Consider the following 72089-nt stretch of genomic DNA (forward strand, 5'->3'; position numbering starts at 1 on the left):
TACGGCGCCATGCCCAATTTATGTAGGACATGAAATCCAATTGCAGGCATAGTATCCTGCTATAATGGGAAATGCCTCTTTCAATTGAAATATCTGTGAGATACTTATCTTTGAAATTCTTATCTTTGAATTAAAGATCAAAACCAGAAGTGCTAGGAATCCACTTACACAACTTTTATCGTTCATGATACCTTATGTATGCTCTTGAATACTATTCAAAATATATATATATATATATATATATATATATATGTATGCTCTTGAAAGAGGATGGACCGATGAAGTGGGCGTAAGGATATTAAAATGAACATACAAAAGTATCATATTCTTAGCTTTAAAATCCAGCTTTTTATACAAGTGTTGTACTTTCTTCGTCTCTAATTGTTTACTATATTTCCTATTATTGAGTTAAAGTTTATCAAGTTTGACCATGATCGAATTCTTATTGATTTATAAGAAGTAATATCATATAAGATGTTGATACTCTCATAGATTCATTAAATTGCATATTTTCAAAATATCAACTATTTATAAATTAGATTAATACGCAAGAAAATTATTTATGAATTTTTTAGAAGATTGTAGAAAAGAAAAACATATGGTGCAAGGAAGGGAATTGGTATTTGATTAGAATCTTTGAATTCTAAACATGACAAAAAGAAGAGGGTTAAAGAAAAATCTAGTGACACCCTTTTTTCTACCTTTAAAAATTTGCCTAAAGTGCTTAAATATCTAGAGAATCTCCTCATAACAGTCATATGAAATCATATGGTAGAGGAAAGAGAAAAAAAGACATTCCCTTTATTCACAAGATTCAATGCCAATATTATTTATTCATATAATTGTAGTTTGTAGATATATTAGGCTAATTAAGCAATTTAATTAAACTCAACTTTTGGTGCTTACAATGAGAATAAGATATATAGTTCAATCCTCTATGCTCTTCCTTGAATCTTGAGATATAACTTTGATTATTGTTACTAATTTTACTGTGCACAAGAATTTTGTGCCCACTGGTTGATAAAAAAACTAATTAATCATATGTTAAGTAGGAATTATTTAGCACATTCATGGTGATTACATTTTTATAATAGGAATATTTGGACATGACTTAATAGGGAGACAATGCTCTTTTCCCAAGATGATGAATCTTTCATTTTTTCCAAGGCTAAGACATAGCAATAAGCTTTTTACATCTAGGGATGGTGAAGGCCAAAAGTTGATGAAATTTTATGAGATTAATTCCAAGATATAGTTGGTATTCTTTGAGTCTTTTCAATGTGAATGTCAGAATGTGTGATGCTCTTATTTTTTTCTTGCAGTGAATGTGATATCAAAATACGAAGTAATAAAATAAAATTGGATAAAAACTAGTTAGGCCTACTCTTTTGAGCTTTTGAATAGGGTAGATGTCAGCAGAACAGAACAAGTGTCAGCATAGCACAATATTAATACTTAGTAGAGCATAGCTCGGCAGAATAGAGCAGATTTTAACAGAGCATAGCAGACCACATCTGCTCAAAAGAACAAGGTCTTACTCATTAGAATTGAGGGTGTATGGTTGAGAGATGTTTGAGACAAGAAGAGAAATTCGACTATTTTAAATATCTAAAAAGGAGTGTTTGTTTGAGAAATGTTTGAAAAGAGGTTTGAGTCTGCAGTATAAGGCTAATTTTAAAAAACCCAATTACATAAGCTTTTTAGAAGAGAGGTTTGTATGTTTTAAACTTTTAATTAATGGTGAAACGACAATTATATTGTAGGCATTGTCAAATTTATTCCCTTTTATTTTATACAAATATCCTATTACTAAATTACCTAAAGTACTTCGTAGCAAACATCTAACAAGTAACAATTATGGAGTATTTACCCATTCAAATCCTTTACACAAATCTATTAACCTATACTAAAAGTAAATCCTTCCATGGCATTTGTCATTACCTTGTGAAAAATTTTCTCGCCTTTTTCGCTTCTCTCTTTTTTTTTTTTTTTTTTTTTTTTTTGTTTGCAAAACTTTTGAGTAAAGTATTTATACCTTAGGTATTTTCTTTCTAGTTTGACAATCATATTCCATATATACCCAAATAAAATATTTTTGAATATCTTTTATATACTTTATATCTTGTAATATTATTATCGAAAATTTTTAACAATCGTGCATTGCATGGAATTTTAACCTAATATCTAATATAGACAAATTAAAGCAGTTAGTCAAACTAGGTAATTAATATAAGCGGTTTATTCAAACACATAATTAACAAATAGTTGGCAACTAACCTCTGATTGTCAAACATAATCTAGTGAAACACTAGTCCTTATGTTAATTGTTAATTGTGGAGTAGATTTCTCACTTTGGTTGGGCGCAAGTATTTAGGATAAAAAATTGTTGTATAATTCAATAATTAATCAAATGTAAATAAATAAAATAAGATACTAGGGTTGGCACGAAGTTTTAGGAAGATTAGTTATAGGGTGGGGATCAAAAGGATAATTTTAGCAGTAGTAGCGGTGGTGGTAGTAGTAGTAGTAGTAGTAGCGGTAGTAGTAGTAGTAGCAGTAGCAGTAGCAGTAGCAATAGTAGCAGTACTAGTAGTAGCAATAGCAGTAGCAGTAGCAGTAGCAGTAGTAGCAGCAGTAGCAGCAGCAGTAGTAGTAGTAGTAGTAGTAGCAGTACTAGTAGTAGCAGTAGCAGTATTAGCAGCAGTAGTAGTAGTAGTAACAGTAGTAGCAGCAGCAGTAGTAGCAGTAGTAGTAGTAGCAGCAACAGCAGCAGTAGTAGTAGTGTAAGGCTCTGTTCTTTTAAGTTGTTTTGCTCTGCTCTGCTCTGCCCTGCTGTGCTTAAAAATAATAATTAATATTTAATAATAATAACTAATATTTATAAATAATAATAATTAATATTTTATAATAATAATAATAATAATAATTAATACTCCCTTCGTTCCTGAAAGTTCGACTCACTTTGCATTTGCACGGCTTCAATGAACATTTTTTACCATTAATAACTTTGGCTATGTATAAGTAAAAAATTTAAAAAGTTAAAATTTGAGAATTTTATCATTAGGGGAATCTAATAAGATCAAACTTGTTAATTTATTTTAGTTGTATAAATCATAAAATATGGTCAAAGTTTAATTTATTTTGACCACATGAATAGTAAGTGAGTCGAACTTTCAGGAACGGAGGTAGTATATAATATTAATTGATAATAATAACTAATATTTAATGATAATAATTAATATTTTAATTATTTAACACATTTTCTAATGTTATAAAAAGAGTAAAAATATCTAAGAAAAAATCAAATAATAATAATAATAATGCGATAATAATAATAATAATAATAATAATAATAATAATGCGATGATGATAATAATAATAATAATAATAATAATAATTTTCAAAAAATCCTCTCGTTGAGGGGCGTTAGGGTAGGCAGCTTCAACGTCATTTTCCGGCAGCGTTGAGGGGCGAATTGCCGGCGGTAGTAGGTCAGGCAGAGGGCTCTCGGCGGCGGCTCTTTTTCCGGGCAATCAGCAGGTGTTTCTCCGGCGGATTTTTGGTGGTTTTCGCGTTGCTTTGATGCAGTTCGGGGTACATTTCTGGCGGTTCCTGCTGCGCTTTGTTCGTCCATTTTCAGGGCGGTTTTCAGGCGGCTTTAGCCGGTTTTCAGGCGTCCATTTCGAGGTAACAAGTTTGGGTTTTTTTATAGGGCGCTTTAGGTCAGTTTTCGTGCTGTTTTCGGACTGGTTTTGGGCAGTTATTTGCGTTGTTTGGTGGTCGTTTTGGGTGCAGTTTGGTGGACTGTTGTGGGTGCACTTTGGTGCTCCGTTTAGGTGCTTTTTGGGTGCAGTTTTCTAGAGGGTTTCGGTGCAGTTTCTGGAGGGTTTCGGTGCAGTTTTCTGGTGGCTAATTCTGGTCATATTGCAAGCGTGTTTAGGTGACTTTTTCTGGTCGTACTATTTGGTTCTTGTGGGGCTGTTTTAGGTGCTTTGTTGCTTGTTGTTTTGGGTGGTTTTGTATAGGCTTTTGTTATTGTTTCAAGGTGGTTTCGCTTGTGGTTTTTGGTGGTGGTTGTGTGTAGCTATGTCAGCTGCTCGGGTGAAGTTTCATTGCCCCTTTGTGGGTCTTAGTGGTTGTCAAGATGGAAGTGGCAATGGTCTTACTAAAAGTTCTCTTATCAAGCATCTTTGTGATCGTCATTTTTGTATTGGTGCGCGGGATATCACACGGCATTCTCTTTCTTCTAATTTGGCCATTTATACTGAGGCTGAAGTTACTTTTTCGCGTATGGGGATTTGGTTATGTGGGGTTTGCTACAAAACGCATATGCATCGTACTAAGTGTCGTCATAGTCCGAGTGAGATCGTGTCTCCCCCGGATGAAGGAGATGGTATTGTTCGTTTTGTGCTTCATGGTTTCTCCAAACCGCAAGCTCACTCTTCTCCGACTCACCTTGGGCGCGTAGGTGGTTTGGTGGAAGATCAACATTGTGGTTTTGATGTGCCTCTCCTTGATTGTTTGTTCTCCAAGGGCTTTCGTACCGTCAAATCTATACCTCCCAAGTGTCGTTTGGGGTTTTCTCGTGTTCTGAAAGGTGCCCTTGATATGGTGATCTCTAGGCCTAATGACATTTCTAGTTGGGTCTCTTTGTTGGTGTTACCTCTTTGCACCCTTAAAACCTTTCGCCCGCGGAGCAGCTCTGAGTCTAGGTCTTCGGCGAAACGTCGACATCAAGAAGAGTGTATTTCCCGTGCTATTTGTTCTTGGAGTGCACTAGGTGGTAATTTGCAGCTTGTGAGGGATACTTTGGCAGAGGATTCTCCTACTTTATCAGTAGTTGGTGATGAGGACCTTGATTTGGAGGAGCGTAATATCAAGCAATGTCGTAGGAAGATTTGTGACGGCCATTACACTGCTGCAGTCCGGGTTCTTTCTTCTTCAGGCGTTGCTCCTTATAATGACGCCACTCTCGCGGATTTACAGTCTAAACACCCTACTTCTCCAGCTCCATCCTTGCCTAATATACCTGTTGATGGCCTTCATCTCGTTACTACTTCTGATGTTGTTTTGGATCGGATTAAGAGTTTTCCACGTGGCACATCATGTGGTAGGGATGGTTTACGTGCTCAGCACCTTATGGATTGCTTGAGTGGTGCTGCTGTGGCTGTATCAGATGAGTTAGTTGACTCTATTACTGGGGTGGTTAATCTTTTTTTAGCTGGAAAGTGTCCTATGGAGCTAGGAGGGTATATTGCTAGTGCTCCTCTTACACCACTTGTCAAGCCTGGTGGTGGTATTCGTCCTATAGTTGTGGGTACTGTTTGGCGGCGTTTGGTTTCGTAGGTCAGTGCTGTTATGGTTGGTCACTCTTTAGGAAGTTACTTTGATGGTCTCCAATTTGGTGTTGGAGTTTCTTCAGGAGGTGAGGCGATTCTTCATGCTGTGAATCGGTTGATTGAGGATCGTGGTTCCGATGTTGGTCTTTCTATGTTATTGGTGGATTTTCAAAATGCCTTCAATCTAGTTGATCGTGCGGTCATGTTACGTGAAGTTCGTCGTCGTTGTCCGGGCCTTTCGCGATGGGTTAAATTCTGCTACTCTAATCCAGCTAGATTGTATTACGGGGACCACACCTTATGGTCGTCTCAAGGGGTGCAGCAGGGTGATCCCCTTGGTCCCCTGCTTTTTGCTTTGGTTTTACAACCCCTAGTGTGTAAAATCAGAGACGCTTTTGATGTATGCCTTCAGGCTTGGTATTTGGATGACGGTACTGTTATTGGTGACACATTGGTGGTGGGGAAGGTTCTGTAGTTGATTATGGAGGAAAGGCCTCGTTTTGGGTTACATCTTAACGTGGAAAAGACTGAAGTTTTCTGGCCTACAGAAGACCCTCAAAGTAGGCTTGTGGGTGTCTTTCCACCTAATATTGCTCGACCCTTGCGTGGTGTTAAGTTGCTTGGTGGTCCCGCTAGTTTCGATTCCAGTTTTGGAAGTGAGCTTGTGATGCAGAGGGTGACCAAGACCATTGCGCTTATGGATAGGGTTGCTAAGCTTGATGATCCTCGGTGCGAGCTGTTATTGCTTAGGGCTTGTACCGGAGTTTCTAAGCTCTACTTTGCATTGCGTACTTGTCCTCCTAGTACTTTTGAGACGGCTCAGCGCATATTTGATGGGGCTCTTAGATCTTCCTTGGAGCGTATTGTTACTGCTTCGGGGCCTGGGTTTGGCGATTGGCAGTGGCGGCTTGCCACCTTGCCTTTTGCGTATGGCGGACTTGGTGTTTATTCCGCAGGTGATGTTCGTCATTATGTTTTTCTTGCTTCGCGGTTACAGTCTGCTGGGTTGCAGACAAGGCTTTTATGGCATGCTGGCGTTGTTGGCCTTGGTCAAGCCTTTGAGGATGCGTTGATCTTGTTCAATAGAACGGTGGAGTCTGACATTATGAGTAACCCTAGTGTGATCGCTGCCCCAAAACTCATGAAGAAATTGGCAGATATATATTACACAAAGGTTACTGCTTCTGCAGAATCCGCATTTTCTTTATCTCCTCGGCAATCTGCATTGTGGAAATCGCAGCAGGGAGATCACTCCTCTTCTTGGCTTCGGGCGGTCCCTATTTCTGGGCTGGTTCAGACGATGAATGCAAAGACCTTCCGATGTGTGTTGTGCTACCGGATGGGTGTTCCTTTGTTCTCTATCTCGACATCGTGCTCTGCTTGTTCTCGGGTTTTTACTGGGGATGTTTTTGGTGATCACGCGGTGTCGTGTGCTGGTATTGTGGGTATTAAACATCGACATAATGTTGTCCGGGATACCCTTGTTGATGTTTGCTACAGAACTGGGATTTCAGCAAGAAAGGAGGTTGACATAGGGTTGTTTGGAGGAAATGATGGGGCCCTCAGACCTGCAGATGTGTTACTTTATTCCTGGGATCGTGGTCGCGATGTATGTGTGGACTTAACAGGGTCCTCTCCTTTGACACAGACAAGGTTATCTGATTTTGTTCCTAGACGGGTTGTGGCTGATGCGGCACATCGAAAGCGGGTGAAGTATGAAGCTAGTTGTCGGCTGATTGGATATGGTTTCATTCCCTTATCCTTTTCTTCGCTTGGGGAATTAGAGAAGGACGTTGTTGCGTTGCTGAAGCGGGTTCAGAGGTTCTCCACGATGCAAGACATTGGAGCTCGTGCTGCAGCTCATATCTTCACTAGGGTAGGCTTTGCAATAGCTAGAGGAGTGGAGGCCAAGATAGTATCTCGGCTTCCCACTAATTTATTGTAGGTTGTATGACTTTGTTTATAATAATAATAATAATAATAATAATAATAATAATAATAATAATAATAATAATAATAATAATAATAATAATAATAATAATAATAAAATAATGCGATAATAATAATAATAATAATAATGATAATAATAATAATAATAATTATTATTATTATTATTATTGTTATTATCATTATTATTATTATTATTATTATTATTATTATTAATGATAATACAAAAACAACAACAATAATAATAATAATAATGCTGAAATCTGCTCTGCTCTGTCAGAAACTCAAAAGAACAGGGCCTAAGTTGGTAGGAGAGAGAAATAATATATAAAATAGTTGTAGGTCCTTATCCAATTTTGTGCTTATTACAACTATTACATAATTCAATTCCGAAAGCAATAAAGTTATGCATGCAAATTAAAATTACGTAGTACTTACTACATACGTATAAATTTTATACATCATATATGGGGATACATTTTTGCATGATTGCTGAAATTCTGATGAACCTTGACCTAAAAGTTGTTGTTAATAAAAGAGAAGTCTAGAACAAATAGTATAAAATATATTAAGCAAGATCGAAAAATTGATCTCTCAAAAGAGAAAGAGAACGGTGTGTCGTGAAGCAAATTCACTGACTTGAAAACAAAATTCCGACGCAATCGGGGTGCTCAATTGTATTCGTTGGCTTGTTCCCTAAGGTTAACATACCACTTCCACTCAAAGGCACTTTTGGGTGGAAGGTTGAAGCCAAGTAACTTATGCCCAAAATAGAATATGTGTTTAGCTTGTGTTTGATGTGTATTTTTCAAGGTGTATGAAATCAGAAAATCATCCTCCAATTTATAATGATGGAAAGAAGAAGATGGAAGATTATAGAGGAATCTTTTTCATCAATGAGAAAATAAAATCAGAATAATCATAGTGTTTAAAACACCATAATCAACCTCTTAATTGGGAGGTTACAAGAAATCAAACAAGAAGAGTAATCCAAGGGAGCCGTTGGAGTCCAACAGACGAGTTCGCGCTCGGTCGGGCGAGCACCTAGCCAAAAGCTGGGTTGCTCTCGCGCCCGGTCAGGCGAACCGCCAGCAATTTTCCAACGTCTTCTCGCGCCCGGTTGGGCGGTGCTCACCCGGTCAGGCAAGCACCCAGCTAAAATCTGAGTTGCTCTCGCGCTCGGTCGGGTGGCGGAACTCCAGTTTTACGACTCTTCTCGCGCCCGGTCGAGCGCCCGTATCTGACTTCTTTGAATTTCCTTTCTTTATTCCAACAATCCCCTACTAAAGGAATGGAAGAAAAAACAACAAAAGATGAGGATAAGCAACATATTGGGTATAAGAGGAGATCAATACATAACACTTAGATATTACATAAGTAACTTGAAATCTAGTGTTTAGTGAGATGAGGCAATGAACTACAAGTATAAAGGTGGACAAACCTTGAAACCCTTAGACCTTTGATCAAAGAGTGGACGGACCTTGAAACTCTAAGATTTAATCCAAGACCCCCACATCACATACATCACTCCAAAATATACTTGAACTCCGCGAAGAGATGTACTTATTTATAGCCAAGCACATTCACCTTAGGTCTAGTGGAGGCTCTAGAAAACCGGCCAAAGTTTTCATAGAAGATGGATAATATTCACAACCACATAGGTGAGTCCTTTAGTGTGCGTCTCAATAGCACAAGGACCCATTAAGAGTTAAACAACATAACCTCACAAAAAAAGTCAAACATTACAAACATTATCACCATAGGAATTAGGAAAAATGTAATGTATCATATGTCTTAAGTCCTATTCACCTCGATGATTCACCAACTTGTTTTCTTGACAATCTTTTCGTCAATGGATCCGCCAAATTTTTTTCGGACCTCACATAGTCCAATGCAATCACTCCATTCTTGAGAAATTGCCTCAACACTTTATGTCTCATACGAATATGGCTCTTTTTGCCATTGCACTTGCTATTATTGGTCACTCCAATTGCCGCTTGAGAGTCACAATGTATGGACACCGGTGATGAACCCTTTCCCCACAATGGTATGTTGTCTAGGAGGTTCCTAAGCCATTCCGCTTCATGACCTGCCAACTCAAAAGCAATAAGTTCAGATTCCATGGTGAAGCGAGCTAAACATGGTTGTTTTGAGGACTTCCATGAAATAGCACCTCCACCCAAAATAAAAACATAGCCACTAGTTGAGGAAATTTCATCATTATTAGTTACCCAATTTGCATCACAATATCCTTCTAAAACATTAGGAAAGCGATAAAAATGCAAACAATCATTCATAGTACCTTTAAGGTACCTTAGTAGCCGAGGAAGTGCAACCCAATGACTTTGACTTGGATTGTGAGTATATCTACTAAGTCTACTTCCCGCATAGGCAATGTCGGGTCATGTGCAATTCATTAGAAACAACATACTACCAATTACCTTTTCATAGAGCTCTTAAGATACACTGGGACCCTTATTTTTCTCAAGCTTCATGTTGGGATCATATGGAGTATTGCAAGGCACTACATCAAAAGAATCAAATTTCTTGAGAATTTTTTCCACATAGTGAGGTTGGCTCATGGCAAAACCATTTTCTGTTTTCCTTAGACGAATTCCAAGGATTACATCGGCTTCTCTTATGTCCTTCATTTCAAACTTGGTGGAAAGCATAACCTTAGCATTATAACACAAGATGATTCAAACTCCTTAGAGTATAAACAGGAATCCGAAGAATTAGCCACATAGCCACAACTCCTAAGAGTGCTATCAAACTTTTCAAACCATTGCCTAGGAGCTTGCTTAAGACCATAAAGAGACTTTCTAAGCTTACACACTTTGTGTTCTTGTCCCTTCACCACAAAACCTTCCGGTTGAGTCATATAAATTTCTTCATCAAGGTCTCCATTAAGAAAAGTCGTTTTGACATCCATTTGGTGAACCACTAAGTCATGAATTGCTGCAAGGGCTACCAAGGTTCTAATGGTGGCAATCTTCGTCACGGGAGAATAGGTGTCAAAGAAATCTATACCTTCCTTTTGGGTGAAACCTCTAATGACAAGTCTAGCTTTGAATTTTTCTATGGTCCCATCCGGTCTAAGTTTCTTCTTGAAAATCCACTTACAACTTATAGGTTTAGAATTCTTAGGTAAGTCACAAAGATCCCAAGTATGATAGGTCATGATAAAATCAAGTTCACTTTTAATGGCTTCTTAGCATCTATGGACCTCATTGTCTCATCATAAGTCTTAGGGTCTTCATCTAAAAGAAACAAAGACACGACATGGTCACTTAAAGAATACACATCAAAGTCTTCTACCACAAAAGAAGTCAAGAAATTCGGTCCAAAGGAAGACTCTACTCTAGGTCTCTTACTTCTCCTAGGTTCAACTTCTACTACTTTGGTAGAGGAAGAGGGGAGACTAGAACTAGGCATAGAATCAACAAAAGGGACATTCATACTTGACTTACTAGCATGCACATCAACATTAGAAGACAAGGACTTGTTCTTAGGAAAAATATGCTCAAAAAATATTGCATCTCTAGCTTCACAAATTGTTCTATCACTTAATAACATAAACCTATAGGCTGCACTATTATGAGCATATCCAATTAACACACAATCAAAAGTTTTAGACCCGATAATGGATTTTTTAAAATCTGGAAAAGCCACCTTAGCCAAACACCCCCACACTTTCAAAATTTTAAAATTTGGACTATATCCCTTCCAAAGTTCATAGGGGGTTTTATCCAATTTCTTAGAGGAAAGAACCGCCTCTCCCCACAAGTTATCGGATAAACCGGAACTAAGAAGCATGGCATTCATAGTCTCTTTCAAAGATTTATTTTTCCTTTCGGCAATACCATTAGATTGGGGTGTGTAAGGTGGACTTGTTTCATGTATGATGCCATTGCCCTCACAAAAATCTTTTAAAGAATCTTTACCATATTCACCACCTCTATCAGTTCTAACTCTTTTGATCTTTAGGTCCAATTGATTTTCAACTTCGGCTTTGTACTTTAAAAATGCACTTTCAGCTTCATCTTTTATTTTAAGCAAATAAACTTTTGTGTAACGAGAAAAGTCATCAACAAAAGTAATACAATAATTTTTTCCACCCCTACTAGTGCATTTTTTAAAGTTCGCTAAATCCGAATGAGTCAATTCAAGAAATTTTGTACTTCTTGAGACCACTTGCTTAAATGGTTTCTTAGTATGTTTGGCCTCAACACAAATTTGGCATTTGTCAAGTTTGTCATCCATTGAAAAATTACTCAAATTCATGTCCTTTAAATTTTTTAAATAAGAAGAATTTAAGTGACCCAAACGATTGTGCCAAACATCCAAAGACTCAACAATATAAGCAAAAGATTTACTTCCATTCTCATTCATAACATTCAAAACAAACAAGCCATTATTGAGGTAACCTTTCCCAACAAAGTCTCCATTCTTAGTCATTACAATCTTGTCGGCCTCAAAGACAAGTTTTAGGCCGGCTTTGTTGAGTAGGGCTCCCAAAATAAAATTTCTCCAAAGAGAAGGTACATACAACACATTATTTAAAAATAAAGTTTTTCCGGAGGTAAGTTTGAGATTGACCTTTCCTTTGCCAAGGATTTTAGCGGTGCGACTATTGCCCAGGTAGACATGATCGTCGTCAGTTACATCTTCAAACTCGGTCATCAAAGCCTTTGCACAAAAATTCCTTGATGCTCCGGTGTTGAAGAGTCTCACACATCTTCATACCTTGACCAAGATTTCGGTCACCATGTTCTCATAGTCATGGAGTGCGTCATGATAGGATTTTCATCATCCATTTTGAAGTTGATCCACTTGCCCACCACGTACTTCTTTTCCCGGCATCATCCGCTCCATACTTCTTCTCCAAAGAATCCCAAATGACCTTGCTTGACCTGAAATTGACAAACAAATCAAACAAAGTGTTGTTCATGTGGTTAAGGAGATGACCATGAACAAGCTTGTTGTCCTTCTCCTTCTTCTTCAAGGCTTCCATAGTGGCTGCCGGAATGGCGGCCGTTGCAGTTTTGGCTTGTTCTTCCGCCTTCTCGAGTGTTTCAATGACATCTTCATTCAAAACATAATCTAATTCCACTTGTTCAAAAAAGATTATTAACTTTTGTGACCATCTCTTATAGTTGTTACCATCAAGAGGTTCCAACTTAGAGAGGTCGGGAAGAGACTTCACAATACTATTAGAAATAGACATAATTTCATTTTTAAACTGTTGTTAATAAAAGAGAAGTCTAGAACAAATAGTATAAAATATATTAAGCAAGATCGAAAAATCGATCTCACAAAAGAGAAAGAGAACAATGTGTCATGAAGCAAATTCACTGACTTAAAAACGAAATTACGACGCAACCAGGGTGCTCAATTTTATTCGTCGACTCATTCCCTAAAGTTAACACACCACTTCCACTCAAAGGCACTTTTGGGTGGAAGGTTGAAGCCAAGTAACTTATGCCCAAAATAGAATATGTGTTTAGCTTGTGTTTGATGTATATTTTTCAAGGTGTATGAAATCAGAAAATCATCCTCCAATTTATAATGATGGAAAGAAGAAGATGGAAGATCATAGAGGAATCTTTTTCGTCAATGAGAAAATAAAATCAGAATGATCATAGTGTTTAAAACACCATAATCAACCTTTTAAATGGGAGGTTACAAGAAATCACACAAGAAGAGGAATCCAAGGGAGCTGTTGGAGTCCAACGGACGAGTTTGCCCCCGGTTGGGCGAGCACCTAGCCAAAAGGCAGGTTGATCTCGCGCCCGGTCGGGCGAACCGCCAGCAATTTTCCAACGTCTTCTCGCGTCCGGTCGGGCAAGCACCCAGCTAAAAACTGGATTGCTCTCGCGCCCGGTTGGGCGACGGAACTCCAATTTTACGACTCTTCTCGCGCCCGATCGGGCGCCCTTATCTGACTTCTTTGAATTTTCTCTCTTTATTCCAACAAAAGTAGCTAGGTTTTAATTTATGATAAAATAAATCAAAAGTTCAAAAACTAGTGATGAAATGCAGTCCTTTATTTACCTCTTTGATGTAATAAAGCAGCTTTACTTAATTATCTTTAGTGTACTTGTTGTACGTAAGTACGTAACACATACTAACATGCGTAGTGTACATTGTATAGATGTTTGACTTGTTTCCTTTATTAAGATTTCATTAATAATTGTTCCTTCCAAGTGTAAAACTGTCACTATTATAGATATAGTAAAGTTTAAAGATTATCATCATGTTATGCTAATTTTTGTTTGAATCATAAATAAGTACGACCCAATTTAATTAAAATGACAAAATGAAACTCAATTTAAGGCTTATTCTGCTAAAATTTAAATAAAACGAGTATGTGTATTTATTAAGATTGTAACTTATAGTGAGGTATAATGGATACATAATTGTTATAGCTAATTAAATGGATACTATAACACTCTAACACGTATAAAAAGGGGAAAAAAAAAGAAAAAAAAAAAAAAAAGAGTAATATGTGAGCGAACGAGAAAAGAAGAGAGAGGCAACTAACCCATGGGGTATTACTCAATGATTGATGGAAAGAGAAAGCCAAAGGGAAAGAAAGATTAATGTGACGGGGCAAGTGAGGATAACACTTAAATAGTATAAGTTGATTAATGTGGTGGGGTAATAAATAAGGTTAGTTTTAAATTTCAATTGTCAACCTTAACCCCAAATTAATTAATTAAATGACGTATTTGTGTCCGTCCAGGTCATTTACTTATATGGGCTGAAATTTTAAACCCCAACTCGCAAATACAAGCTAAGATCGAATTGTGTTAGCAAACTAGGTCATCATCTTTCCTACTTGTTTCAAAAAAAAAAAAAAAAAAAGTCAATCCTTCCTTGCAATTACTAAGAATGTCTACGGAGAACAAAGGGAGTCATGGACTAGTGTTTAAAGTGTACATTTAGAGTTGAGCACTAGTTGGTTGTGCACGCCCATATACTGTGCTAACAAGCTTCATGCTCATGTAGCCGATGCCGGCAGCTTGTGGTTGGACCAAGCCAAGAGAAACTGGTTGTGTACTTGGGTCGTGCGTGCCAATATTTTATGGGTAATGCTTAAGGGCTATAAATAAACATTAAATATCTTTTTTATATAATACTCGTATTAATTTAGAGATGTATGATAAAATTACGCGTAAATCAGTGTAATTAATGAATATATTTCATTAATACTTTCCTCTTTTAGTTTCTTTTACATATTTTTTAGAGGCTTTGAGCTATATATATGTCATTTTCCATACTTTATTATAGGGAAAATATGATCAATAAATCAGTAAAGGCAACAGTCGGTGCATTAATGGAGTGGAGTTTCCAAGATTTTAATTTGAAAATTGTATCAATATCATATATATGGTTCGAATCTAGCAACTGAATACGGAGTACTCTTTTTCTCTTTCAACCTTCACTATGAGTTTATGACATAATTAAAGAATCCAATACCAGTAACATGCATCTTTTGATCTCTTAGAAAGTTAATCATATATTTCATCCATTTTATATTAGTTGACACATCATTTTCAAAAACTATACATTGAGACGATTCTAACAATAAGTATCCATGTGACTATGTTACTTCTTAGGTATAAGTCACTAGCTGATAGAGTATAAAAATTGATCCCGAGCTTCAACTATCATCTTAAATTTTTGGTTGAATTAGTCCTCTAACATGTCATAAGAGCTAGCGTGACAAAGAGGACACGGGTTCAAATTTAATCTACCCCTCTTTTTTAGCTGAATATTCACGCTTAGTATGAAAAGACATAGTGCCTCCACATTTCAAACCTAATAAAGGGCTCACATGTGAGGGGGCGTGATGAGTATATAAACTAATTCCGGGATTCAATCATAGTTGAGTTGGTCCGCCAACACAAACATTGGTCAATGTAAATCATACTTCCTCCGTTTCTTTAGTCACATGTGTCAATGCACAAATTCAACCATTAATATTGATAAGCAAAAATTATACTTGTACTTGTAAAAGGTAAATTTTTTTAATAATATATATTGTGACAAATTTAATAAATGTTAATAGTATTAAAGTCAAATCGTGTCAACTAAAAAAAAGTGGTAGTTTAAAAAGTGTTTAAATAGTATATAGTATTATCTCTGTCCCTATTTTTTGCCCCATTTGACTTTTCATGGTCTCCAATACTTGTTTTAAAACATGTAAAACTTCAAGTCTATATGCGTAAAATAAAAAAAATAAAAAAAAACCCTTAATATTAATAAAATATACAATGAAACGAATCTTACAAGACCTTCCATGACTATATTATCCTTTGTTGATTAATGATTATGGTCTAAGTTTTCAAAGTTTGACCCATTTATTTGCAATGAGACAAAAAAAAATAGGGACAGAAGAAGTATTTATTTTGAAACGGATGAAATATTAATTTTTTTTAAAACGGTAATTATGATATATACGGTGGGTGCCTCACAAGAGGGGAAGGGTGAGAATCAAATCCAGATCACACTTGGGGAGATGGAGAGACTAACCATTCTCCACTCCTTGATACTAGATGAAATAATAATTTGGGTGAAAATACATCCTAACAAAGTATTTTAGTATCCCTAGGAGCACCATGAACGTTAATGATGCGCTTTGGTTACAAAACTTGAGAAGAATGGCGCCCGAGGTAGAATATGCATGCCATCTCAATGTTTGCACTTTGGCAGTTTGCTACATACAAGAGCCCTAATAAATACTGCCAAGTATAATTAACATCGAGTTTGGTACGTTTTTAATTCATTTGTTGGTCATTTATTACCCCCTTGCAATTTGCCAATGAAACATCAACCATGCTTTCCAACATCCTCCCCTTAAGCTTAAAATTTTCCATCAATGTGTGTTTGGATGTTTGTGGTACGGTTTGGAGCGGTATTACTCTATTCCGGTTTGACACTAAATTGAAAAATCAAATCGCAAAATATGTATGATTGAGAGGTTTTGGAAAGCAAATGATCAAACCATATCAGTATCGAAATTAATTACCAAATTGTTTTTCTTTTAAAAATTAAAAAGAATCAAATAAAGTGCTCCGTATGTAAAAACTTTACACTTGTCCTTTATATGTCCATTATATGTAATGAGAACTTTTATGACACAATTGGAATCTTATAAATTCTTGAAAATGATGTGAGAATAATTTCATAATAATGAGACTGATAAGCAAAGCTTAAATTATTTTAGAAGATTCTTGCCTCAAATTCTAGAGATCAGAAGTTTGAAAATGAGATAAAAGGACAATACAAACTACAAATGGGGGTGGAAAATTTGAACTTATGACTTATCATACACATGGCACCAGTCTTAACCCCTAGGCTAGGCTAAGACCTCATTGATAATATATAATTGATAATTGTATCTACTTTTGTATTTACTTCTTAGTACAATAAAACATTACATAAAATTAACCTTGCACATATAAGACTCTCCTTAACTATACAAATTAATTTTAGAAATTAACATGTAAAGCTTCCTCATTTCTATTCTCTTTTTCTTCTTCATATTCTATTCACCATTTTTTTTTCTTTGATACTTTGTAATTTGTATGTAGTAGTACTTCGTTTCTATATAGTTGCACCATTATTTTGACAAAAAGTATGGCATGTGAGGGGGTATGTTAAGCAACGATGGTAAAATGAATCCATTCATCACTAAAAGTTTTAAAAAGAGCATGTGGGAATTGGTCCCCAAGTGAAAAGTAGGGACATATCACATTGTATATAAAAAAGCCATACTAAATAAGGTAGTGGCAAGGTCTTTTTAAGTAAGAAGAAGTATAAGATAGTGGCAAGTTTTAATTTATTTTATTTTCGAGTAAGAAGAATTGCTTTATCAGTTCGGATTTTTCACAAGTCCATCAATCTGCCTTAGGTTGGGAGACTAGACACAAAGGGGAAAGGATAAGATGCAGAGATTATGTCAATGGATCAGATTCATATCAGGTGAAACTTTATTCGCATCCATCCATCATTCCACTCGCCTCCATCCACATATACTTGTCACCCCGCTTCACTCATCACCCACATCCAACTATTCGTCAACTGTGAATGGAATGAGTGAATCGAATGACTAATAGATGAACATTTATTTTTGAATAAATCCATATAACTCTAATTTATGGTTTTTTTACAATAAATTTATTTTATTAATGAAACGATAACAATAAATACATATATTATATATATATGTTGCTTGAAAAAAATTAATTCGCAACAAAATATAAACTTTTAATTTTCTCGCATATTTTAAAGATTTTAGGTAAAAAATCTTAATACGAAGTATTTTAATTGGGTGGGTGAATATTTAACGGATGGAGTAGAGCATCATTAGAATCTGATCAACCAGTCTTCTGATCCGCTTCATCCATCACAGCCTCACTCACTTTTCATCCATTTAATTCGGATTTTCATCCATTTATATAAAACGGATGGATCTGATTAGCAGATATGAATTTAATTCCCTAATAAGGTGATCCTTACCCGTCAAAGTTCCCCTAGTATCTCGATATCGGAACGTTTTTATTTTCATTTTTTAATCACCAGGCCAACACTTGACTGGTATAAGATAGTGGCAAGTGGCTTAGCATGGTGGTTGTATACTTGAGGCAATAGACTTGCATAAAAGACAATGATTTTTTTAGGCTTGAACACCTATCTTATACCATTATTTTTGATAATATCCTATCTTATAACATTAATTGTAGATCAATGTGTATATGACTATATGTATATTAATAATTGTCTAAAATAAGGTCATGTACAAGTAAAATAATTGTCAAAGATCATATAGTATAATAATTGTCAAAAGATTGTAGGTAGCATCTATCAATTGGACAAAAGTAGCCAATGTGATCCTAAAATGAGTAAATGATAGGAGTACAATTTTACAGTCTGAAAACAGCAGAAAGTATATAAATAATGTTGACAATATGTTAGTTGATGTCTTTATTAACATATCTGCTACCTTTTAAAATTCCTTCTTATAATATATAAAGAATACTAAAATAGTAATTGTTGACATCATTCTACCTTAAAATTAGACACATGTTATATTTTTATTAAAAATTTTCCCTCCAATACTATAAATGATGTCATTATGATTTTTATTTTATTTATTTTATTAAAATTTTGATCTGCTATATTATTATTAGTATCAATTTTTGTAAACAGTCTATTCTTTCTAACAATAATAATTTAAATTTTTTTCCTTAGGTATCCATTTCATAATTCAATTTTTCTAGCTCTAAATATAATTTTTTTTTTCACATTTGATGTATTTTTTATTTTAATTGGCAATTATTTTTTCTTTAATTTTAGTATGAAAAAAACAAAGAATTTTAAAAAAAAAAATTTGTTACTAGTAAGAAATAAAATTAATACCTTTAGAAATAATACAAGTAATTGTTTCATATTGTACTATTTTAGTCCTGTGGGAATTGATTCATCACTGCTCCATTACAAGTATGTTATTGCCAATCACCAATCACAAATCACAATCATCTTAGTAGAAAGGAAAAGTTCTGAATTATGTAGGTCCATTGCTTTAAATTGTTAGTCTAGAATTGTGACATTTTCCTCTGTTAATTAAGAAGACTTAACTTTCATATACTTGTATAAGCTAGGAAGATTGGATTGTTTAATTTAATTGATGATTGAATAGGAGACAGTTACTTATGTTTTGGCTATGCTCCTATACATATACCTACCTCCTCGGCTCCTCCTGCTTTTTAAAATATTGCGTCGTTTAGGAAATTTCACAAAAATTACAACCTACTACGTATACATACCTATTTTAAAAAATAAATATCTCCGTTTATCCTAAAAATATCCTAATTTTTAGATAGAGAAAATTACTCCGTACAATAGTGAAGGAAAAATGTGAGAGTTGCTTAACCTTTTAGATAAAATCGCCTAAATTGGAGGAAAAAAGTAAGTAAATTGTCCAATTTCTTTTGATAAAAAAAAAAAATTGTTGTTTCATTTATAGTCAAAGCTGAAGTACGAACACCCAATAGAAAGTTTCTATTGTAGACAAAGACACAACTTAGGGGAGAGGACAAGGATCTCTACCAATACACTTCTTTCCTCATTACGCACAAACAATGAAAACTAGCTACAAAACATCTCAACCCTTTTCCCAAATTCAACAATTTTGGCCAAGATTCTTTTTTAAAAAAAAAAAAAAGTTTGAGGCAGGGGATAAAGGATAAAATGAACAAGGGATTAATGTAGAAGGATAAAACAACATAATAAATGGATTTTTACGTCAAAAATAAATGAATATCTTTTTTTCTATTTATGTACTCGTACTTCTCTACCCATATATACTTGTGTTCATATAAGCTATTTTATGCCTTTACCCCTTTTCTCTAATGGAGTGTGACAATTCTAATAAATATTTCATTTACTTTGGTACTTATGATTTTTCTTCGTGTGCGTAGTTTATATATTTGATATTTGAGAAATTAATGTCTCGTACTTATATGATTTTGGACAGAATTACATAATTTAACAATAGCTCAAGTAAGAGTATTAATTCTAAACATGCATAGTATTAATTTTCTACTAGCTTAAGGTGCTGCTTTGTATAGCTTAATTTCAGTTCAATTCAGTTCAGCTCCAATCAGTTCAGTTTAGTTAAGTTCTTTTGCTAATTTGTTTGTTTTATATGATTTAGCTATTGATATTGTTAATGACAATTTAGTTTAAGCATGCCTTTGGGCCGATCTTTTTAAGCTCATCTGTATGTCTAATGATAATTAAAGACAAATTTCATACTTTTTAGTATATATTAAACAACAACGACGATGATAATAATAATAATAATAATAATAATAATAATAATAATAATATAATAATAATAATGATGATGATGATGATGATATTGCTAATATTGTTTTTTTTTTGGTTTGTTTTTGTTTCATTTTTTAACAACCAAACTATTACAGTAGATTAATTTCACAAGCATTAATTAACATGAAAATAAAAAAATAAATAAAAAAAAACTATTAGTTGATTAATTTTGAACTTCATTTTATTTTTCATAATTATTAGTCGATTAATATCATTACTTATCCATAGTTATAAATCATTAATCCATAGTCAAATATTTCAGTTCAGTTTAGTTAAGCTCCAATCAGTTCAATTTAGTTCAGCCCCAATCAGTCCAGTTCAGTTTGGTTCCAATCAATTTAGTTCAGTTCAATTCAGTTGTTTTCTAGTAAATCGGAACAGGGCCTAAGTCTCGATTAATGTACGGTTTTATCAAATTTTATAAAGATTTATAATAATTTTTTTTTGAAAGACAAGATTTATAATAATTTGTAGTTCCAAAGTTTTTTACAAATTTTTTTCTATTTATAAAATATATGATAAGGTATCCATATTCTATAATTTTTTCTAAATCAGAAATTTTATAGGTTGTACGTGTACGATATACATTTTTTAAATTTAACACAATGATTATTTTTTTTTTCAAACAATAATAATAATAATAATAATAATGATGATAATTATAATAATAATATATGCTTTTTTTCACCTCTTTTTTTTTTCTCTACAAGCTAAGTAGTAACAAAAAGTTTTACCATACTGAATTTGGGAGAAAGAGATTACATTACCTTCAAATTATTTTTTCTTAATATAATAAAGATATAAAAGATTTGAATATTTTTTTGGAAAAATTGCTTTAAATAATACAAACTTTACCCCGTCCGCTAAAAACAAGTTGAACTTTTGTTTATTTCAAAATAATACGACCTTTGGGGGGTATCCGCTTTAAACAAGTTATTTTACCTACAACCTGAATAACCGGTTAAAATTTTCAATAAATACGTTTAATAATCTAATTAACTCTTAATTAAAACTTTAATTATGGTTAATTAATAATTAAAATAATTAAAATCTTAAGAAAAAAAAAATACCCACCTCCACCACCAGCCACCCTTTCCCCTTCCCCATCGGCCCTTCCCCGGCAACCTATCAACCCAGCCCTCGGCGCCAGCCGCGCCTAGATCTCTCCTCCCATGGCACCGGCGCCGATCCCATCCCCGTGCGTCGCCCCCTTCATTCTCTCTTCCCCAGAAAACCACCGAAACCCTCCTCCCCCTTGTCATGCGTCGCCCCTTTCCTCCTCCCTTGAACCACCAATCCCCTCCCCAAAACCCTTCTCCCTCACCCACGAAACTCCCTAAACCAACCCTCCACCCTCGAAAAACCCTAATAGGTCCTCTCCAACCATCAGCGACGGTTTCAGTTGGGATTTTCGAGGGAGGGGAATGAATTTTAGGGGGTTTTGTGAAAGGAGGAAATAGGAATCGAGGAGGGAGTTGGTGGTTCGTGAGGAAGAGGGAAGCGCGCGAATGGGGGAGCGGAGTCGACGCTGGAGGAGGGAGATCTGGGCGCGGTCGGCGTCGGAGGGCGGGGAGGGGTGGTAGCAGACGTCGGGGAAGGGGAAAGGGGTGGCTGCCGGTGGCTGGTGGGGAAGATGGGGGGGAATTTTTTTTAAAAAAATAAAATAAAAAAATTAATAATCTTTTAAAAATTAAAAACATTAAAAAAAATTTAAAAAACAAATAAAATTTTCAAACCAATCAAACAATGACACGTGTCCATATAACCTGTTAATCAAGTTAATAACCGGTCATAACTTGTTTAAAGCGGAGTACCACTAAAGTTCGTATTATTCTGAAATAAACAAAAGTTCAACTTGTTTTTAGCGGACGGGGTAAAGTTCGTATTATTTAAAGCAATTTAGCATATGTAATGGTAAATTAGGAAGGAAAAATTTAATAGTGAATTAGAAATTTCCTAAAAAGATTTAGCCAAAAACAATGATAAAAGATTCTTTGTAAGAATGAAATATGGTATGAAATATAAAAGAAATTGAAATTATATTATAATTGGTTATTTATGGTAGATATATGATGGCTAAATGAGAAAGAAATATCATTATAGTATATTAAAGGTGTGTTTTATTCACCTGATTTTCATTCATCTAAACTTACCTAAACTTATCTGAACTTATTAAACCTTATATATTAAATTTTTTTGTTGTAATTTGTATGTGATAACTCTTATTAAAACTTATTTTTATTTTTTTTAAATGAATTTATTACACATGAAATAAGTGAAAATAAGGTGAATAAAACATGGCCTAACTATTCTTTAAAAGACATCACAAAGCAAACAAGAAAAAAATGAGCTTAGGGGGAAATAAACAGCACCAGGTCAGAAAGACAGAAAGTGACATGCCATTTACGATATTTATTTTAGTATTAAGTTATAGATAAGCTTATATTGTAGGCTTGTAGCGGTGTAGCCCTTCAACCCGCCAAAAAAAGGATTATTTTTAATATGAAAACTAGATTGGATTGTATCTCATTAAACTAGTTAATTCCAAAATCCAAATATTCCGTACAATTATTTTATAGCTTATTATATTTTTCGTTGGTGAAAAGGGGGGGCCATGCCCATCATATATAAATATCAGTATACAATATTTACGCTTTAGTTTAACATGATTAAAACATAAAATTCCATCTATAGAGCCACAACAAAAAAACTCGTTAGTGTTATGAAATATTGACCAAATATCTATATTTTATTTATTGTGTTCATCTACAACTTTAATTTATCTTAATTTGTTTTGTTGAGAAATCGTTTGATGCTTTGGTCAGATGCATGTCTGTACAATTGTATTTAAACTATAAAATTAATGATAATAAGTTGCAAGCTAATACTCTATAATCGCACACTCCTTTTCATCTTGGACTTGAAGTTCCAAATTTTATTCTTTTAATATATACTTTAAATTATCTCATGTACATACATTATATTATAATTGACATTAACTTTGTACCATGGTCATATTGTTAGTAACCTTATAAGAGGGTACTATTATGAAATATACTAACAAGATGGTATAAGTATTGATTGATGTGTGATTAAATTTAATTTGATGGTCATTATAGATACCAATCTTTATTTGGGTGATATTAATGATTTATAGATTACTACATTATGATTCTCTCTTAAGAAAATAAATAAATAATAATAATAAAAAAAATTATACGATCTGCAAATTTAACATGATTGTACCATATATATTTGAGCAAGGGATAGATGACATAGTGGAAAACTTAGAAATATTTATTATATCCATACTTATAAGAGATTAATATAATTGGGCAAGAATTATGAGTAAGAGTTTATAAGAATAATTTTATTATGCTTGATACATGCATTGCTAAAAGAATTTATGCCTTAAAAGGTGAAAGATATTGAAAGGTTGTTGGATTCATTTCATACCCCATAAGCAAAGATTAGGGGGAGATTGTATTAATTCCATTATTTTATGTAATCCTTGCACATAAATAATAAAATATATTGATGGTCAGTTTGGCACATACATTAACTTAAATATCAATGATTTATTTAATAGAAGTGACCACATGTTAACTAAATATTTTTGAAATGACACCATCCTGAAGATGGATATAAATAAATGTCATTGATCATATAATAGTTGTAAATGCTCCAATTAAAATTGATGTCCCAGAAGGACAACATCAATTACTGATAAACCTATAGGACGCCTGAAGCGTGATAGTTCAATAAGTTTTAATGATAATTAAGTATCTTCGAAAAGGAAAGGTGACACTATTAACAATGACAAATTTGAGGAAGTGATAAATTCCATTACATTTCTACAATAAATCACTTTTAGTAAATTTCATATGTTCCATGATTATATAAATTACTCCATAAGAGTATAAAATGTCCAACAAGATTAGCATGTATCAAGATTATATTCAAAGTGTTTCAATAAAGCATGAGTTATTATTAGATCAAGTATTAGATGTTTGTCTTGCCAATTGTATAAAGAAACACATGGTTGTGTTCTAATATCACATCACTTTCATGGCCATGTATAAAATATGTTTAATAAAGTGATCACTAGTGCTGGAAAACTGACCAGAATTTGAATTTAGAAAAGTGATTGGATGTGATAATTAAATTAGGCCATCGAGATTTAATAATTACCCGTTTTGGAAACTCGAAGTTTCATTTGATATGAAATATAAAGTGCTGACGCTCTCTCATGTTAGAAATATGAAATGAATTGAATGACAAGACATAACATTGAGATTGAGCTACATTTGGATTGTGATTTTAATAGTTTGTTTTGAAGATATTTTAAGAAATTATATACTAGTTTTGAACAATTTTGCATGTGAACAAGTAATAAGTGACCAAAAGCTCACTAAAACAACTTGTGTGTAGAGATTTTGACTAACTAGAAACTCATTATTAAAGTATTTGGAGAATTAGAAAGTCACCATATAGTGGCTTTATATACAAGTGATTAATCTTTTGATTGAGGCTATTTTAAGTCAGCACATAAGAAATAGAATAAGAAAATAGACAACTGCACAATTCATGACCCCCTATTAATATTGATCTCCAGAAGAGAACAAAATTTCATTATTCTCTAGACGAGATAAATTTGTTGAATATGATTATCCTACGAGATGAAATTTTTGCACATGAAATTATATTCTAAGTTGGTGAACAATTGCCCCAATATTTGTGATATTTTACCAATTTAGGGGGGAGAAGAAGAGTAAGTTGGCAAAATTATAAAAATTAATATTAGTTGATCCCTATAATGATACTTTGTAAAGTTACATGCCAACTTTTGTATCGAGATATGTTGTACATCTATAATTTGATTTCTATACCGTTATGACCCATCTAGAGGCATAGAGAGATACATTTTGGTCATAGTGATAATGATATTATGTGTATACATTAAATTAAATCTTGCCAATATTTCTTTGAATCATTACACCTGAAGTGTAGATTGTATAATCGGTTCCAATATAAATATGTGATATATGGGAAGATAGTGCAGTTGATGCTTTTTAAGTGTAATGATAGTATATTAATACCATAATGTGAGAAATACCCCAAATAGAAGTATAAATATCTGAACTATAATAGATGGCCTATGATATGAGAAAGTCATAATGGTACCAATTCAAAATGTATTTCAGATATCATTATAAAATAACATGCGAAATGTACATTAAAATAATTTTATGATACCGGTACACAATGGAACCGATGAATAATATGCATATGCATGATAGAATGGACTAGCGAATAGGGGATCTAAAATATATGTCCATTAATCATCAAAAGTTTATCATGGACCAGAAGTCCAATGAAATATGGATTTTTAAATCCACATTGTACAGTGTCTTGTATTAATTTGAGTCTTATATCAATTTGCATGCGTGAGTCATAGGTTAACGTATTACTTATTGCATGTTTAGGAAGTTGTTTCACGCATTACTCATTGTATATTTTGTTCAATATTTCATCATATTGCATGCACTAGCTAGTTTCTATATGATAACTGTGGTATGTGTGAATGTTTGTCCAAAGTATAGTAAGGCGTATTTACAACATTGATGGGAAATTACAAAGAAATATTTATGTTCCAATGGGCTTACACTAGTGATGAAATTATTGATGACGTCGATTTAATAATAGCATGTTATGAATCATATAAGAAGAATTCCTGAAGAACTTATATACGATGTATATAAATACCCAGCCCTACATATTTTATATCTTGAATATTGCAATTATTATCAAACTCCTGAAAAGTCAATATGACTACATCATCGATATCTCAACTTGAAGTTTAAGTATGTGGATTCAACAAGTCTTTGTATTCATTGGCGAACTCTCATATAAAACATGAAATGTTTAATTAAAGAATAACGTTGAGAGACCATTGAGTGAGAATAATATTCTTATGGTCCAGAAGAGCCATGAGCAAAATATGTAATTAGTTTAATTTCTTAATTCATATGATATTGAAAAATGAAATATATATGATGATATCAAGTGTTGCCATGAAATTGTGTTTGGATAATGTGATCAATTATATATCATCATTTTGTAGTATATATGACCTCTAGAAGAAGGCATACATCTAATTGTTATGACAATTTCGAAACAAAACTATCGAATGAAATAATGGTAAACACTTGTATTATTTCCACAAGTACGAAGAAATGAAGACGCCTCAATAAGTTCATGTGAAGATTCTAAGAAGTTCGATTTGAAAGGATCAATTATCAAGAAATGGTATCCTGCTACATGGGAGAAATTATCCAACGAACCATATCACGTCGGATTTATTGTATTAGAAGATTTTACGTTATGTATTCATTAGGGGGAGAAAATGCACGCTGCACTCTTTTTCCCTTGACAATGGTTTTGTCCCACATTAAGTTTTCCTGGTAAGATTTTTAATGAGGTAACATCTGGAGTATATTACGAAGAATGTTGTACTCTTTTTCCTTAATTAGGTTTTCATCCCACAGGGTTTTATTAAGATTTTAACGAGGCACAATTTTCGATAATGGACATCAAAGGGGGAGTGTTATGAAATATTCATTACTAGAAATAGGTCGATTTACGACGGACCAGTTCCGCCAGACATGTTTTTCCGTTGTAAATTCCGTAGGAAATTTACGACGGATTTCCTACGGAATAAAATTCCGTCGGAATTTATGGGCTTTTCGACGGAATATTCCGTCGGAAACTTAATGTTTCGACGGGATTTTCCGACGAAAAATTCCGTCGGAATATAATTAAATAACAAAAAAAAAACCAAACCTAAAAACCATAAAAACCCTAATAAATTTCTCTTTCCTCTCATCTTCTTCTGTCCGCCACTCTTCCCTCATTTCTCTCTCTCTCTTCTCCTCTTTCCTCTTCTCTTTCTCTCTCTTCTATTTCCTCTTCTGTTTTCATCTCACACTCCATCTCCTTTTCTTTCCTTTCTCTTTCTCCTTTATTTTCGTTCTCCTTTCTTCTCCTTCCTTCTCCTTTCTTCTCCTTCCTTCTCCTTCTTTGTATTCTGTTTTCATCTCACGCTCCATCTCCTCTTCGTCCTCTTCGACCACCACAAGACCAGCAGCAACAACGACAACACCACCTACTACCGCAACGACACCAGCAGCAACGACAATCAACAACGACGACGCATTGTAATTTTTTTTATTAATTTTAGAATACAATTGTATATATATTTATTTTGTTTGATTTCAATTTTTTTGTGTATTTTTTTTTCGGATCTCTGAATTTATTGTACGATTTGGGTGTTATGGATTTTTTTTGTAATTTTTGATTTGGTTTTTGTTAATTTTCGATTTGGTTTTTGTTAATTTTCGATTTAGGTTTTTTTTTTCGATTTTGTTAGTTTTGGTCAGGGTGGGTGGGTGGGTGGGGTGGGGGGTCTGGTCTGGGAGGGGGGTCTGGTCTGGGTGGGGAGGGGGGGTCTGGGCGTGGGTGGTGGTCTGGGTGGGGGGGTTCTGGGTGTGGTTAAGCGTGGTGGGTTATGGTTTGGGTTAGAGGGTTTTGGTTGGTGGTGAAGTGGGGTCTGGTGGGTTAAGGTGGTGGGTAACGGTGGTGGGTTTACGGTGGTGGTTTACGGTGGTGGTGGTTGATGTTACAAGGTGGTGGTGGTTGATGTTACGAGGGGGGGTCTGGTCTGGGTGGGGAGAGGGGGTCTGGGTGTGGGTGGTGGTGCCGGAGGTGGCAGGGCGTTTTTTTTTTTTTGTAGCAGATTCCGACGGAAATTCCGTCGGAAGTTTCTGGCGGATTTGAATTCCGTCGGAATTTTTCGACGGATTTTCCGGTGGCCGGAACACCTCTTTCGATGAGAAAATTCCATTAGAATTCTGTCGGAAAACACCGTTTTTTCCTACAAAGATGTTTACGACAACCTGTTCCGACGGAATTTCCGTCGGAAAAACCAGGGTGTTTCCGACGGAATTTTTCCGTCAGAAATGACCTGTTTTCTAGTAGTGATTGTGTGGATGCCCATTATACTCCTTGTATCATTCCAAAATATTCTAAATAGATCTAAGGTTTATATTCTTATCCAATCAAACCCTAATTATATTGTATATATATATATATATTTATATATATATACCTCAGTCATATGGAATAGAAATACACTAATCGATTCTCTCTCAATCTCTCTCATGTTTCTCCTTATTTTATAACAGTTACTCCATTTATTACGCTTCATATTCCCAATCTAGAAGAAAACCACATTGATAAGAAAATCTACGAAGTTTTACATAATTGAGTACTAATTATACAACTACGATAAATATTTACTGCCCATCATCAAATTTCCAAATCTATATACTATACTCGCACTCTCAAGTTTGTCCGATCTTACACATTCCCTAAATTAAGAAATACTCGGTACTTCTAAATTATGAATTAAGATTAATATACCAAAAGTACATAGCTCTTATACGCAATACAAAGTATGTATTACAACTATACACCATATTAACCTAATTTCTCGTATCCCCGTACACCAAAAATCTAATGGTGGGATTAATGGAGCAGTTGTGAGAGTAAATGTGTGGTCCCATATGTTTAAAGTTACAACAAGACAAAATAAAAGAAAATTGAGGCATAAAATAAAGGGAAAAAAGAGTAACATCAATTACTTGTAACATAGTAATCCATATTTACATAAAACTACGGAATAGCTTAAAGGTAATCTATAGTCAGTATAATCAATTCCCATCTACATCACTCTAACGCGTATTAAACTAAATAACCAAGAGGAGAGAGAGTGAGAGACTAAAAGAGAGAGAAAGGAGGGAAGAAATAGAAAAAGGCAGCAATCACAACAAAATTGTGGCAACTCCTTTCTCACGAGTCCTCCGTCTTGAACTCGGCGCGACTCTGGTCACTTTTGCAAGTAACCGGCGGCGCTCTCTTTTAATTATATTATTTATTTCCATTTTTTATACAATAATTATTTTGGCAACACTATTAATTATTATTCTTCCCTTAAAAATAAATCAATTAATTATTTACGTATAGATTTTATTTTTTTTCAGGCTTAAACCCCCATAAAAACTCTCTTTTTCTTCTACTTTTCCCAGCTTTTCTTAAACAGAATTTCTCAATTTTCAATTTGGATTTTTTTAGCCCTTTAATTCCTCCCATTCATTGGGGGGCCCTTACAACTTTTGTCCTGAATTCCATTGTTTTTGATTCTCTCTCTTTCCTCTTTTTTTTTGTTACTCTGCTTCATATATAATTGGTTTGTGGGTAAGTGGTTTTATTCTTCTGTAAAACTTTCTCCTTAGACAACCCCCACAGAAAGTATGATTATTTTTTCAATGGGTTTTGTTTTTGGGTTTTGATAATCATGTTGATTTTTGGTGTGTTTTGATTGTGAACGCTGCATTGTAAGTTGCTGAATTTGATTGGGTTTTGGGTTTTTTCTGTTTTCAGGTTGATTTTCTGTGGTGGGTCAGAAGAATTTTGGTTGTTTTCTCATAACCCATTAACTAAATTCAGGTGATGTTTGATTTTTTTTTTAATAAAAAATTTAATAGTTTTTTTTGGGTTTTGATTGTTTTTAGTTTTGTTATCTGGGGTTGTTGTGATGATCGTTTCCTTTGCATGTGTTTGGATGATTTAGGGGTTAGGAAGGATGAATTGGGCAATGTGGGTAGGTAAACTTTTAAATTTAGTTTAATGGGGTATTTTTTAATATTTTAATTTTATTAAAATTGACTGATTGCATGCTTTGTATGAGCTAAGTTAATCTTTTGATCTATTGCTGAATTTGAAGTATATGGTATGGTTTGATTGAGATATATAGTGATTTTTGTTGACATTGTTTCCTAGTTTTCTATGATGCCTTTGGATTTCTTATACTCTTATAGGGTTTGTAAGTTGTAACTAGAGATTCAAGTCATGACTGTGGAGATCATTTTTTCGGGGATCAATTGCTGTTGCATTCGTGATCTTATCACTTACGGCGATTTCTTGAGGAGTAAGAGTTTCTGCCTCTTTCCCTAAGGTTGGGAGGAAGGTATTTGGTATGACAATGTAGACCCTGGTCCCTGGTGTCATTTAGGTGTAAGTGTAGACATTGATTGTAAGTTTTCACCCTCGAGACTCATTTGGGGGAAGGTGGAGGGTTGGGAGGAGGGGGAAGTGTTTGCTACATCCTCTGTCGGGTTTTCATGTCTTACAGCTGGTGTAAAACATCATCAATGCTGATGGGGTACACTTGGTTTGTTCACAAGGAATTAAATCTCTACAACGAGTACGATGATGTTATTACTCTATCTCTATGATCGCAGTGATCAACATGTTTTGCCAGTACTAGCTCGTGTTTTAACATGTTGAAGGGGAGAGTCTGTTGCCAACTAGGCAATATAAGGTTTCAAACCTACTTGACATACTGGTTTTCTGGAAGGCGAAGTTAGTTGTCTACGTTACTTTTGTAAACCGTTATTTTGTAAATTAATCCATTTTTCAACAGTATTTCGAAATCAGGTTTAAATGTGGTGTAAGTGGGGTCATTTGCGCTCAGAGTACATTAGTTTGGGGCTTGTAGAGCCAGTCACTGCCATTCAGCTTCCTTTAATCCTTCACTTGTGTGCTCTAGCAATTATATTTTACATATGTTATGCTAGTTCCCTCCAAAGAGGTCACTGGAATGATGAAATCCCAACAAAAGATTATTTTTATTACGTTCTCCAAACATCTGTTGCAATTGTTGCTATTCTGACTCCATTGCTTGACCTCACAAGATTTTTCTCTCCTGCACTTGAGTTGGTATAACAGATAAAGTCACACTTAAAAAAATTTGATCTATAAATGCTACTGAAAATTCTGCTAATGACTCCTGACAATGGTGTGTAAGAATTGGAATGTACTTAAAGCTGTTTGTAAGCCTTGGGCTGTTCACAAGATCTCTTCTTTAATCTGTCTCTAGGAATTGAATTGTAGTCATCTTTTGATGAAAATGTTCCTTTAAATTTATATACCTATGTTTGTAATCCTCAGTGCAATATTTCGGTATCAATCTCTGTTATCTTAATTGATATTAGAGTTTCGGCCATCTTTATTAGGTCTTTGAATTAAGATTCTTGTTTTGGGAATCCTATGTTGATTTTTTGTGAGGGTTGGTTAATTTATGCAATCTATCATTTGACTGCTCGTAAAGTGTTTATCAGTAATGAATCTGATATTTTTTTTGCAATTATTTGCCCCCTTCAGTCATAAAGTCATATTGGCTGTGTCTGAATGCTGAGTTCCATGGACGATGATGTCAGTATTGTGAATCAAGTGCCTGTTGGGATTCTATCAGGAGTCCACTTTAATGTGCTGACTGAAAACTATGCAGTAAGTTTATTTCAGTTTCGCCTTTCTCCTCAACTATTTATCTTGTTCCTAGATATGCAAATATGTTAGTTTGTTAATCTGCAGTAGACCTCCATGACAGTTTTCTATGATAACACATTTGGCCCTAGAATTATACTTTATAATGAGATTAGTATGATTCTCACTCACTTTAGCATTCTTTCGGAATTTTTTTTCTCAGGCTGGAGTTTTTTATTTTTCTGTTTTTGTTCTATCCCCTCTTTATTACCTAATCTACTATCTGCTCTTCCAGCACAAAGCAGTTACTTGATATAGGGCGTAGTTAGATGCTTTTGTCAAATAACGTAAATCTACATAGCATCTTTGTTTCCAAACATTGCCAGCATTATTTAAAGAGGTAAAACTTGAACATAAGGAATTGAAGGAAGTCCAGAAGTAATCTCATTAAGAAGCATTACTATTCTGAATGAGAAGGTGCTCACTCTTTTCTGGTTATGCCACATCGTCTGAAGTTTGTGGTGGACTTCTATAGTTGAATATGCTTGGCAACTTGCTGTTGTTTGGAAAGTGTGATCTTACGTTCTTTCCTAGAGCTATAGTTTATTCTTGTATTACTATTTTAATTATGTACAAGTAGTTCTTTGTGTGTACACTGTACAAGTGTACATATGATTCTATGATGACATGTAGTTATTCCGAGATCACCTATTTGGCCTTTTGTTATATTACGTAAATTTTTGTGTTTCAGGAGAATATATCTATGTTAACTATTGAAACTCCTGCCGGAGTGACTGATCCAAAGTTGGGATTTCCAAATCCAACTTCCCAGTGTGCCACCTGTGGTGCAAGAAGCAATAAACAGTGCGAAGGTAAGGCGTAACATATATTTGTAGTGTTAAGAATGATATATTCTACTTTCATGTTTTGTAGTTCACTCTTTTATTAAAGTTTCAAAATGTAATCTAATATTGCAAAGTATATGGCAGGTCATGTTTTGTAGTTCACTCTTTTATTAAAGTGTCAAAATGTCATCTAATATTGCAAAGTATATGGCAGGTCATTTTGGTGTTATCCATTTTCCATACACAATTATCCACCCATATTTTACGGCTGAAGTTGTACAAATTTTGAACAAAATCTGCCCAGGATGTAAATCTCTTCGAAGAGAAAGACGCGCTAAGGTTAGATACCTTCCTTATCAGAACTTGGCTAATAGATTCCAGTTCACAGATTTATTGCTGCCATTATGGTATAGTTTGCATGCAAATCATGGTTATAAAGCAACATGATATAGGAAGTTAAGAACCGCTGCACGATTTTTTTGGCTTTACTGTGGATACTTGATAACCATCCTAGGATACATTCTAACAACATGACACCATTTAAATTAAAATCAACCAACTTGTTACCTAACTATTACAACAGAAAAAGCACCAACTACCTCTTTTGATTAAGGCTTTGGCTCTTAGCAAGGCCTGAATTCTGAATCGAAGGGACCAAACCTAGTATTTTTCTCATGGACGTATTTATATGATCATGTATTCATTTTCATTACTTTTTTTATTTTATTTTTATTTTTTATGGAAAGAGGTTTTAGTCACCTTTGTGATGTACTCTGTGGGGACAAGAAAGAGGGGGGGGGGGTAACAGTTCTTTATTTCCATGCCCTTGAGGTGATGGAAGGGGGATTCTCTTTGAGGCTTGGAATTTTAGTGATATATTTCTCTACTGAAGAGTCTTTGTTTTGATGAACTGATGTTCATGACATTCTTTTCTTGTTTTCTGAGTCATCAGGGTGCAAAAACAGGGGCTAAGCATGATTCGGCAAGGGTTTGTAATCCTTGTAAATATTGTGCAGTAGTAAGTTTCTCTCAATTAGTATTTAAACAACACTCAATTCCAAATCTTTTCCAATTCATCTCTATCATTTTATTTAATGTAATATGTAATTCCTATATGCAGGGAAGACCATCTATCAGATTTAGAGTTTCCACCAATGACTTGTTTAGGAAGACGGCAATTACCGTAGAACTTACTGAGAGACCACAAAACAAATACCAGCTTGAAAATTTTTGGGATTTTATTCCTAAAGATGTTCAAGTGGAAGAAAGTGTGAACAATAACAATAATAAAAGAGTGTTGTCACCTGCACAGGTATAAACCATCTTCTTAATTAGGTCTTCATTTCTCGTGTGGCTTAATTTGCTGAACCTTAAAGGCATGTTTTTTAACTATAAACTCAAGATGGATAACTAAATGCCCTCTACAAAATCTCAGACTTCTAGAATCTGTTTTGTGCTTTTTGTGTGATTTTGGTTATCATATGCTTTGTATACTGATGCATGTGCTTATGTAGAATTAAGCTTCTTTTATTTTTCCGTTTGCAGGTCTACCATTTACTAAAAGATGTTGACCCAAGCTTCATAAAAGAATTCGTTTCAAGAAAAGATGCGCTTTTCCTTAATTGCTTTGCAGTGACGCCCAATTGTCATCGTGTCACTGAACTTATTCATCCATTTTCTACTGGGCAGAAATTAATTTTTGTGGGTGATTTTTCTTTTAACTCTCTATGATTATTTATCATTATCTATGTGAAATTTCTTCCTTTATCCTTGTCTTTATTCATATATTTGTCTGCTTCATTTTAAGGATGACCGAACTAGGGCTTTCAGGAAACTGGTTGATTTCAGGGGTGCTGCCAATGAGTTGGCGTCTCGTGTCCTGGATTGCTTGAAACTTTCAAAGGCAGGAAACCTATCATGAACTCCTCAATGTATACCTCTCTTTATTTCTGACACGTTCCTTTATTCCAATTCTTAAAGCACCATTTTGGTTATTTATTTCTGCAGTTACGCCTTGAAAAGTCAAACAATGATTCTGATAATGTAGATGTGTTAAACACATCAGCTTCTAAATGGATGAAGGAAGTAGTTCTTACAAAGAGAAGTGATCACATAATTCGCTCTGTTGTCACTGGTGATCCTTATTTGAAACTCTGTGAGATTGGCATCCCTTGTTATATCGCAGAAAGGCTGCAAATATCGGATCATTTGAATTCTTTGAACTGGGAGAAGTTGACTGCCAGCTGCAATTTGAGGCTTCTTGAGAAGGGAGAGGTCTATGTTCGCAGAAAAGGTGAATTGGTTTCTGTTCGAGAAATGGAGGACTTCCAATTTGGAGACCTTATATATAGGCCTTTGAATGATGGTGATATTATGCTAATAAATAGGCCCCCTTCAGTTCATCAACATTCAATGCTTGCTTTGCATGTTAAAATTCTCCCGATAAATTCTGTTGTCTCTATAAATCCTTTGTGCTGTTCTCCTTTGCAAGGAGATTTCGATGGTGATTGCCTGCATGGCTATGTCCCTCAGTCAATGGAAGCTAGAGTGGAGTTAAGGGAGCTCGTGGGCCTTGACAAACAGTTAAGAAATGAACAGAATGGAAGAAATTTGCTCTCACTGGCACATGATAGCATGACTGCTGCGTATTTGCTCACGGCTGAGGATGTTGTTCTGTCCAAACCTCAAGTGCAGAATCTGGAGATGCTTTGTCCCCTAAAATTGCTTTCACCTCCTGCAAATTCTGATTTTTGGACTGGGAAGCAAATATTCAGCATGCTATTGCCACCTGAATTTGATTATGCATCTCCTTCAAATGGTGTTCAAATTACTAAAGGAGAGTTAATCTCATCTCCTACTGGATCATCTTGGTTTCGTGGGGATGCAGATGGAAACTTTTTCGAAAGTCTTATCAATCATCGTGGTGGGAAATTTCTGGACTATCTTGATGCAGCTCAAAGTGTTTTTTGTGAATATTTGTCATCAAGGGGCTTCAGTGTCTCTCTACTGGACCTTTATCTGTGTTCTGATGGACACCTGCGTAAGAATTTGGTTGATGAAATCTCTTGTGGTCTTCAGGAAGCAGAAAAGAATTGTCATGTGACACAGTTGTTGGTTAAATCTTCCATAAAATACCTTCTTGGTGATGAAGAAGAAAACCAAATTGCTATGTCACTTGAGGCTGATAAACTATGCTGTGAAAAACAGAAGTCTGCTGGTCTAAGTCGAGCTTCTGCCAGTGCCTTCAAATATGTCTACCAAGATATTCAGAATATAGCTTATCAATATGCTGCTAATGACAATGCTTTGTTGGCCATGATGAAATCTGGAAGCAAAGGGAATCTGTCAAAATTAGTTCAGCAGAGTATGTGTCTTGGTTTACAACATTCACTTGTACCATTGACTTTCAGGCTCCCTCACAAGCTTTCGTGTTCTGCTTGGAATGAGCTGAAAGAAAGAAATTCAAACTTTGAAGAATATTTTGAATGCAACAAAAATTTCATTCCTACTGCTGTGGTGGAAGGTTCATTTGTCACAGGCTTGAACCCTCTTGAATGCTTTATTCATTCTGTAACATGTCGAGATAGTACATTTAGTGATCATGCTAGTGTCCCTGGTACCTTAATGCGAAAGCTTTCATTTTTCATGCGTGATATACAATTGGCCTATGATGGCACCGTGAGAAATGCATATGGAAATCAACTTGTTCAATTTTCTTATGCTGTTGAAAAAGGTGAGTCTTCCTCACAAGGAAATGATGGGTCAATTGGTGAGAGCATGAATGCATGTGAAGCTGTTGGCGGCCATGCTGTTGGTGCACTGGCAGCTTCTGCCTTTTCTGAAGCTGCATATGGTGCACTAGACCAACCCATCACTGTTCTGGAACCTTCTCCTTTGTTAAACTTTAAGGTGCCTTCTTTCTCTTTTTGCTGATGTCAAACGCACATTTATCTTTATCTACCTTTTCTGTCTGGGCTCATTAGCTATGTGTCTGTCTCTTGACTCTCTTTTGCTGGTTTTGTTTATTTTATTCTTTGCATGGAGAAAAAAGGATGGGAACTTAAAATGCACTAAATTTAAAGAAATGATGTATCTTGTTGAAAATATGTAGATAGGATGATGTCAAAGTGTGTGATCTGGTTTCTGATAAGACCGTAGTTTTTCTTTTCTTTTTTTTTTTTTTTAAATTTCCTCACTTGAACTTACTTTATTTAGATGCAATCATATTATGCAGAAAGTAATGGAGAGTGGTTCCAGAAAAGCCAAAGGAAGCAGGACTGTTTCACTTTTTCTCTCACAAAAGCTCAGAAGGTTGCGTTACGGTTCTGAATATGGGGTCTTAGAAATTAAAAATCATCTTGAAAAACTCTTGTTTTCGGATATTGTCTCAACAGTTATGATACTGTAAGTTACCTTTTTCTATGTGTTCATTGTTTGGTTCTTGGTCACCACTCTTGTTTCACTCTTTACAATTGTCTTACCTTATATGGTTGTCTGTTTGGTTTATCAGCTATTCTCCAGAAAACCATAATCGAATGCAAATTTGCCCTTGGGTTTGTCATTTCCATGTGAGCAAGGTAAGTCTGTATGGTGAAAGAATTTATTTAAAATACTGTTCAGATCCCATGTTTCAGTGCTAACTATGTCTCTTGTGTCAATTTGTCCAGGATATTCTGAAGAAAATGCGGCTGAAAGTTTTTTCAATTATTGATGCCCTCAAGAGGAAATGTGAAGCAACTGCCTCCCTTGCTAATGTACAACTAGTGAGCAAGTAAGCCTTTGCAGCCTCTACCTGAATTGTTTTTTGAAAGTTGAAGTTGTAAATGCCCTTCAAGGTGTCTGACCTTTTTTATTTACTGCATTTTCTTATCTCTCTGGTCTCCCTATCTGACAAGACTAGTTTGTAGTATACATGCATAGATATTGATCTCTCCAAACTTGGTCATTGGTGGGATTAGACGGGTGGTGGTGGTTGTACTTCATATCTCTATCTCTACCAGTCTTTAACAGTTTTACTACTTGAACTGCCTTTCATGAGCGCGTCTTATGAGTTTGGAAATACCCTTTCTATTCCTGTATATGTCAGACATTAGGCAGCTTAGCTAGTGGCCAACTGAATAAATTACTTTCAGATGGTGTATCTAAAATAATTACTCTCTTCATACCTTTCTTTCTTTCTATTTTTTAAATTATTTTTATTTTTTTTTAAATTTTTTTTTATGTATAGTATTTTTTGTAACTCCTTGCTCTCCTTTTTGGGATATTCCAAATGAATTTCGACTTCCTTTTTATTTTACGATTACTTTATCTATACCATCACCTTTTTTCTCTCCTATTTCCAGTACTTTCTCTCACTACTTTTTCTCTCTCGATCCGCTATTAATTTTATTTTATTTTAACATTGTATTTTTATACTCCGTGTCTCTTAGATGCTGAAAATTAAGAATGTTTTTTATTTTATTTTATTTTACTTTATTTTTTTTAAAGACATGAGTTAAATATGGTTTGGTACAAAAGAATGTTGCTCACTATTTTTTTTTATTTTGCTGAGTGAGGATGGGTTCTCATGCTTACTTGTTTTCCTCATGGGCGTTATTAGTGGGCATTATTCCACTCCACTTATAGGTAAAAAAAAAAAAAAGAAAAAAAAAACAGAAAATCCTTACTGCTCTTTCTTTTCTTTTCACCATTCCCCATTATATTTTCTCACTTCTACAAAAATTTTCTTAATCTATTTATTTAATTGTTAAAAATTAATTAAAAATATTTAAGCATTATGACTAAAACTTTATTATGTTTACTTGCACTATTTAATGTAATTATTACAATTCAGTTACTTAATAAATTCACACTTATTATTTAGTTAATTTATTTTTCCAACTACACTGTTTTTTTCCGTTAATCAAATTATAATTATGTATTTCACAAAAGTAAAATAAAATTAGACTCTTATAACAAGACATAAATTACCGAACAAACCATACATGAATTACATAATAAAACATACATTAGATAAAAACATAACCTACAAAACTTATGAAAATTTAGACCTTAATTATCACCATATAGTTTCATAAGTAACTTCTCCTTGAACGCCTCTTCATTAGGAGTTGGTGATACCTTGACTTCAAGGCCTCAAGCATGTCAAACTTAATCTTTCATCTCCTGTAATTTCAAAGTGCTTCAGCTTTTGACCAAATGTGAGATGGTGATGTTAGTTGAGCTTGACAATTGCTTCCTTGATTAGCTTGAGCCTTGAGGAGTTGCTTCCATTTGTTTTTTTACTTTTTGGTAAATGATAGTAAAATTCAAAATATTTTACTAATTTGATTGAGTAGTGTGGCTGATCGGAACACGTGGCGTGGCGTAATTGGTCACGCTGACACGCCCTGTTAGCTCTTAGCAAATATATGCCGTATATATGTCTGTGTGTGTGTGTTTTGACGCTCCGTTCTGCAAGGTCATCATCAAAACAGGTCATTTTGGTTTGGTACAAGCAACCAAAATATTTGCACCCAAATGTGGGCCCCACACCAAAACATTGTTCATTTTCCATTTTCCTCACTTCGTGGGGAAATCGTTTTTGCTCATGTGTAAACACTTGAGTTCTTGTTGAGTGGGGGACTATATATGTATTTTTTCCAATCAATTTTCCTCATGGGCATTTTTTTGCCCATGAGTGAGTGCTCTAAAGGGCTAGTTCTATATAAGTCTACTCTCTTTTCCATCTTTCCCCTTTTACTCTACAATAATTACACCTTTCTACACTCACTTTTATTTAATTCACCTTTTTCTTTTACCCACCTACCTTTTTACCTTCTCCCTCTTATTTTATCCTAATTTATCTTACACCAACTCAACTTTTCAATATTTTCTTATATTGCATATCTATTGTAACATAGTAGAACATAATAAATAGAGGGAGTACATTTTTGAATTTATCGCCCCCTAAAAGAAAAGGTTTGAAGATGCGGCATTGGCTGTGTGGTAGCTAGTGTACTTCATATGGGCCAGTATCAACTGTGTAGTATCATTTTATTTGCTGCATGATTTATCTCTTCTTCAATATTGCTAGGCTTCATGATATTGTATACTACAGAGATTTACAATTTTATATCCATATTGACTTCACCAATGAAATTCCAGGAATGGTTGTCGTTCTGATGCTGGGAATGATACTACCATTGTATGCATTACTGCCACCATAACTGAAAGTCCAAGGAAATCACATGCAGATTTATATTCAGTTCGAGAGGTGGTAATACCAAGTCTTCTGGGATCTGTAGTAAAAGGTTCTTATCTACAAGAAATATTTCCTGTTTAATCTTTATGGAAGCTTTACTTCTTTATATGTTTCCGAATACTTTAAAAAACCAGTAGGTTGAGATACCTCAATCAGAACTTTCATCTAACACCTTTCCCACTAAGTAAAAAATAAGTATCATATTAGATATTTCAATCTGGGAAACTATGTTGTAGGAAATATTCTGTCGTCAGATATTACTATTTCAGTTATATTTTAGCACTTAAAAGATCTATATATAATCTGTAACATACAATGGTGGATTTTCCTGAATATTCTTCCTTGCATTAACATTGCAAACTTTCTGAAAATAGTGAATAGATTATTGATATAAATTTGGTATTCATTGGTAATCTTATTGTGCTAGATGAAGAACTTTCACCATATTCATAGTAAAAAAATTCTTAGTCTTCATCACCTCCAAGGCATTCCATCATGTTAGCCTGCAATAACTTAGCATTTACTTCCTCTATATATTTTTAGCTGTAGTATATTGACTTTTAACATGTCTGCAAATGCTCAGCTTTGACCACTAATAACTTTAATTATCTATTAGCTGATAATTTGAAAATACATATTGAGACAAAGATGATCAAAGTGGAAGATGTGAATTGTGCAAAAATTGAACATGGTACAACTAAAATAAACGGAAGTATAAATCATGTTATTCTTCCAGAACACTGGATATTCTCTAGTTGGAACTCATGGATATACATGTGGTAAATAAATAGCTTTTCGGACAATGTGGTAAATAAATAGCTTTTCACATTTAGGTTTGTTGAACGATAAGATGTGCGAAAAGCTATTTATTTACCACATTGTTGAGAACTATGCTCTGTATCTCATCTTTTTTTTTGTGGAACAAATTTATCTTCTATGCCCAACCATGTTTATTTACATCCTCTACCCAAGTTCTTTAGCTTATTCATGCTCTTCAGGATTTGCTGAGGTTGATAAGGTGGAGATTTTATGGCATGATCATCCGGTGGAATCAAGGATTCAGAAAAAGTCACCTGGTGGTGAACTATATCTAAGTGTCTCTCTGTCAGCAAATTGCAAAAGCAAAAATATGTGGAGTAGACTAATGAACAATTGTCTTCCAATCATGAATTTGATAGATTGGACACGCAGTTATCCTGATGACCTGAGTGAGATAAATTCAGCTTTTGGAATTGATGTTGCCTGGCGATGCTTCCTTGAGGTTCTCTCTCATTTATTTTTAGAACATATACTGGCTTTTTTCATGTTAATAAATGAAACTTTTATAAATTATTTACTGATATAGATCTTTTAATCTGCAGAATTTGAGGAGTGCTGCTACCGATACAGGCAAAACTATTCTTCCAGAGCACTTAATTCTACTGGCAGATTGTCTGTCTGTGACAGGAGAATTTGTAGGGTTGAGTCCAAAAGGGGTTGCTCGGCAGAAAGCTCTTGTATCTGTTTCGTCACCATTTATGTTGGCATGCTTTAATGTGAGTACATCTATGCTATTCATTTTTGTATGTTCCTTGGTAAATACATAATTGTGTATTCTTATTGCTTGAGCTTGTCACCTTAAATCTTATGATGTAACAGGAAAACAAAGCTGAGGCTTTATAGAGAAATATCATTTCCTGCTAATAGAAAACCTGACAAATCCCGGGGCCTTGAAAAAAAAAAAAAAAAACTAAAAATACTTCTGCTTAATTGCTTCCATATTCTTTACATGTCTATTTTATGTCCTAAAAATTAACTGTCTTCAAATAGTAAACCTTTGACCTGCAGATTTCATTATTGAATCCTTAATTCCTTTTACAGCGAAATTTTCTTAATTACCTTGTTGATTGTAAGGGTGGTTATCTTTGAGAGAAGTAAAATGAGATGAAAAGTGAAAGATCTCTTTGTGCATTATGATGATATGACTAGGGGTGAGCAAAACAGTGTACATCGGAACCGAAACCGGAACCTGTTGCAACAGTTTCCTTCAAATGAGAATTGGAACCTGTATCTGTTGAACAAGTTCCTAGAAAATGAGAACTGAGCCGGAACCTCAGGAACACTGTATTTTAATCTACTTCTTACTTTTTTGCAAATTAATTTTAAAAAAATTTAGATGGTCTTAAATGTACAAACCAAAAATAGTTGTTCAGCAAATTACTATTTTTATTTTATTTTAATAAAAATTGGGCTTGAATTGATGTATGATTTGGGATAAATTGATACTTTTATCGGGTTACAGGGTACCCTGGTTCCGAAAAATTGAGAACCTCAACCGAAACCTGTTGCAACAAGTTCTCCATTACACTACCCGAAACCGGAACCTCTTGTTGCGGTTCTGAACAGGTTCCGGTCCTATTCTGGGTACCCTGATTTTTTGCTCACCCCTCGATATGACAATCACATAATCAAGCTTTGGCTTTATTTAGTGGTTTTACCGTTCTATTATCATCGTTTACGTTGCTTTATTATATATATATATATATATATATATATATATATATATATATTTTTTTTTTTTTTTCCTAAAACCCATCTTGGTATTTATAGATCCTTTAGACTCTAATATGATTTGGTATACTGAATGTCCCATATTAGCTGAGATGGCTTGTCAAGTATTTTGAAGTTGAGACAGAAAACTTTTGGAGATTATTATAGTAGAAGATTATTACACTTGAATACCAGTCTAATTTTTGGATTAAGGTAGTTATGCTGCTGTCCCAAATGGTAAATTATCTTTCTTTTTTGACGGTGAAGGGGTGGCATGTCATAAGTATGTAACTACCAAATGCCAATCTAGATGTGAGAGTTTGATAAATAAATAGATTAGATATGCTGGGGTGTAAAATGTGTTTGCAAATTCATCAAGAGACTATATTGTGATACCATTGTTGGACCTTTTTGAAGCGGTTTAAAATAAACCTTAAAAAATGTGTTTGTTCATTCCTTGTCACTCAGTTCTAAGTAGAAGTTGTTTAGTGTTCCTGATATATATATATATATATATATATATATATATATATATATATATATATATATATATATATATATATATATATATATATATATATATATATATATATATATCTGTTTTAGATCTCACACTTAGCCATTTGATACCTATGCTGTTAACACTACTTGGCATAGGTTTGAAGCCTTTAATTATAACTAAATATGGTTTTCTGCTCCATTCACATGTATTACTGTATCATCTTGCTCTTACCTTTATTTGTATCTTTATTGTTTGTTTTTAACCCAAAAGCTTTATAACCCAAAAAACTTTTGCAGAATGCTGGACCTAACTTCATAAAGGCTGCTAAGAAGGGGACTGCTGATGGGCTACTAGGAAGCATAGATGCTTTGGCTTGGGGGAAGAGGCCATGTCTGGGAACTGGTGCACAGTTTGATTTTATGTATTCTGGCAAGGTAATCCTTTCCCAGCTTCTCTCCTAAAGTAATCAAGTATTTCATTATAAATAGATTAGATATGAGGACCAATTACGGCACCTGCAAATGGAATATTCGCTGAAATCAATCAGCTAATTATACTCCATTCCAAAATGTTGGATATACTTTGGGATCGGGAAACTTAATTTCCTAGACATCTTTTCTTGCGGTTATCTTGACGTGCATAATTTCAATGCAGTTTCAATTTTTCCTTTGTAACTTCTAATTAATTTTTTGAAACTGCTCAATCAATCAATCAAAGCCTTAATCCCATAAGTGGGGTCGGCTACATGAACCAAAAGTGTTTATTTCGTATAGTCATCCACAAAAATCTTCCTCCTGCATCCCTTACGATCAAATACCTCATTCTCATGCAAATCCATATGCTTCATATCCTTCCTAACTCCTTCCAACCAAGTTATTTTCTGTCTCCCTCTACTTCGTTCAACCTCTACATGATCCCACTCTTCGTACCTGGGGTCTCCGTCTTACATGCCCAAACCAACGCATGCGATTTTCCCTTGGTTTGTCTGCAATTCTTGCGACACCCACTTTCTTGCGAATAACTTCATTTTTTGAGACTGCTAATATTAGAAAATATCATCATCATTTTGGATTGAGTATTTCATTTTGGATGGAGTATTTTGCATAAAATATATTGAAAGTGAAGGTCCTTATTTTCAATTCTTTTGGTAAACTTACCTCCTAGATTACAATTGTTAAATTAAAAGATTAAATATTCAGGGGGAGCTATTGGTTAAGGATAGTTATTTTTAATGATATTTGATGATTATACTTAATTACTCCCATTTGTTTACTTTCTTTTTTTTTTTTTTTTTTTTTTTTTTCTTAATTTACTCGAAATATTCAGCTATGCAGTCATTTGTGCGTTTCTTAATCTATCATCTACTCCCTCCATTTCATACTCTAAGCATGACGCACACACTTCAAGATCGAACTTTATCATTAATTTTTTTAAAATATGCATTGAGTCATAGTTTTTAAATTTTCCTTATTACTTCAACAGCATACATTTTATAATGCTTCTCATTGTATATGAAGGAAGTTAATGGTCAGATGTCGGTTTTATAACACTGCGATGCCTTATGTATTAAATGGAGAGAGTCCTTTGTTTTATAATGCGAGTCCATTCTCACTGCAACTACTGTTTCAAACTTTCAATCTCATTGGCTGCTTTTGCTCATGCTTTATCTTTTATAAATATATAATGCTCTCTGTTTTCTTTGTTTGCCCGGGATAATCGGTTTTACATAATGGCTTCCCAGACCCTAAAGCCTAGAGGATTCTGCTGGATGTTTATGCTTTCATTGTTGCCTGATATTATTAGTTTTATTACTGTTGCTGTCTCTCATGCTTAACCTTATCTGTTGTCTTTATTATCAGGGGCATGAAATCCAGAAGCCTGTGGATATCTATAACCTGCTGGCAAGCCACACAAGTTCTCATGATAGTGAAACTAAAATCAATTTGCCCCCTAATGATCAGACGATTGTATCTGAAAAACTTGGTGCTCACCATGTTAATAAATGGTCAAATGCAAAAGTTTTCAATGCGGCGATTCCAAAGAAATTCTTACAGAAGCATTTCTCTGTGGATGATATTTGGAAGCTTGGTCGGATATGGAAGAGGATATTGTACAAGTAAGTGGATGTCCTGTATTTTGTTACAACTTTTAATATTCTGTTTCTGACCTTTCTGTCTATTAGTTACCCCTCTCCCTATATGTATGCTCCATTTTCCTATTTTGGGTGTCCCTAAAAGAATGATCCATTTCCTTAATGAGTATTCGGTCCTAGTATACTCTCTCATCAACAATCATCCGACTAATACCTTTTCATCCACTGAACCAAGGAGGGAGTATTACTTAGTGGCTTATTTTTGCATCCATTTGAAATAGTTGTTTTCTGTTTACTCCTATCACGAACCATACTAGTGAGGTGTTAATGACAAACTTATTTTGTAGTTCCATGGCAAGAGGTCAAATGCAACGCAACATAATTTCTTGCCCCTGTATGAATTTTTAAATCCAGAGAAAAAAAACAATTAACATAAACAGACTGAATTTTTGACAGTGTTCTTACATTAGTTAAGACTTTGGAATATCTGAAAATAAATCCACATATAGTTGTATTCTATAATAATCCTACATAATCCGACACTTAATTTCATTTGGCTATTTGGGAGACTACTTTGAGGAGTGAAAGACCACTGCGTGTCTGTGTATCTTCATGAGAATACAAAGCCCAAAGTTGGTACTATTTGTCCATTTTGATTTATTTTGAAGGTTTGATTAACTTAAGAAAGTAAGAATATGATAAGAAATATTTGGTCCATAATTATTCCATTTTAAAGGAGCATTAGTGATGAATGGATTTCAACTTCAAATTAAAGACTATATTCCTACATTTTTCTCTTTAATTCATGAAATCAACTACAAGAATTTCACTTAGAAGCATATAGTATATTCAGTATATCCAGGAAAATTTGTCTAAATGCCTGTACACTTAATAAGCTTTAGACATCATACAGTAGGCAACCCTTTTTACTTCCTGCTTGGGCCTATACCTGAAATTGGATAGCATACTATGACATGGTAGTACAGTATACAGACACGCTTACACTTTATTAATGTCTATTACTGAAATTACTGCGGAAATCTTTATGAGCTTATTGAGCTGTCTACAACTCGTTCTTAAAAGTCTGCATTGCACAGGCTAAGCAATATGAACAACCAATCTTTAATCTTGCAATATGTGCTAAAAAAACCACTTAAGTGAACTGATACGAAGTATGAGTTATATGACTATTTTGCATGGTGCGAATACTATAGCCTTCTGTATGATTTCTATAGGTTGTGCCGGAATTTTTTTCATCTTTGTGGTGATTGGTGTTGCCACAGATTCTTGGGCGGGCACTATATGAATTATACCCACATATCATATTCTCATGTTCCTTGATTTTGATCCAGGTATGAAATCGATGATAAGTTGAGTGACATTGACAAGGCAATGTTGTTGATGGCTTTAAAATTCCACCCACACCGAGAGGAGAAGATTGGGAGTGGAGCTGTAGATATTAAGGCAAGCCCTTCTTTGCCCTTCTTTTCCCATTATAAGATGTACTGTTCCTTTTAACTTGTTGAATCCCTTATCTACTGTAGCATGTTGGGCATTTTATCTCTGCATAATTGTCCCCAGTATTTGGTTATTCTGGTTTTCTGTCATATTTGAATCATGTACTGGCTCTTGGGTTTCTTTTGAAGCACCTGTAATGCTAATGCTAATGCTAATGCCTTGAAGCACGGTACCAATATCTGTCTTTGGAACTTTTAGTTATGATTATCTTTAAGGGAAATATGGGAAAATTTGACTTACTAAATATATAAAGTGGCTTATATATTTGGATGGCTTGAAATAGAAATTTGGCTTGTTTTTATAGATGGAGGTAGTAAAAGATAAATGTAATGATTGTCATATGTATGAAGAGGGGATGGAAGAATGTTTATGGGAGGTTAGAAACAAAACAATATCAATAGTTTTATGATTGTACTTTGTGTGATACATAATTTTGGACTGTAAAAGGAAATATTACCGACAACAAATATGCTGTACATCTCTTTTCCTATCTTGTGGAACATGATGAAAACGGTTTGCATTAACTTATGCGTCTTGTTTGTTGTGAGTAAAAATGAATAAAAAGAAGTGCTCTTGACAATTATGAAAAGAAGAAGATGAACAACTTATTCTGACCCTTGAGAGCTGTGTGGTTACAGGTTGGTCATCATGCTGAGTATAAAGACAGCCGTTGCTTCGTTTTGGAGAGGGATGATGGAACTTTTGAAGATTTCTCATACAAAAAGTGCGTTTTTGGTGCGCTGGAGATTATTGCTCCTAGTAGAGCAAAACTCTATCAGACCAGATGGGCCAAAAATGGCACCACACAGAAGGTCTGAAGTCTGACCGGATCATATCCTCTGCCCTTTTACCCGCAAAGCTTATGAACTCTATAGTGCATTTTTTTTTGCAAGATTGTAGTATCTGATAAAAATTGTTAAGCAGAAAACCACATGTTGAAGTAGGAACCACATGATGCATTGTGTTGTGTTGTTTTGTCTGTAAAATATGGTAGCTTAGTTCTTTCCTCTACGCTTCTTTTTGCTGCTTCTACTTCATCTTTTTTGCCTCGATTTGTAAAGGCAAGAAAGATCTTAGTGGAAGCAGCAAAGAGAAGCTGGGAAAGCTATTATTATTAGTTTCTTCATGTAATCTGTAAAACTGTATTTCACAATGCAAACATTTTCCTTTCACCCTTTTCATTACTAAGTTATTATCTTACCCTAAGTTCATCTAGCTCAATACAATTACTAGTAGTATTATTAGAGCAACTACAATGGTTGCCACATCATCTTCTCAAGCTACAATAATTCCAGCTATTTGTTGCTCCAATGGTTAAGCTAGTTGTAAGTTAATTTATTTTTAAATTAATAATAATTTTTATCTAATAAATATTTACCAAGCTAATCAACAAGATGTGCAACAATGGTATAGCTGCTACTAGCTTAAAATTTTTAATATTTGCAAGCTAGTCCATTTTCCTAACCATTGGAGTTGCTCTAATATAGAATGATGTACCTGTAGTCTCGTAGATAATTTGTGGTAGTTATTAATAACTATAAATCTGTCACTCTGATAGTGTGCTGTAGTACTCCATAACTGAGTAAAAATATCTTGCGTTAAGTTATAAACAACGAACGATACATGACTTTGTCACTAAATTTCAACTATATGTATACCCTTGTTGCTCTATTCGTAAATTGGTTACATTGAATCTCATTTTCCTTTAGCATTTGCACATCATTGGACATTGGTACTATAGCCTTCCTAGTTACTTGCTTACTTAGTTGATAGTAATTTATTGCCTAGTCCTCGGATAATTGGTTTCTAAATCTACTTCTCATTTCGAAGTAGCTTTAGCGTGCAAATTCCGAAGGCTAGCAAGTCATTCTCCATGGTCCATGGATAGCCATCCTGGCTGCCAATATACTCGCTCTTTTAGTTAGATTGTTGATTGATGTTTGCCAATGACCAAGTTATAGCTAATCATGTTTCCTTTACTGGATAACTTTTGATTCAAAGGCCAGTCAAAACACCAATGCAATTGTACATCTAAAGGGCCAAATATGAAACTTTGCATTTACTAAGAGATTAAGAGTATAGAAAACATATTTGGTAATTGGTACAATACTGCTATAATAGCGTTTGATGGCAAAAATTTCAAAATACATATGTACAGAGATACTTTGTATAAGATAGTATACTGTTGATCAGTCTTTTTTTCATCTTCATCATTTTCCTTTCCTTTATCTAGTTAGCACAGGCAACAATTCTAGTTACAGGGTCACGGAACAAAAACTTCGGTTGGTTACCGGTATACACAGCCACACAGCACTGTACAGGCAGTACAAAAATTCACACTTAATGCCCAGTAAATTATTCTCCTCCTCCCCCACTGTAAACCACACTTCCCTCCAAGCAGATATGCAGATACATCTTCAATTTACCAGGCTCTTTAAGCATGAAACAATCAATAACCGGGCTCTAAAAAAGAACTCCCCAGTTGTGATTTATGGACAGCAGTTAAACACAACACACACAAATTCCAAAAGCAGTCACATTAGGTTAAAGTTTACCAATAGATCACGACCAGACAGCAAGCGCTGACATTAAAGCAGCACCCATGAAAAGAGCAACGTAAGACACAACCTGGAGTCTAGTGTTCGATCTCATTTTCTTACTCATGAAATCAGCTGCTATTAGGTCAACCAAGGACATATAGACTAGGATCCCTGCTGATATAGAGTCGAGAATTCCCTCAACAATGAGGGCTCTTGGGCTAGCCGGGTTGTAAAAGGAGGCAAGGCCGATACCTGCAGCAATGCCTCCAGGGGTTGTTAGGGCGAAGAAACAGGCCATGATGATGGTGGACTTTTCCTTGAATTGGGCTTGAGCTATACAACCTCCAAGGGCAAAGCCCTCGAAGAATTGATGGAAGGATAATGCAGCAACCAATGGTTTTATTGTGCAAGGGCTGTGAGACACTCCTAAAGATAATCCAATGAGGACCGAGTGTGAAACAATTCCAAGCTCCAAAACCTGCACACACAAGAAATAATATAATTAAAAAAAAAGAAAAGAAAAACAAGTGCATATAAAGAAGGGGGAAACAATAAACAAGCTTTTCATATTTCCATCAATGTAAAAAGGTATTATTTAGCATTAATGAGCTTCCAAATGTTCCAACATATTAGCTAAAAAATACAGTTCCTGTATCTAAGCGGCATTGCTTCTTAGCTTGGGGTGGTTTAGCTCTTCAAGCACTACATGAGGCAGAGCAAAGGACCATCACTTACACTATGCTAAATCCACTTTCTTTTATCTAAAATAGCTGAAACCACTCACCTTAATAAAGATCAGTGCTTTTGAAACAGTCCTCAGCATCTATAACAAAAACTCGTGTGTGACATTCGATTAGATACTATTTCAGTATCTTTCAATGCTAACCTACATAAAATCCCTGGTCATTGAGGATTACTTAAAGATGAAAGGCAAAAAGTAGTTGGATGAATAATAAAAACCATTTCAACAAGACGCTAGATACGTTCCCCCCTTTTCCCTTTTGTTCCATACCCTTAAAAATACATTGGTCCAAGATTCTACAACTGATTAATGGAGAATCAATAATTGTTCAAGTAGACTTTCTATCTTTTCCTACTGTTGCTTACTCAACGAACCATATGCTCAGAAAGAAAAAGCTCGTCCGCTAATTTAGTCTTTAGCAGTAGAATCTTATTTTTAAAAAAGATCAAAAAGGACCATCTAAACAGTATATGCCACAAGATTTGGCTTAGTTGCTTTGAGTAAAAAACCACCTCTTTTCTGTTTGTCTTTTTTATTTATTTATTTTTATATATATAAATATATATATTTTTTTTGACGAAACCTCTTTGATTCAAAGAACTTACTTTAACAAGCAAACTTTTAAGAACAAAAAATAAATGGTTAATACCAAAAATATCAAGGAAATGCCCTACTCAAACTGTTTTAGGCAAATTTATTTGAAACATCCTAAAATATCTTCAAAGTTTAACTAGTTGAATACCCCACTACAAATTTAGAGTTTAGTTTGTTTTATGAGAGGTAAAGAAATCGTCAAATCTTCTCAAATTACAGATAAGAAAGGAGTATATTTTCTAATAATTATTTTTTAAATAAAATATGAAAACAATTGTATCTATTGTCCTAAATTGTTCTTTTATCAAAGAAATACACTTATCACACTCAGTCTCCTTGAAATAGTCACTTGCACTCACTAAATCATCGTGATTATTAATAAGAATAAATTGTGTAGAAAGCTTACATAATTCATAATTTTCAACAGGATATGAAGGGTTCATGATCAACCGTGACCATTATTCAAATCTAAGGTGACTTTTTCTATTAGAAGAAAGGGAAGGCCAAGAAAATTGCTAAGTTGCTAATGCTAGAAACTATTCAAACGTGACGTGATTGTATTTTGTAATTGCCCTACTTGTTTACTTTTTCTATCAACCATTGAATATTTCTACACACCAAAGAATATACTTGCTTAAGGAAAACACTAACACGAATCTTAACTAATCAACCCACATGGTTGTCAACTCGAGACATCATATACTCCATAAAAAACGAATAAATAAAAACTGTCGTTCAATGGCTTTTTAGATGACAAACTACAATTCAAACAGAAATTGCGAAGTAATGCAAGGGACCAGTGAGACACATGCCTAGTACGTGCACACCATAGAAGTAATTTGATAGCTAATGGAAAATGCACACCATACAAGTATACATGTCATTTGAAGCAAACAAGTTGCAAATTCGTGTACAAGATAAGATAAGCAAATACTATCATTTCCATACATTGACCCCCTAAACCAATGAATGAGTTGAGACCTTTTCATACCAAATTATTTAATTAAAAATATAAGCAAATACTATCACTTCCGTAGGTAAACTCTCAAAACTAATGAATGTGCTGAGACTGTCTCATACTAAATTATTTAATTCTAGTTAAACGTTGCTCTCTCAAAGTCACAATTGCGACTAATTCATACAAGACTTTAGCAAAACCAAAATAAATAGAAGGCATTTAATTTACCTGAGAAATGACCACATGGCGGGCATTACTATCTCCACCAAAGCTATGAGAATGTCCATGTCCATGACCATCATCATACACTTCAACAACATGTCCATCAACCCCATTACCATCATGACCATGTTCATGAGCATGAATCCCCACAATGCTCCCTCCTCCACTACTACTCACCACCAACCGATCAGCCGGCAAAACCCCGGCAGCCGAAACCGAGTCAAGTGACCCATCAAGCCCCAAACCATCCCCTTTCCTCTTCATTCTCTCCGCTCTCCTCTCATACACTTGTGTCCCCACAAAATCCACAAGCAATGTTACCAATGCAGCCATCATTGCAATAAAACCCGAAAACGGAAAATCCGACCACGGGTGAGTCGGTAAACATGAGTTAGTAAGATTTTGACCAGCATCAGGCAACATGTGTACAAACCCAGTAGCAAGTATAACACCAGCAGCAAATGCCTTTGCTGCTATGAATAGATTCCCATCAGTAGCAAGAAAACTCTTTCTCCGGCCGAGCAACGGAATCGTAATCCCCGTTGCTCCGGCCACTAAGATAGACCCAATTGCCACCAGTTTAAGAGTCAATGCGGCCGTGTCGTCGCGACACATCGAATCAGACAGCTTACAGGTGGCATTAGACATTGTTTCTTGAAATTGCCTCAAAAGGGTACCTATATTTGGTAAAAACACAATGCCAAGATCGTTAGATTCTGGTAATTTCCTCACTTAGTTAGACAGAAAACAGAGTGTTGTTCTTGTTCTTATATCAAAATGGCGATAAAATGGAGTTTTCATTGATCAATCATTTATTGTTACGGGGATTTTCGCTTGTCGAGGAGTTCAAGTTGGAATTAAATTCGCAGATAAATGGTCCCAAAACTCTGAAATTGATGTTACGGAGTACTATATAAGACAGAAAACGAACATTGATTTTTATAAGGAGGGAAAATGATCCAAGAAAATCAACTTTGTTTAGGGGTGCAAAAACATTTGTTTTCCCCCTAAGAAAATCCCATCAAATCTCGATTGGACCAAAATTGACAGTGTAATTCAAACTAGTAACATAGACACATAGTCGAATGACTACGAAAGGAGGTAACATTGAAGAATGAAGAAAAACCAAAATACTAAAATAATTACTTGCACTTTAAAGTTTGAACTAGTAACGTAACAAACTTAAAATTTTCAGATACTCATCAAATAATCAAATTTACAAATAGTGTAACTTGAACTAATAGCTTATATGACCACAACAAGGTAACATTCAAACAAAAGATAGAATACAAGTATATGTAACTTGAACTAGTAACGTAACACTTAAATCGAAATGAGTCGAAAAAAATAAGTATACCTGACAACACATTAAAGTTTTCCCTGATGGGCTTGAGGCTGAGTATTGGGAACAAGAAATCCTGTTTGAGAAATTAAAACCCATTATAATTGAAATCAAAACTCAACTCAATTTTTTTTAAAATTTTTTTTTTTGAGAGAAAAAGAAAAGAGAAGAAAAGAAAAATAAACAAACCTGGAAGAAGGAAGACATGGGAAGAAATACAAGTGATAAAAAGGGTTTTATATAAAAAGGGTATATTTTTTTAAGGACACGATTCTCGAATTACGGGAAAATTTTGCGTAATTCAATTCGCAATTTGTTGGAAAGAATGATAGATAGTTAGAGAGAGAAAACCCCTTTTTTCTTCTTTCTCTCTCTAGGTTTTTTTGGATTAACAGGGATGATGATAATAAAGAGGTGAACAAGAAATATGGTTTAACAATGTCGACATTTATCAAGAACATGGTTTTTCATTTCAGAATTGTTCAACCAATAAAGGTAACTTTTTGGGGAGAGAATGTGTTAAGAGTGTCGACATTTTTTCCTCATTTTTTTTAGGTGATTATTGTCTCTCTCTTCTTTAATTAATTAATTAATTAATTATTAAGTTGAAGTAATTTTTAAAGATTTATTTTTGTTTGTAATTTGTAGTGCGACGTGTTTTGGCGGCAAGCTGGGTGACTGTTTGCAAGGTGTTCGATGAAATGCCTCACTGAATTTATTAAGTATTGATTTTTTAAATATTACTGCTGTATTCTTTTGGGTTTTCGTATGTTATGTTTTCTCTTGTCCCTTTTATGTTTCGTTAATTCTTGCAATCTTGCTCAATGTTCTTGTATTTTATTAAAAATTGGTACTTGATTATCCTGCTTAAGAAATAGTGCCAAATTGGTTGATTTTTAGGCAATTTTATTTGCTAAATTGCAATTATTGTTTTGGTTGGCATTTGTAAAATTGCGAGTTTTGATTGTGAATATTTTGATTTGTAAACATAGTGGTTGTGAATTAGAGAAAGACGAACCAATTTACCTTGTAGAGTTGGATATGAAATGATGGTGAATTTAGTTTCTAGGATTTTTGTAATGTGTGATGTAAATTGGAAATCCAGATTTTCAAGTAATGTCTTTGATGGAAATGCCGTTGTTGCTTTTGCTTGCTACCCTTAGCAATAGTCAGCATCATGCCATTAAGTCAAGATGAGTATAAGGTCAATTGCAATTATTGTGTGAAAACTGTTAGTAAAGGTATATACTTGTATATTGATTAAAACAATAGTTGGCTCGAGTCCGGAGAAGTAACATGCTGTGAGAGGACTCCAAAAGATGTATATAGAGAATGAGAGTAAATTTGGAAGGCTGCCACTCTAATAAGAAGCCAAACCTATTGACTGTTCTTTTGGATATTGCCTACTGCAATGTGTTTTAAGGTTTATAGGTAGGAGGCTGGCCCAATTAATCTCCGTGATAAACAAATTTTGTTTATTGCGGAGTAAAACCGCTACCTCAAGTAGCGATTTTGAGCAAATAGCAGTTTTAAGGCAAAACCGCTACCTCAAGTAGCAGTTTTACTCATTTTCACCGCAAAACTTACACTTTTGTCCTCTTTGTTTATCACGGAGATAAACTTGTATTTCCTCTATAGGTAGTGACAATAGCTGTATTATTTTACCTGCTAATTGGCCTTTTCCTGGGTAAGAAGCACTTTGCAGTGGGATTATTTGCTCTAGTTGATTGGTGATTATCCGTAAGGTTTATGTTGTGGCACAATTGTTATTGCGGGGGTGAAATGTGGTGTTGCACGTGTAAGGGGTGGTTCAGGCTGTTCTATTTTGGTCTGTACAAGGATTGATCTGTGCTTGAGACCTTGTGGGGTGTTAGTTGTGTTGTTGTGTATGTGTAGGGGATTGCGAGGGAGTCTTGGCGAGTAAGGGTTGTGTTTGTCTGTGTGTTGTGTGCGAATTGTGTAGATGTTGTAGCCACAGGGCTGTTTTAGTATGTGTGTGACGCTACAAGAAGTTTGCTTGGGTGTGACTGCACTTTGGGCAGCAAGTGCAGAGGCTGCAGGGGACAGAAGACTGTAAAATGGGTGTGTTGGGTGTAAAAGTGGCTGCTGTTTGTTGGTTAACATGAGTGTTGGGGCTCTTTGGGTTGCCTAGTTTGTGAGGCTGTGTGTTGCATGCTGAATTGATTTTAAGTTTCCGTTGCTGCACTTTGCTTCCTCTGTTTTTTTGATGCAAGTCAGTGTGTTGCACAATGTACAAGAGTAGTTTAGATATGTATTTTTTTAGAATTGTAGTCTCAACAAGTTGTCTAATAAGCGAGTTTCTTTGGCATCTGCCGTATAACTATTTTACTTAGTATAATCTAGTGATTTTCTTATTGAATTATTAGTATTGTATTACTGATAGTGTTTTAAAATGATAAATTTTATTAGTACTTTCTATTTACTATAAGAGCAATTAATCATTCTTAATGAGTGGTTAAGTTGATTACATGAATTTATGTGGATCACAAAATCCCAGAATATAGATCGTGAGATTTAAGAGTCTAACTATAACTTCTAAAGCGATGTTACAGAAATAGTCTAACTGTCTAAATCCCGGAATGTTGGTTATAACTTCCTAGAATGTATGAATTTGTATGAATTCATGTTGATCCACTATAACTTCTAAAACGTTGTTACAGAAATTGTTCAACTGTCTAAAGGCTTCAAGAGTCTGAATCTTGCTTTTTAGGTTGTTAGAAAGGATTGATCTTTCTTTTTGTTGTGCCATGTTTTGTGTCTAAAAAGCTCGCTGTCAAATATATCTCATCTGTGTCATTTTCTTTTGTTTCAATAAATATAAATATGAATAGCAGAAGAAGCAAAGGGAATAACAGAAGAGTAGTGCCAGTGAATGACTTGACTGACTACTCTATCTAGCATTTCCAATTGTCTTATTCTTTTTGTTATTGATGTAACAGAAACTAACTTAATGTTGCTTTCACTTTTAGGTAGTCATATGGAATTAAAAGAACTCGTGATTTTTGCTTCAAGAAAACAAAGAACTCAAGGTTTCTAGATGCGGTGAACACTACCAGTTTTATCACGCCACATAAGCAAATCCCACTAAAAAAAGAGGGAAGCTGAAATTTTAGGGAAGATGCTGAAAATGGCCTTAGGAGTCAGGTCTTTCTGTTGTTGAATCACTCTGTCAGAACATTCTTGAAGCTGATATTGTTCTCTTTGCTTCTCCTAAGCAATTACTCTGTGTTTTGTATGTCATGTCTTCTCTTTTGCCTTTTATATTCTATTAATTCTTGCAATATAACCAAATATTCTAGTGTTCTATCACAAATTAGGTACTTGATTATCCTACCAGTATAATTTCGTAAAGATATGTTTTGCAAAATTTCTATCTTCTGAGTATCATTGTTTTCCTGGTATATTATGTGAAAAGATTATTATGTTTAAAAATTAGTTCCAAAATTGGTTGAGTTGTGAAATTCTTTTGCTAAATTGCAATCATAGATTGGTCAACATTAATAAAATTTCAAGTTTTGATTGTGAATATTGTGAACTTAGTAGTTGCCAGTTAGAGAACCCATGTTAACCTTTTAAAGTTGAATATGAACTATTGTAAATTTAATTTCTGGTTTTTTGTAACATGTGATGTAATTTGGAAATAAAATTGGCTGCAGACTTCCAAATTCTCTAGTTGTTTTCTGAAGTTCGTCTTCTTAGTATGTTGCTACATTATATACTTAAGTATGCAACTTAGCAACTTGTTTACTTCCTGCTTTGGCCCATGCTGGTGATGTGGACAAAGAGGTGTACCTGTAATTGGATTGCATACAGACACTCTTACGCAACTCTTTCACCTTAGTAGATGTCTGTTAGCGGACTTAGCATGGAATTCTATATGAGCTATGAACACCCCATCATAAATGTCTATCCTGCATTTCACAGGATTAACGCTGTGATTTAATCCTGCAATATGTGTTTAGAATTTACTTAGAAAAGTAACAACTGGTATGCGCTATATGGCTATGTTGCAACGTGCGAATATGAGCAACTTATTGCCTTTTGTATGACTTCAGTTTGGTTCTGCCTGACTTCGATTTGATGCCACCTGAGCTCTTCACAGATTTTTCATCAAATACTGTTCCTGGTTATATCATATTCTCATGTGCCTCGATTTTGATACAAGAATGCAATTGATGAGAAGTTGAGTGACTTGCACAAGGCAATGTCTTTGATAGCTCTAAAAAATCCACCCACATTTAAGGCGAGCTATTCTTTCCTCTTCTACCCATTATCAGATGTACCATGTACAGTTGCTTGTGTCTTGTTGAATCCCGCTTCCACTGTCCGGCATGTAAAGTCTGCATGATTGCCTTCGGTAATTGGTTATTCTGGTTTTCAATATATTTGCATCCTGTCTAGGCTCTTGTGATTCTTTAAAGGCACCTGTAATTAGCTCTCTGAAGCAGATGTTGAAGGAAAGTTTTAATTTTGACTTGCTAAATATGAAGTATAGAAAGTGGCTTATCAAATCGGGATGGCTTAAAATAAATACGTGATTTGTTTACGGACAGAGGGAGTGAATTATACAAGGTATAAAGTATGTAGTTATGGTTGTCATGATTTATGATTAGGGGATGTAAATCTTTTTATTGGAAGGGTAGAAACAAAACAATATCAATAGTTATAGGGTAAATTCAAGTTTCTCTCTTGAGATAAATCTGTGAATATATCTCCTCTCACAGCCTAATCATTTTCTTTAATTTGTTAAATGATAAAAGTAAAATAATAAAGGGACACAGAAATCCATGCATAAAGTTGTGAGAGGAGATAAACTCTGAGATTAACTAGGGCTCCCTCATAGTTATATGATTCGAATTTGTGTGATGCATATATTGGACTGTAAAAGGAAATATAACCGAAGTCATATGCTGTGCATTTTCTTCCCTTTTTTGAATATGGGATGTGATTTTTTTTTGGGAAGGGTATAAACAAAACAATATCAATAGTTATATGACTCGAATTTGTGTGATGCATAATATTGGACTGTAAGAGGAAATATAATTGAAGACATATGCTGTACATTTTCCTCCCTTTTGTGTGGAACATATATGATGAAAGTGAATTGTATAGACTTCTGCCTCTGAACAAGTTGATTTTTTCTTGTGCGAATAAATATGAATGAAAAAAAAGTGTCATTAACTGTTGCGAAGAGAAGAAAACGTTTGAACAATTTATTCGGACCCTTTAAGAGCCGGCGGTTACAGCTTGGTCATCATGCTGTATATAAAGACAGCCATTGCTTCGTTTTGGAGAGGGATAATGAAACTTTTGAAGACTTCTCAAATAAGAACGCGTTTTTGGTGCACTGAAGCTTACTGCTCCTTGGAGGGCAAAACTCTATCAAAACTGATGGGCCAAAAATGGTTCCACACAAAAGGTTTGAAGCCTGAACAGATGGTATTCTTTCACCCTTTTCCCCCAAAAAGGTTGGGAAAAAGATAGTGAAGAAAATAAAAAGTATTGCTGTGGTTTTTTGGAATATCGGAATCCTCAGACCTAAATGACAGCAAGGTATTCGAGCAACAAATTAGGACGATTCTCCAAACTAAGCTTAATTACGAAACTAATTACGAAAGTAGACACGTGGCAAAACTATTTACCAAACTAAGCTTGTGGAGTAAAACGCTGTCTTACCCCTGATTTTTTTTTAAAAAAAAAAATCAATGTGTAAAACGCTGACTGAGGTAGCGTTTTTAGTGTAATTTTTTTTTTAATTCTTAATTTCTGATTATTTTTTTTTTTAAAAAAAATGTTTAATTCTTTTCCTCTCTTAACTCTCACTTACCCCAAAGATTTGCTCAAATGTTATTCATTGAAATCACGACTTCACAGTATGGCAAGTTTGACAATTGATTGCCGTATATTTTTCAACCAATTTTGGGAATTATTTATCTTCTTTCCCACGATTATGGCTGTCAATTGTGTATAAATTGGGAGGTCTTCTACCGAATGAAGCATGCAAGCTTAGTCAGAAAATACGGAGTGAATTACAAGGGAGATTGAGTGGTAGTAGCGGCAATTCGGAGGAGTGATTGGAGCGAGAAGTTCACCGGTTTTGGATCGACGTCGACGAGATTCATAAGTGATACACTTCTAGTATTATTCTTCTTAATTTCGTACTATCATTTTCAATTCGAGGAACTTGTAGTTTTGATTGATTTGAGTACTTTGTCGTATGATTTTTGATTGATTATATAAATTCAACTTTGGTTCAATTTGAGGTTTTTTTTTTTTATTATTTTAAAATAAAAAAGTCAACAAGTAAAAAGACAGCGTTTTACCCAGAAGCTTAGTTTGATAAATAGTTTTGCCCCGCGTCTACTTTTGTAATTAGTTTCGTAATAAAGCTTAGTTTGGAGAATTGTCCAACAAATTAAGCTGTAAGAACTCCTTAGTACATTTTTTGCAGTATTGTAGTGTATCTGAAAAACTGTGAAGCAGCAGACCACATGTTGTATTTGTATGATAGATTGATAGGTTTAGTTCTTGTTGGATATTTTAACTAAAAAATAATTAATATTATTAATTGATCTTTAATATAATATATTTAAAATTTTAAATTTAAAAATGTAAATGAATTCTTTAATCTTAAATTACTGTTTTATATATTTACTCATTATAATTTAAAATCATTATTATGAAATTTGTAACTCCTAATTTATTTGAAGGTTACTAAATTTTTATTGGTTAATTTTCAAAAATTGAAAATGCTTTAATTTACTAATACTAACGTCAAGGAATGAACGTTAGATTTGGATGTTACGGTCATCCTCATGATTTGGCTTTAATTACATTTATGAGGAGAAGATTTTAAAGACAAAATGTTAATGTCAGTATAAATGCTTTGATTGGGGAGTTACATTTTGCAACTTGAAATTGGAGTTACAAGCAGTGAGTTGTTGCATGACAATGTAACGTACTAACGTACATATATATTTCTTCGTTATATAAACTTGTTTTGTGGAGTATCATTTTCATATACATATATAATTTTACGTTTCTTTTACAAAAACAACATTCTCCCACATACTTGGATAATATACAAAAGTTAAGTTAGGTATTTTGGTTATTATATAAGCTTCTACTCCTTAATACGTAGATTATGGAGTGTATAAGTTGGGGTTTTATCTTGGGGACGACGCGCTGTTTACTCTCTACGATTTGTATTAGAGGGCGTGAATCGTCTTGAAAAGAGCCGAAGGTTGTCCGCGACTCACCCAACTAAATTTCCAGATTATTATTCACCTTATATTACTTTTATTTTTCTATTTTTCCCTTTTATTATTTCCAACAGTTCTTTCCTCCATGCTTCTTTTTAATGCTTCTACTTCATCTATTTTACCACCAATTGCTAAGGCAGATAGATCTTAGTGGAAGCAGCAAAGAGAAGTTGGAAAAGCTATTATTATAGTTTCTTCATGTAATCTGTAAAACTGTATTTCGCAATGCAAACATTTTCCTTTCATCCATTTCAATACTTTGTTACTGCATATTCATATTTTACCTTAACTAAGCTCATCAAGCCTGATACAGCAGTGGTAGTCATCTTTAGTGTGTAATACTATTACTCTATTAGGGCAGCTACAGAGTATCGCTTGCATTAATAAAACTGAACAATACACGACTTTGTATAAAGAATTAATCATAGACTTTATTTATATCAGAGTGTCAACTGACACCCCATGCATTCGCGAATGTACTTACATGTGTATGTGTCACACTTTCAGGAACAAAGTGGATGACTAACTTGAATACTGTAGTAGTTAAACCACTTATCATTGCTGACATGTATAAGACAACCAGAGTAGTTTGCCTATTGATAATCTTAATCGATCTTGATTAATGGATAAAGCTAGAAAGGACCTTACTATGCAACTTGTTATGCTCAGTATGAATATTATATATTAATATTGTCTTTTCTTCATACTATAAGCGGATAAAAACATTATCTAGTTTGCTAATAGGATTAAGAGTAGGATTTAATAAAATGCTAAGAGGGCAAGTGTCACTAATTAATTAAAAAAAATGCTTTTAGCTTAACCAAAAGACATAATATTCCCTTTTTCCCTACCCCTTTGCCTTCTATCCGTCTCTTTTGTCACCATTTCAAGTTTCCAGGTGCAAACGATCTTCTGCTTTTGGAATAGTATCTAAGTCAAAAAATTATTATAACTACAAACCTCTTATTTAAACTAGATTTGGATATTTTAGCACATACTAAATTAATTAGTGGTGATTTGAGGTATATTTACTTTAGTTCTTTCTAGATTAGCCTAGAGTATTAAGTGTTAAGTAGGGATGCAAAGTTTTCTTGTTTAACTTGGATTAAGATGGAGAATGTTATTGATCGTGGGATTAATATGAAAACAAAAGACGTTACATCAAGTACAAATTATTTTGGAATAAGTCTAAGGTTAATGATGTTCACAACACCTAGATGTAAAATTACACCCTGGCTCCCGCGTTCTTATCTTCCTGCTCTTCTTACTCTCTCTACGTAAGAGCAGAAATGTGAGATGAAATGGAAATTACGACAATAGACTAGTCTCAACTTGTAGTATCATTTGGGACATGAATGACATGATTTCAATTCATGCATATTATTTAGAAACGTTTTTTTAGCAATCTAATTGGAATGAGGTTCAGAATTTACAAGGCCACACATGCATTTTAAAATCATTGTCCCAATATGTTTTGGCTTATTTCTGAGGCAGGCCTTTTAATTAAATTAAATTCCATTTCAATCATTTTCATACTCTGTACTCTTATGGAGAGCATGTTAATTGGTCAATTCCCATGTATTGCATGCAGTATAAAATTGGGCGGCTTGGGCTTACTACTATATATTTATGTCTACGAGCCGAGCCGAGCCCATGTTCACCTATTTGGCTTAATAGATGAGTTGGAGATGAGCTCATCCGAGATTTCAAAATGCTTGATGCTTGTTCGAGCTTGGCACAAGTGAATAAGATCTAGTCGTATGTTTTTTTTTGACAAGATTAGTCGTATATTAAGAATATAATTAATTGAATCAAACCTTATTTGGTAAGTATGCCTCAAATTAGATGAGGGCAAAGTTTGTCTTCTGTCGTAGTAATGAGTTGGACCATACATTGCTTGCAAAATGGCACAAGTTGTAGCCACTAAATAATTGGGTGCTGCATTCATGCATGCTCAATTGCTCAGGCAGCTTAGTGTCCCACTCCAACACCTAACCATTGGAATCTTAAATAATTGACATGAAACACGAAATCATGGAGCTGATTCCAAGCGGCACCATTTTATCTCTTGGGTTTAATTATTGTTTTGTTTTATTTTTGGGGAGACTAGGGAAATCCCTCAAATGAGTCATATGAGATTTAATTCCTAAACCTCAGGGATATAAGGTGGAATCAATGCCACTATTAGTATCAATTCTCAATTATAAAATAAATCAGGTAGAACCCTTTCAGATATTACTAGTATCAATTCTCAATTATAAAATAAATTTTTTCGCATCCATGCCAAATTCATACTTGTAAAAAAGTCATTTAATTGCACCTTTAATACAGATCTAAATAATTCAAATTTAAAATTCAATTAACACTAGATCAATCATATGAAATCACCAAAAATAAAATCAAATAATAAGAAAATTTTACAAGATCCACATGTATTAAGCTTTGAATACCATAACATGGCCTCACTCGCATCACACCTCATATGATCATACCTCACAAATATACTATATACTCCAAAAATGTCTATTTATATAGCTTTAGCAACTTTCATTAAATAAACTTTTCAAAACAAATTTTTTTTTTTTAAAAAATTAGTACTCCGTAGTATAATTTCATCATACATTCATACTTATCTTGGCGGCAGCTTCTCTAATTTTCTCTCTCCTCCTTTTTTTGTTGCATGATTAATACGGAAGTAGTACTACTACTATAAAAAAGCAACAGAAATAAAGCGACAAATTAACACATCCAATTTTTATTATCGCCGTCTTCTTTTTCACTTTCTCTCTCCTCAAATTTGCCGCAAAATCTGCAAGAATTTTTCAAACTTCTTTGCAAATCTCTGTTTGTTGATGGTCATCTAATTACGACGCTTCTCGATTCGTTTTCTTCAGGTTTAATTTTGTTTTGTGTTTTTCAATTGATTTTTTTGAATGTCAACTTAATTTTTGTAATGGATTAATTACTTGTTCTTCTGCATAATTGCATGATCAGTGTATTAATAGCGTGACAATTGCCTGTTTTTTGTTTAATTATTTATTAACTTATTGATTTTATAATGATTATTTGTATTTTTTGTGGTTATTAATTTAATTTGGACTTTGAACTAGTGGTTTTGATTAGTCGAGGCGAAATACGACTGGTTTTATTGAATTTTAAAGGTTTGTTAAATTTTGATTTGATTGGAAATGAAGAGCTGAATTATTCTTGCTCAGTGCTGACTCGTCTGAAAGTAGTTGAATTTATTGCGATTGTTTGTTTAAAATTTTAAATGATCGTGGTAGCTTCGTTGTTGAATTATTAATTTAGGAATTTATGACAAAATCACGTGTGTTCGTACGAGTGTTTCAGTTTTCAAAGGGCTACACATATCATTTTCCGCAGATTAATATGATAGATTAGTAATTCATGAGAAGTAATTAAGTTGTTGTATGTAAATTTGAATAGATTGAATAATTGTATTACTGATTGTAAACAAATTTGCTACAACTTCCAGTCGTCTATTTTTCGTGTTGTTCTGTTACATTAATGTATTATGGGGAGAACGGATCTTTCGAAGAGATGGGACATCAGAATGGGTTGCCGTGTTTTGTATGATAAGGAAATGGGGGGTATATAATTACGTAGGCATTGATGAAAATTATGAGATTTCGTCATTATATTCGTTGAAGAACAGTCAATTTTCATTTTTTTGTGATAATTGTTAGTATATTGATAAGAAGTTAGAAGGATGGACTTGATGAGGATACTGTCATTCGTGGCAAATTCAACAAAACTTTGATGGACATACTTGGAGACCTCTTCAACAAAAAAAAATATAATTAAAAAGAATAAAAGATGTGTTTATGCTGTTATATTTTAAGCATTTTATGATGTTTTCAACCAGTTGAAGATAATGGTGCCTAATTTCAATTGACATAGTTACTTAATGATGCATGGCAACTAAGTTGTTGACAATTGACAGATTCAGGGAAAGACATGATTTAAAATGGTGAGAGATGTGGCATTAATTTACAAAGACGTTTTTTTGTTTAATTAGTGAGCGTGTAGAGTTATCATCTCCCTATTAGGCTGTGTCGTTAAGGGTGCAAAGGTGTTTATGATTTGGTCAGTAGTTTAGCAGCCAATAACATATTTACATTTGGTATATTTGTAGTGTTTTGAAAGGAGCTGGTTTGAATTTGCATTTTACCAAAAGACTGATCATTTGTATCCCTTGTTGTTTATCAGATCATTCACGATGGTTGCTTTTGGGAAGAAGTTAAAAGAGAGGCAACTTCAAGAATGGGAAGGGTATGTTACATTTGTGATTCGATTTTTTGGCTTTTTTAACGTTGCTATACTTTGTGTTTCTAGTTTTCTAATTCTTGACAAGTATAGCTTGTAGTTTTTAAATCCAACAAAGAAATTACTTTATGTGTTGAAATTGCTGTCTGATCAGAGTGATATAACACTGTTAAAAGTTAAAATAAGGGGCAAGGATAGCCAAGGAATGTAAATACTAACAGGAAAACAATGTTTTCACTGAATGGTTAGTTTTTTTTTATGGGGTTGTTGAAGTCAAAACCTTTGTTTCATTAAATCTCACGAGAAGATGCAAAAGAAGATTACGGCTTTAGTAAAAGTCAGGAACTGTGTGTAGTTTTATGTTATATACTTATATGTATTAGCTTTTTTTATTTTTATTTTAAAAAACATGTTATATGTATTAGCTGCAAAATGAGAAAGAGATTTGTGGCACCAGGTATGATATACTTGTGCTGGGGCCATTAGTGTCATAGTATTTTGCATTGCCAATGCTTTCTAAAGGTTTTTGAACTTACCAAGACTGAGATATTAGGCGGCGAACTATCCGCATTACCCACAAAAGTGGTTCTACTACCGTTACTGCAATCACGACCTTATTCAAGATTTGAAACCATGAGTATTATGATGAATGAAGCTTTTGTTCAGGTGTTTTACAGACATAGAGGTGCTACTTTGTGCAACTAAAGTATGGAATATAAGTACAATTTTTATTGCATTTTTCACATCGATTTTATGATGTAGACACACAATGACACAATCAGTGGAAGGTATTTGGTTGCATTACTGATTCTATATGGACATGATGTTTGACGCCTTATTTTGCTGTCGTGTCAATGTTGATGGTCATTTAGCTACTTCTGTTTAGTAGATTTTAATCTATTTGAGGGTGTATTATTTGTTTCAGGTATTATATTGACTACAAATTAATGAAGAAGAAAGTCAAGCAATATGCTCAACATATAAAGAATGGAACATTGGACAAACGACAGGTGTTGAAAGACTTCTCAAGAATGCTAGATATTCAGGTAAGGAAATAAGGTTTTTGATTGTTCTTAGATTGGCAGTTGAAATAAGGAAATAAAGTTTTTGATTGTTCTTATATTTTCAAATACTATGATGTGATGTGTAGATCGAAAAAATTGTCCTTTTCCTTTTGGAACAACAAGGGCTACTCGCTGGGAGGTTAGCCAAACTTGGTGAGCAGCATAACTCTCCTGATCAACAGTCTGACATAGCAACGATATGTCAATTACGGGAAGCATATAGAGAAGTTGGGCAGGATCTGTTAAAGCTTCTTTACTTTGTTGAGGTTAATGCGATAGGTCTTCGTAAGATTCTTAAGAAGTTTGATAAACGATTTGGATATAGTTTCACTGATTACTATGTCAAAACACGTGCTAATCATCCTTATTCCCAGCTCCAGCAAGTGTTCAAGCATGTGGTGAGTTTACTAAGTCTGATAAAAACTCTTATGTCAGTCTTAAAATCACACAAGGATCTTAATTCGAGCATTTTTCACTTACATGATTTTTCACTACGAGCAGGGAATAGGAGCAGTAGTGGGAGCTATTACTCGCAATCTTGGAGACCTGCAGGAGCGTCAAGGAAGCTATGCCTCGATTTATGATCAGCCCGCTTTTCCCCTTCAGGTTGCTTGCTAATTTTTGGCTAGATTGAATGCTTCTGCTATTTCAATCTGTTGAGCATTCCTTGCTTATCCACTAAAATGTTATGCAGGATCCTGTAATTGATTCGATTAAATCAGCTGTAGATAGGTTGGGCTACTCAACAAATTTCCTTCACTTCCTGGCACAACATGCACTTATCATGCAGGAGGAGATATTACCAAGTCCAGTTGAGGAGCAAATCGATGACAAAAGATACAATTATATGTCACTTATTTTGAACTTAGCGAACACTTTTTTATATATGATCAATACATATATTATTGTTCCAACTGCTGATGATTACTCCATGAGCCTTGGAGCTGCTGCAACCGTCTGTGGTATTGTTATTGGGGCAATGGCTGTTGCACAAGTATTTTCTTCTGTGTATTTTAGTGCCTGGTCTAACAGATCATACTTCAGACCTCTTGTATTCAGCAGCATCGTTCTTTTTGTGGGAAACGTCATGTATGCAATGGCTTATGATTTCAACTCAATATGGATTCTCTTGATTGGTCGTATTTTCTGTGGGTATGTTGAGATTGTCTCTCTACTTGGATCTTACCAGAATAATGGCTTATTATTCATCTGTTATACGTATAATTGCTTTCTTTGTTGGCAAGTGTCTATTGTTGGGAACAATGATTTGGATGGTTTAGCAAAATTGTTTATTTTTCAGATTAGGCTCTGCTAGAGCAGTTAACCGGCGCTACATCAGTGACTGTGTGCCTCTTAAGATTAGAATGCAAGCATCAGCTGGTTTCGTCAGTGCAAGTGCTCTTGGAATGGCATGTGGTCCTGCTCTTGCTGGCTTACTTCAAACAAATTTCAAGCTTTTTAACTGGACCTTCAACCAGGATACTCTGCCTGGTTGGATTATGGCAGTCGCCTGGCTACTCTATTTAGTTTGGCTATGGATTGCATTTAAAGAACCTGCACATGAGGATGACCATGTGGAACAACAATCTACAACAGGTATGCTTTTTATACGACTCAGGGACGAATTAGAAAGAAATCCACTATAGACTCTGGAGAATTATGATAATTGGTTAAGCAATGAAATGGTTTGTATCCTGCAAAATTGTAGTTGTTAATGGGTTGCCTTGAGCTGTGTAGTTTGATGATGTTGAACTAGTTGGCTAGACATCAGTGTTTCTATATGGAAAATATTATGATGCCATTCTTGTTGGTTTTCTTTTCCATATTTGAAACTCCCCTAATTCATTGACTTGACTTGGCAATGTGTGAAATTAATGTTAAATTCAAATACCAATGAGGACTATAATGGGAATTCCACAAATTCTTGATATTATTACTATTCCTTAATGTGGATAAAAAGGGAGTTTTCCCCTAGCTGGATTAGGCTATGTTGGAGCTATGCATCTGCTGGTCGGTTCTTATGTTAACTGCTTGTCTTGATGACTTTTGATATTTGTGTACATTTACATTATTAAGATATTGTTCTTTTATACTGTCGAGAAAGTTAAAGTATTAAGCAGCCAAGCCATTTCCTTTGACAGAAACAAAGCAGAGTGATGTTATGGAGAGAGGTGTTAAGCAACCTTTGCTTTTGACATCAGAACAGAATGGGAGAAATTCAGACGAAAAGGTACGAGATGATGATGATGATGATGGTGATGGTGATGCAGATGAGAGTGAAGAAGCTCCTGAAGATTCCCGTAAGCCAGTCACTTCAATTGCATCTGCTTACAGATTGCTCACACCTTCTATTAAGGTATGCAATCAAATGATTACCAGAACTTCTATACCTTTGCCATACTGTGTATAGTGTTCAGCTTGGACTGTGTTTTATTTAATGGAGAAAGTTGTTGGAACATGATATTTTCATGGTCCTCATGGATGACTTGACTATTGAATACTGACATTATGATATGTAACTCAAATTACTTGGTAATTAGTATAATCTTTGATAGTGCTAATGAGCTAATTAATGCAAATTCAGTTGCATATATCAATTTGACAATATCGCATTGCTTTTAGTACTCTAAATTTCAATGGTTCAGTTTTTAATATCTTATGACTGTCTGAGTGAGTTGATGTCCTCCAGGTTTCATTTTTAAATTAAAGGCATTTACTGCTATAATCTGGTTGGGTAAGCCTAGGTCTTTTGTGCTGTTAACTAAAGGAAAAGCATTCTGATATTAATTATAAGTTTATAACTGTCATCATGAATAAAAAAATAGCAAATACTGGGCCAAAAATCTTTAGAACTTTCTCACTGCAAGTGCTGATGATGGAAATAGAGTTTTGGTTCTGATGAGATTGCTGAGCAGAAATGTGCCTTGAAGTATATTTCCTTCTAGTTGAAGAAACTTGGTTCTTCGGCTATTATGGTGTTGGCCAAACATCACAGAAGCCTTTTAGTGGTGTAGGTATTATGGCTAGATATGTCTTTATGTAAGACAGGCATCTGTAACATCTAATTTATTTTTGTTTTGCACATTTAACATAGGAATGTTAGGTAGAGTGTTATCTAGTGTTCCACCTTCAGGATTCAGGAAGCCAAATAGGAACTAGTTAAACATAGTAATATACTAATATAGGAAGCTTTTGTTTCTGATATGGGGGTCGACAATATCAAATATCACAATTTCCTTCTATTTGTTTCTTTTCTGGGTGATTTCTACATTCAGGAAGAAAATAAAGGTTTTTTGAGTCCTTTTGATTACCAATTTCCCCCCGTTTGTGACCATCTTGATTATATGAGAAAACAAATATCAAGGGATGAAATTTCTGTTTTAGTTACGGAGTTTTTCATTATAATAATTATTTCAATCCTAGTTGTTTCATTGTTTAAATCACCATTAAAATATTATTAAGTCTTTGAAGTGTGTAGGTCTTTTAAGAAGCATTTTGTGCTTGATTGGTTTCACCATCTCTCCTTTCGTTACATTCTACTTTCCTAAGGAGAGAGATCATGGTTGGACATTTTCATCAAGTTTTTGTCATTTTTATATGTATATTATATGTATTTTAAAAATATTCTAGGATTACATGATCAGTGGTAAATTGTTTATTTATAAATGGGTGGAGTATATAGAAACTGTAACAACAATCATCTGTCTAATTGTTATTTTGTTACTGACTTTGCATTTTCCTTTCTGATGTTTTCAGGTCCAATTATTGATTTATTTTATGCTCAAGTATGCGATGGAGATATTACTTTCAGAATCTAGTGTTGTTACGACATACTACTTTGGTTGGTCTACAAGCTCAGTGTCTATTTTCCTTGCCTGCCTTGGACTGACAGTACTTCCCGTGAATATTATTGTTGGGAGCTACATTAGTAACATGTTTCAGGAGAGGTAATTGTTCTTGATTATCCTCAGTATTTGGTATAAAAATATGATCTCTTCCAATGGGAGCACATAAAATTTAGTGTGTTCATGCTGTGAAATTTTGTTGCCCAAAGAGGATTTAAAAGAGTGGATAAAATTGAGATCAATAAATAAAGTCACCACTTCAACTGGCAGCTTTTCGTAGGTGTTCCTTTGTATTGCTAATTGTTCAATAGCTTAAAAAGAATTTTCTATTAGCACCTTGACTTTAAATTAAAATTACCTTTTTAAGGAAGTTAGATCGAAAGAAGTTTGGAGCAAGTTAGTTGTCGTATTGATAAGCTTTTCTTGTTTGCCAGTAGTAGCTGATTTTTTTTATCTACTAAACACCCACTATATTTTGACACTTATATCTGGTTGCAGGCAAATTTTATTGGCGTCTGAGATTATGGTTTGCATTGGCATCTTGCTAAGCTTCAACTTAATAATTCCGTATACTGTGCCCCAATATGTCTGTTCAGGGTTGATCATGTTTGTCTCTGCTGAAGTTCTTGAGGGTAAGGCTTCTTATTACTACATATGTCTATACTATAAACTGTACATTCAATTAGTTTCCTGAATTTGAAGCTTACTGTACTGGAACAGAGAGTTGGCATAACTGACCAGCATCCATGTGGAACCTTATAGATTTAGGAGGGAATATCTAAAGCAAATAGACAAGGGATTACTGCTATATCTGTTGGGAATTTATTTTTTGTGCTCCTGAACCCTGGGAGTAGTCTATTTTGTGATTTAATGGTTTGGTAGTATTAACATTTTCTCTCCTGTCACACTTTGTCTTTTGTTTAAGGAAGTTTGGAGATTATTGTATGCTTGATGTTGAGCTATGAGATGCATGTAGGATTTTGACTGAAACAATGAGAGTTAACCTTTATAAATGATACTAATGAACACGCAATAATCATCATTGAACAACTGACATGTAGCTTAAAAATATTCATTTTTAAACATATTTATTTCGTTTGACACCTTAGGCTTCAGTATATTCGGTCAGTTTGATATGCCTTAGAATGAACAGCTGTAAATATTTCATAAACTAGTAGATTAGATAGTCATTTTCAGATATGTTGGAAGCAGATTGCAAAATCATTTGGCAGTCATTGAAAGTTGTCTTTTTGTGAAATTTTAATGGAGGTAGAGACAGCCTGAGATTTGACTTAAATGGAGAATTGGGGACCTCTCATATTATTGCTGACTGCTTTTAATTTTCTAAAATGTCGAAATACAAGCTTCATTTTACAATTGGCATTATTTGGTTACTAATTATTCCTAGTTGTTCTTGTTAATTACCACTTACAAACAGGATTGAGTCATTTAGACTCAGAATTTGTATAGCTTTTTATTGATTAAGATGTATCCTCTCCTGTTGCTTAATTTTGCAAGTCTTTTATACAGGACGGAGGTAGAATAACCTTATAAGTTAATATTTTGATGAATCTTTGCAAGCTCTTTCTTCGTAGCAATTGCTTTCATCTGCCTTAATTATATTTATAAACTTTCATGGCTTTTCTCTTGAAACTCAACAAACTTTTGATCTTTAGGGGTCAACCTGTCGCTCCTCTCTCGGGTTATGTCATCAAGACTCTCACGCGGAACATACAATGGTGGATTATTATCAACAGAAGCTGGAACTCTGGCAAGAGTGGTTGCCGATGGCACAATCACCCTGATCGGGCTCTTGGGTCAAAGTACTCTATTGAATTTGACTCTTCTTCCTTCTTTATTCATCTGCATTGGCTGCATAATTGCTACTTGCTACACCTACAACTCCCTGTACTGATCGGTCTTTCCAGTAGCACTAGATTATTACAGTCCTAAGCTTCTCCTGCATCTGCATCTGTTCCTAACTCTCAAATTTTTGGTGGTATTTACAATTTTGATTTTTCACAATTCTTGCTGTATATTGTAGGGCAAGATAGGCCTATTTGTTAGTTTGCCCTCAATTAGCTAATACTTGAGGTAGTTTGCTGTGGGCAGTAATAATGTTTGTAATTTAATATTCGTCACTCTCTGCATGATTATTGTGCAGCTTTTTTGAAATTTAATCCCTACTACATGAAATTTTCCGATATTTGATAACGGTGATATACGGAGTACTTAATAGTACCGTGGGAAATTGGGGAGAAAGCACATACACTCGAACATGCATAAATCGCTTAAGTTTCCGATACTTGAAATATGATGTTAGTGATATAACACAGAATCAATGTATTGATTTATTCTAAAACCGATTGTTTGTCCGAAATTGGGAATGAACCGTCTTTTTGAGGCTGAGTAGTTCATGTTCTGTTTAGTGGTTATCTAGAACTGTATTGTCCTCAGACTCAGACAGCTTAGTGATAGAGATGGGCCTGATGGTTGAAACCAGTGATAGTTTAGTAGAAAAACACTTGTGTGTACTCATAGCTGTCCTGAAAATGTACTCGAAGTACTCGTAATATAGTGTCAAAAGTATATTGATGCAACTATTTTGTAACAGAGGTAAAACTATGTAGTATTATTACTCCCAAAAACAAGTAAATGACGCAATCAGAAAGGGAAAATAAATTAAGTACTCCCAAAAACAAGAAATGAGGCAATCAAAAAGGGAAGAAATTTCTACCATATGCTCAAATCTTTACACTTTCTCTTTCAATAGAAAGCTAACTCTAGTTTGGTTCATAATATACATTGTCTCACAATTAAATTGTTTCTTTTGATTATAGTTTGGTATATTTGATAATGCACTTTAAATTGATTCGATTGGTGTTCAAGTTCTTTATTAACTGATTTATTAG

The 72089-nt window shown here is 34.3% G+C and overlaps 3 protein-coding genes and 1 long non-coding RNA gene across 6 annotated transcripts; 3 read left to right on the forward strand and 1 right to left on the reverse strand.

The window, feature by feature from the left end:
• The first annotated feature begins 29305 nt into the window (after positions 1-29305).
• Positions 29306-47481, forward strand: LOC110719510 (DNA-directed RNA polymerase IV subunit 1-like). 2 transcript variants are annotated; one of them, XM_021898464.1, is made up of 20 exons: positions 29306-29501; positions 29688-29753; positions 31470-31595; positions 32323-32443; positions 32631-32755; positions 33369-33434; positions 33537-33728; positions 33962-34117; positions 34224-34319; positions 34424-36325; positions 36651-36820; positions 36927-36993; positions 37084-37187; positions 39563-39708; positions 40658-40920; positions 41021-41194; positions 42987-43124; positions 44550-44806; positions 46135-46246; positions 46939-47481. In XM_021898464.1, the coding sequence occupies exons 3-20, from the start codon at positions 31497-31499 to the stop codon at positions 47116-47118; spliced, it is 4368 nt and encodes a 1455-aa protein (XP_021754156.1). In that variant the 5' UTR covers positions 29306-29501; positions 29688-29753; positions 31470-31496; the 3' UTR covers positions 47119-47481. The 2 variants fall into 2 exon arrangements, with proteins under 2 accessions (XP_021754156.1, XP_021754155.1); XM_021898463.1 differs by having other exon boundaries at positions 29306-29555; positions 46939-47118.
• Positions 47482-48323: 842 nt separating this feature from the next.
• On the reverse strand, positions 48324-53146 carry LOC110719511 (zinc transporter 4, chloroplastic-like). Its single transcript, XM_021898465.1, has 4 exons — positions 52888-53146; positions 52714-52774; positions 51363-52033; positions 48324-49318 (listed from the first exon to the last, which is right to left on the reverse strand). Exons 1-4 carry the CDS (start codon positions 52903-52905, stop codon positions 48863-48865), a joined length of 1206 nt encoding a protein of 401 aa, XP_021754157.1. The 5' UTR covers positions 52906-53146; the 3' UTR covers positions 48324-48862.
• A 14-nt stretch (positions 53147-53160) lies between these two features.
• Positions 53161-56376, forward strand: LOC110719512. 2 transcript variants are annotated; one of them, XR_002511115.1, is made up of 3 exons: positions 53161-53253; positions 53347-53420; positions 55689-56376. It is a non-coding gene; the product is annotated as an uncharacterized LOC110719512 (long non-coding RNA). The 2 variants fall into 2 exon arrangements; XR_002511113.1 differs by having other exon boundaries at positions 53347-53387.
• Positions 56377-62584: 6208 nt separating this feature from the next.
• LOC110719513 (SPX domain-containing membrane protein At4g22990-like) lies at positions 62585-71397 on the forward strand. The gene is made up of 11 exons (XM_021898466.1): positions 62585-62875; positions 64212-64274; positions 65194-65314; positions 65419-65730; positions 65834-65938; positions 66027-66484; positions 66633-66928; positions 67474-67688; positions 69089-69279; positions 69676-69809; positions 70854-71397. Exons 2-11 carry the CDS (start codon positions 64222-64224, stop codon positions 71090-71092), a joined length of 2124 nt encoding a protein of 707 aa, XP_021754158.1. The 5' UTR covers positions 62585-62875; positions 64212-64221; the 3' UTR covers positions 71093-71397.
• The last annotated feature ends 692 nt before the right edge of the window (positions 71398-72089 follow it).

Source organism: Chenopodium quinoa, unplaced genomic scaffold, assembly GCF_001683475.1.
Source record: "Chenopodium quinoa cultivar QQ74 unplaced genomic scaffold, ASM168347v1, whole genome shotgun sequence".
In the NCBI taxonomy this organism is placed as follows: domain Eukaryota; kingdom Viridiplantae; phylum Streptophyta; class Magnoliopsida; order Caryophyllales; family Amaranthaceae; genus Chenopodium; species Chenopodium quinoa.

What these genes read in the sequence shown, in the direction of transcription:
- LOC110719511 (XM_021898465.1), bottom strand. An exon ending in AAACTTTAATGTGTTGTCAG is followed by an intron (nt 52,034 to 52,713) that starts GTATACTTATTT and finishes TACCAAATATAG; the next exon opens with GTACCCTTTTGAGGCAATTT. An exon ending in GCCATGTGGTCATTTCTCAG is followed by an intron (nt 49,319 to 51,362) that starts GTAAATTAAATG and finishes TTGTGTGTGCAG; the next exon opens with GTTTTGGAGCTTGGAATTGT.
- LOC110719513 (XM_021898466.1), top strand. Translation starts at nt 64,222, where the DNA reads ATGGTTGCTTTTGGGAAGAAGTTAAAAGAGAGGCAACTTCAAGAATGG. An exon ending in TGCTCACACCTTCTATTAAG is followed by an intron (nt 67,689 to 69,088) that starts GTATGCAATCAA and finishes TGATGTTTTCAG; the next exon opens with GTCCAATTATTGATTTATTT. An exon ending in AGTAACATGTTTCAGGAGAG is followed by an intron (nt 69,280 to 69,675) that starts GTAATTGTTCTT and finishes ATCTGGTTGCAG; the next exon opens with GCAAATTTTATTGGCGTCTG.
- LOC110719510 (XM_021898464.1), top strand. Translation starts at nt 31,497, where the DNA reads ATGCTGAGTTCCATGGACGATGATGTCAGTATTGTGAATCAAGTGCCT. An exon ending in GTCATTTCCATGTGAGCAAG is followed by an intron (nt 36,994 to 37,083) that starts GTAAGTCTGTAT and finishes CAATTTGTCCAG; the next exon opens with GATATTCTGAAGAAAATGCG. An exon ending in TTATGTTGGCATGCTTTAAT is followed by an intron (nt 41,195 to 42,986) that starts GTGAGTACATCT and finishes AAACTTTTGCAG; the next exon opens with AATGCTGGACCTAACTTCAT.